Source organism: Schistocerca piceifrons, chromosome 7 (assembly GCF_021461385.2).
Source record: "Schistocerca piceifrons isolate TAMUIC-IGC-003096 chromosome 7, iqSchPice1.1, whole genome shotgun sequence".
In the NCBI taxonomy this organism is placed as follows: domain Eukaryota; kingdom Metazoa; phylum Arthropoda; class Insecta; order Orthoptera; family Acrididae; genus Schistocerca; species Schistocerca piceifrons.
In genome coordinates this window covers 277511265-277583353 of record NC_060144.1, presented here as the reverse complement: position 1 = coordinate 277583353, position 72089 = coordinate 277511265, and the positions used below count along the sequence as shown (strand labels likewise).

Here is a 72089-nt window from a genome sequence, read left to right as displayed (position 1 = left end):
GCTGGTACGTTCTGTTGCTGTGTGTTTCCATTCCATGATTAATGTGATTTAAAGAGAAGTAATAAACTGAGCTCTAACATGGAAAGAAAGTGTTTCCGGACACATGTCCACACAACATATTTTCTTTCTTTGTGTGTGAGGAATGTTTCCTGAAAGTATGACTGTACCTTTTTGTAACACCCTGTATATCGTGTGAATGTGTGAGCGAATGAAGAAAAAACATCCAGCCAGTGACTTGAAATCATTTTAATGCAGGAAAAAATAAGTCCACCAAAAAGCCAATGTTTTATTTCCAATATGTGTTATTATTGAAGGCGTAGACACAAGGCTTGTAATTCTATCTTTAAGACTGGGCAACCCAAGATGCCCCAACAACTTCTGCAGCACGGGTGGGACGCAGATGGGAGTGCAGTCGTTGACGTAATGCAGAAAAGGCGCCTTTTATCTCACGTCCCAAAGGGCGTAATCATTCGCTTTAGGGAAAACTTGGAACCGTGACAGGATGGCGCTATCCAAAACTGGCGCCGAGGCGTATGTGGTGCACCACAGGTCATAGATGACAAAGGCGAAAGACGGCAACTGTTGAGCAACGTAAATGCCCACGTGAGCCGAGGGGGTACCTACAGTATCTCAATATTTCCTCTACTACTCAGAGTTGCGACGAGACGCCTCCGCAACAAGCGCCTCTTTCGTGCACCCTTGCTGACCTGTATTCACCTGCTACGTAGGCTGCCAGTTGCCCGGCAATAGCGCAACTAGACGTCCACTGAGTGGCGAAAGGTGGCTTTTTCAGATGAATCAGGTTTTATACTCCGTCGGGGAATTGGCACGTACGGCGTGAAACCTCTGAACTCACACATCCGGAAACAATCGTCGGAAGGGAGGAGGAGGGAGCGTTATGGTCTACTGAATGTCTTCGTGGCATTCCTGAGTGATCTCGTCGTTCTGGAAGGAACAGTGGATTAACTCAAGAATGGATCACCCCTACATAGATAAAACAATGGAGGAACACTACATTAGAGAATTATTATCATAAAAGTAATAATTCTGTTATGTCCTAGCCAGTAATGCAAACCGAGCCCGCTGCCAAAAGGTTGGCAGCATCTAAGTCCGGACGCCGTCCGCATAAGCAGCGCCAGCGAGACAGCAAATCGCCGCAAGTCTGCGCGCGCCACCGCTGGCTTCTGGCTTCTTAAGCGCTGGAGTCGCGAGCGCTAGGACAGTTCTGTATTCGCCGCTCATTTGTATACTCGCCTCCGAATTGTGTACTTGGTAGTCAGTTGTGTGTTCATCGCAGCAGAGTTGTTGTTTGTCGTCAGCCGACGCTGATCTAGCCGCTCCGACTCGAACTAGACAGATATCTGTAGACACCGAGTTCACTACTGTGTTACTGTATCTTCATTAATAAAAGATAAGTACCGACTTTTATTTAATATGAGTGTTTGGGCTTTCATCTTTCTGTTCACTGTTCCAGCGGACCGGTCGGCCCGCTATTAAAAGTGTGGCGGTGACTTCGTAAGCCATTTCTACAGCCAAGTGTTTGTCGCTACGAACACCGCCACAAAAAATTCCACCCAACCTTTTCCCACTAACATGTCCATAAAACTCTTCCCAAAACAAATAAATCAAAACTTAAATCAGTTGAGCACCAAAACTTTCAACCACTCTATAACAACTGTTACATTCATATTCGACATTCTACAACTCACACCAAATATCCACCAACACGCGCACCCCACTATCTCTCTCTCTCTCTTCTACTCTCTCTCTCTCTCTCTCTCTCTCTCTCTATCTATCTTTCTCTCTCTCTCTCCTCTGGCACACACACACACACACACACACACACACACACACACACACACACACAAACACACACACACACACACACACACACACACACACACACACACACAAATATATATATATATACTATGCGATCAAAAGTACAAAAGTATCTGGACAACTGGCTGAAAGTGACTTACAAGCTCGTGGCACCCTCCATGGTAATAGTGTAGTTCAATACGGCGTTGGCCGACCCCTTAGCCTTGATGACAGCTTCCACACTCGCCCTGCTCTCGGCTTCTGCTCTCGTTTCTCCCCTCGGAACTGCGTCTGTTTCACTGTGGGAAGGTATGACATGCATTTTGACGTCGGTGCTGGAAGGTTTACTGTGGAATGGCAGCCCGTTCTTCACGAAGTAGGCGTTCCAAAATATCCCAAAGGTGTTTTATACGGTACAGGGCAGGACTCTGTGCAGACAGCCTGCAGCGGTAGCCGAGAGGTTCTAGATGCACCAGCTTGAAACCGCGCGGCCGCTAAGGTCGCAGGTTCGAATCCTGCCTCGGTTATGGATGTGTGTGATGTCCTTAGGTTAGTTAGGTTTAAGAAGTTCTAGGTTCTAGGGGACTGATAACGTCAGATGTTAAGTCACATAGTGCTCAGTCCTGTTGAGGGAAGTCAGTTACAGGGATGTTATTGTCGTATAACCACTTCACTACGGATCGTACATTATGAAGACGTGCTTGATCGTGTTGAAAGGTGCAATCACTCTCCCGGAATTGTTCTTCAAAAGTGGGAAGCAAGAAGGTGGTTAAAACATAAATGTAGGTCTGTGCTGTGACAGTGCCACGCAAAGCAACAGGGGGTGAAAGCAGGCCTCCATGAAAAACACGTCCACACTATAACACCTGTAACATTCTGGGTGGTGTATGTTTGTTCTGAGACGTGTCTCCCTACAACTTTCGTGCAACGACGCTCTGAGCGTGTATTTTTAGGGAATTGACTAGTTTGAACCTGGGATCTGTTGCTGGTAAGGAGACGTCACACCACACATGACATGTTCGGAAGAGTTCAGTGTGACTAGCGATGATATAATCAAATACTTCATGATTTCAGCGTCAGCTCCACTGCACTCTCTGTAAAATAATCCTAATACTAACTAAATTTAGTGGAAGGGGTTCAAGGCTTTCCTATTTTATTTAGCAGGTAAAATAACGTCGAAAATGCAGTTAAGTCTACCATTGGAATTTTTATTCTACTCACAAAACATTGTTAATAAATTGTACTATCGATAAAAGGAAATATTTTAATAAAAGCAAACTGTGTTCAACAAAAAATGTGAACGAATATTCCCTGAATGGGTTTCCAAGTTCTATAATGGATCGAAGGAGGACCTATGCCATATCACATATATAATCTAGGTTTAAATTAAGTTTCAAAATAGAGAAAACTATCAAAAATGGTCTACAGTGACCCTCAATTATCTTTAATTACTTATTTAACTTGTCCTATATTACAGTGGGTGATGTGGCTGCTCAATAATTATATAACAGAAAAATCATCCCCTTTCAGATTTTAACTTCAAGTAGCAAATATGAACACCATGAAGTTTAATTGACGATCGACACTAGTATTACGTGAAAAGGGGATGTAGCAGATGAGACTTCTGCAGTTCTGAGTGAAGCCTTATGTGCTCTTATGCGGCATCGCGTGCGTTCATTACTTTGTTGGTGGTTAGGCAGCGTCAGTGGCGGCGGACGGCGCAGCTCCACACACCTCGCTGTTTTGGTAGCAACTCTTTCGAACTTATCCTTACTATTGTTTACCGAAGTTGGTTTAAGAAAAAAAGGTATCTGGCTGTGTTGTCAACTGACCAACTTGCAGCTGGTGTTGCCCTTTTAGTGTTTTCGTAAGATCTATACTGTTCTTCTGGAGGGCTCTATCTTTTAACATGGCCTGGGGGATGGATCTCTTGGCAGCCGGCGATGCGGGTGTCACATTGTCCCGCTCTTATAGTAGGGCCTTCTAGCCTACACGGCTCTGCTCTCGGCTTCTGCTCTCGTTTCTCCCCTCGGAACTGCGTCTGTTTCACTGTGGGAAGGTATGACATGCATTTTGACGTTCTTGTGTTTGTCTGTGGAATTCCATTTGCTCACTCGTTGATCGTATTACTTTGGTTAATTTAATGTCAGGATTTAATCGGAGCTATGTGATATATTGCCGGATTTGCTATCATGTCAGGGTTTTCATGGAAGGTATTGGATTTGCCTGACACCTTACACTCCACCGCCTCCGAGTTTTACAGTTGGCGCTACACGCGCTGGCACATGACATTCGGTGGGAATTCGCCATACACATTCCCTGCCATCGGATCGCCACATTGTGTACCGAGATTCGGCACTCCACACAACGTTTTTCCACTGTTCAATCGTCCAATGTTTTCGTTCCTTATACCAAGCGAGGCGTCATTTGGCATTTTCCTGTGTGATGTGTGGCTTATGAGGAGCCACTCGACCATGAAATCCAAGTTTTCTCACCTCCCGCGTAACTGTCATAGTATTGGCAGTGGATCCTGATGCAGTTTGGAGCTCCTGTGTAATGGTCTGGATAGATATCTGCGTATTACACATTACGACCCTCTTCAACTGCGGGCAGTGTCTGTCAGTCAACCGCCAAGGTTAGTCTATACGCTTTTATACTGTACGTGTCCGTTCACGTTTCTATTTCACTATCAAATCGGAAACAGCGGAGCTAGGGATGTTTAGAAGTGTGGAAATCTCGCGTACAGACGTATGACACAAGAGATACCCGATCACCTGACCACGTTCGAAGTCTGTGAGTTCCGCAGAGCGCCCAATTCTGCTCTCTCATAATGTCTAATGACTAATGAGGTCGCTGATATGGAGTACCTGGCAGTAGGTGGCATCACAATGCACTCAAAATGAGAAACGTATGTTTTGGGGGGTGTCCGGATACTTTTGATCACATAGCATATACGAGGGTTGGAACTTTAATAGTGACAACCTTTTTTACAGCTTGTACGAAATAGATAATTGTTTCTAAGTTTTACTAACCTTCAAAGTAGTCACCATCATTGTGTATAACCCGTTGCCAGCGATGTGGAAGTCGTAGGGTACTCTTCACATTGCCACTTTTGTTGACTGTTGGAGCGGCGCAGTCTATTGCCCGACGAATTTGTAGCAGTTCTGAAACGAATTCCGTGAAGTGTTCAATTTAGAAATCGAGTTCAACTTACGAGGGCTTAAGTCAGGGTAGTGCAGTAGGTGGTATAGCACTTAGCTGCCCCATCAGTCAAACAAATCAATAACAGCTTTCACTGTACATACTTGAGCATTGTCCTGGAAAATGATGGCTAGGTCCTGCATAAAGTGTCATCGCTTCTGTCTCTAAGCTGGTTGTAGGATCTGTTCCAAAAATGATCAGCATAGAGACAGAAGGGATGACCTTTTCTGCAGGACCTGACCATTATTTTGCAGGGCAATGCTCAAGCACGTACAGTGCAGGCTGTTATTGATTTGTTTGACTGATGGAGCTGCTAAGTACAATACTACCCAATTCACTCCCTTGACTTAAACCCTCGTAAGTTAAACTCGATTTCTGAACTGAAGGAAACACTTCATAGCATTCGCTTCAGAACTGCTACGAAATCGTCGGGCAATAGACCGTGCCTCTCGAACTGTCAACACAACTGGCACTGCTAAGAGTATCCTACGACTTCCACATTGCTGGCAACGTTTTATACACAATGTTGGTGACTAATTTGAAAGTCAGTAAAACTTTGAAAAAAGTATCTAATTTGTACGAGTTGCAAATCAATAGTGTCCACTATTAAAGTTCCAACTCTATATATAACAGAAAAGAATAGACATAAGTTTGCATCATATACTTCGTTAGGTTGACAACATGTACGTGAAGAAACCAAACAGGATGAGACACATAGTAAACTCAAAGTATTTACGTTTTGAAACCAGAATTTTCAAAGAAATATTTGTAATTAATGACAGAAGACTGACTATCGTGGGTCACAACAACAAGGGCAAACGAGGTGAAGAGTGGGAAGAAAAAAGTTCGGAACGTAAAAATATGCTGATATTTCGTAAATTGATCTAAAGTGCGACCTTGATAATGTGATCAGATGGGGCGGAACGCAGCTACTAACTAAAAACGCGAAAAACTGTAGGTAATCACTTATTTACATGAAAAACGAGACTTAAACTGTTTTATAATCGACAAATAACACATTTTAAAGCAAAGCTGGGAGGCATAAAATACAGTACAGCAAGACCAAGCGTTTCATATTTACAAAACAAATGTTCTCCACTCCCTTCGTATACCTACACATAATAGGCATAATAGGACACATGACAATACCATGTTGGCTTCATAGTAACAATTATTTGATTTTGAAGTCTTAAATGAACAGTCAGCATCACAGTCCTTACACAAAATACGTACATTACTCACTATGTGTACTCTATCACCATCATCGAATAACTCCTGATTGTTCGAAAGAACATGTTCCGATATGACTGCGCTGGACAACAACTCAATATCGCTCAACTTATCTTCGTTATTGAGCTGCTGGGTGGTGAGTTTATATGTTCAAAACATGTAGTCCGATGAGACTTAATATCATTTCCATTACTCACGTTATTAGCGTGCCTACAGTTTAATAAAATACGCAGACGCTTCTTTCAAATTTTTCGTTGTAGTGATGAAAAAGAGAACAAAATACAACAAGAAAATTACCCAAACAACACAAGCAAACACAAGTAGTCACAGTTCTTATACAAATATTACTATTATCTATGGTTTCAAGGAGACTATCGAAGTTTGCTTGAACGAAGTGCTCAGAAACTCTGATTATGTAATTAATACGAAAAGTAACACTCAAGAAATTCTTCCTCAGTTGGCAGTGGTATGGTGAACACTTTAAGCATGGTTTTTCTTACACTTAAGATGTGATTTTCATTACGAAATTTCAGGTAAGTACGAGATGCATCCAGAAAGTATGTCCTGATGATAGCTAAAGAAAAGAAAAACATCACTAAGCAAGAAATATTTATTGGAATTTTCTTATAGATTCACTGGCTACTTCTCAATATAGTCACCACCACTGTTGAGACATCTATCGAAACGATGCGCCATCAATTATAAGCCCGTGCTTTAGGTGTCTGCCACCAATATCCGGGGCCACGAAGTCACTTAAGTTTGCACCTCAGCGTTGTTGAGGATATGTTTTCCTACCACAAAGCGCTTCATGAAACGAAGGAGATGAAAGTCACTTGGGGTGAGTATGGGGCTGTAGGGTAGGTGGTCGAAAATCTCCCTTCCAAACGGTACAGGAATTTGCATTGTCATGCACAAGCGTAATGCCTCTTTTCAACACCCCGTATCTCCTAATTCTCGATCATCCTCCTCAGATTTTTGGATGTTTGACAATACCGACCAGCATTTACAGTATCCTGTCGCGGTGAAGACACACACAAGAGGACAGCATATGATCCCAGAAGAGAGTGCAAATGATTGATTTTGACAAGGACTGTCTGCATGACTTTGGTCTTCACCGTTGGACCACTATGCCACCAGTGCATGAATTGCTGTTTTGTGTCTGGTTTGGCATGCAACACCCATGTTTCATTTCACTGACGATATGGTCGACAAAGTCGCTACCTCTCATCTGTCAGTTGCCTTAGCATCCATCTTCTACATATTTTATGAAAAGCAAGGGACAGTTTCGTGCATCAGTGATAGGCCTCTGGGGGAACAAATGAAAGAGTTCTTAAATCGTGAAGCGCCGGTTCTGGTTGGTTGGTTGATTTGGGGGACGGGACCAAACAGAAAGGTCATTGGTCCCATCAGATTAGGAAAGAATGGGGAAGGAAGTAAGCCGCCTTTCAAAGGACCCATCCCAGCATTTGCCAGAAGCTATTTAGGGAAATCACGAAAAACCTTTATTAGGATGCCGATACGTGTGTTTGGACGGCCTCGTTCCGAATGCGTGTCCGGTATGCTAACCACTGCTCCACCTCGCTCGGTGAGTGGATTCTTGTAAATTGCATGGTGCACACTTTCTATCTCTTCTGGTTTCGACAGGGACTGACGCCCGCTTTTGTGGTCGTCATGAATAATCGTTTGTCCTTCTGTGAATTGCTTGCACAATCGTCTGACCATACAGACGTTCATAATCTCGTGTCCATACACGTGGCATAGGTAGTCGAGGATCTGTCCTGGAGAGTGCTTCTGACCTTAGAAAAATTGAAAAACTGTCCAAATCCCGCATATGGTGGGAGACAGTATCGGAGTGGGCATTTTGTCCTAGTACCGTGTGGTAAACACTGCCGACACCAGACTGAAACTGCACTGCATTATTCCCATATGCCACCTTCCTACCCCTGCGCAATCGAATTCCTATCCCGCTGCTCCTGTCAACTCTGGACCTGATAGGGACTAACTTTCTGGATGAATTTATTGCTGTGAATGTGTTTTACTAGCGGATAAAAACTAAACCGAAAAATGTCATTTTTTCGCATTTTCCTATACGTCTCATCTTAAAATACACGTCGTTCAGCATCATATGGAAAGTTTACTGTCCACATCACACTGCTGTTACTGTAACAGCAACACAATTAAAATGCCAGCAACATCAGGTAGACGACGAGGGCACTCACAGACGCAACGGCTCGAATTTTGCTGCTGCCGGAGAAGACAATAAAAGCCGTGTGCTTGGGTGCTCCCCCCGAGTTGGCAGAACTGCCAGGTCTTTCTCGCATGGCTGCAGCTTCATGCTGTCCCCGAATTACAAGAGGAGCTCTCCCTGCAGCATCTGCTGCTAGTATTTAAACTGAGAAGTCGACCTGACATTAGGCAAACATTGTAGACTTCTCGCAGGTATTGTGTCCACCCCTGAGTCGTTCGTTAAAATATCTGAAACTCTCTCGCGGTGACTAGCTGTTGGAAAAAGTTTTTGCTTCGTATTATTCTGTACGCAGAATTTCGCCTGGCCTTTACAAGCCTGGGCTTTTCACGGAAGCTTCAACAACATTCCCAGGTGTTCGCTGGAGTACGGTTCAGGTTCCCCTGCACGTCGATGTTTCTAGGTCTCTCTCTCTCTCTCTCTATCTCTCTCTCTCTCTCTGTGTATGTGTGTGTATGTCTGTGTGTGTGTGTGTGTGTGTGTGTGTGTGTGTGTGTGTGTGTGTGTGTGGATGTCTGTGTGTGTGTGTGTGTGTGTGCGTGTGTTTGTGTGTGTGTGTGTGTGTGTGTGTGTGTGTGTGTGTGTGTCTGAAAGGCTCGAAGTTTCAACCTTTCTGGCATTTTTGCGTTCTCGCGTTTATATGAATTATGACATACACAAACGTTCATTATTTATTTGACTGTTTCTACAGACAGACTAAACAGTCGCTAATATAAACACCACAGTGGTTGATGATTAATTCTTGGCTCCTTATGGTCTGTTCGCTAATGGTTTTAGAGGAGCGATTGAACCATGTTAGATTACGCAAAGCTGTATGATTCAAATTTCGTAAGCTCCTTGCAGTTTTAATTTTTTTCTCTCAGTTATCTTTCTTTCTTCCCTTTCCCTTGCAGTTTCGTCCTCGACCACCCTTTCCATGTGTCGAGTTTCTGTGTAAATGAGTTTTCGTGTAAAGCTTTCAACGGTTTCTTGTGGGCTTTTTGTGTGAAATGTTTAATAACGCTTTTACCAGTAGCTAAATTCAGCATGTACATCAGTGTGTCGATTTGATAATAATGGTAATAATAACAATTATAGGAACCAGGCTTAACGTTAGACTGGAGGTATAATACGATCAGGGCATTACCACTATTTGATGTAGCGACAACAGAGCGAACTTCCTGACAGTTAGTCAATGTAAAGGATCAGCAGAAAAGTTGGTAACTGCCTGTCACGAATGTATGAAATTTATGCTATAGAATAAGCTTCGATCAAAATTGCTGCAATATGATAGAAACTTACAGAAGGTAACAATAACTTTACGAAGATATTAGAAAACTTGAATTCGGGAAATCGAAATGAATTGAAAGAGGGACTAAAACATGCATCTCATGAAATGACCCTAGTGAAAATAAAAATAAAGAAACCTTAATCTGCGAAGTAACGCGATGGGAGATTACATTGTTTAGTACGAATGGTATTTTAATAAAAAACATGAATGGCTTCATATTAAATGGAACATCAAAAAAGGAAAGAAATAAATTTATAAAAAATTCTAAAATGCAGTACAATAAGGATAAGTTAGATTTGATTGTTAAGAAGTCCTATAATATCATTAGATGGACTATTTATAATATTTTAATATTATTTTAACCAATTTTTTCATATGGAGTCCAGGGATTTCCGTGCGAATTTGCAGATTTTAGAAGGACCTTATGACTCTATGCAAAGGCAGACAATATTAATTTTCAATCGATAATAAATATAAAGAAACGCTTACAGGAAAAAACATCAAAAATAAATTCAGGGGAAAATATTAGGTCCATTTTCAACTATCGTGTATAACGGAGAAGGACATGGGCTACCCTCAATTTGTAAGTACTGACATGAGGGAGTGAAGAAATTCATCGGTGGAAACTAACATTAAAATTACACTTAAAATTGCGCCAGGCAGTGCAGAGATAGTCCAAAACCAGATAGAAAGACTTAAATGACCACTAGAAGACCAGGGCTACAAATCGTTGAAGTAGGAGAGACAATGGCAGATACCATGAATGCTACATTAATTCTAAGCACGAAGCATGGAGAGATCGCAAAACAGACCAAATTAATTGCGTAGGAGAGACCATGTAGCCTAATGAATGGGAGAATGAAAGTATCAGAGCAAGCGTACAAATGTTATATGTAATATTACATTCAAGAAAAGTCGTTAATAATAACAATAAGTAGCTACATTCGCAAATATTTGTCATTACAGGGCTGTGATACTGTCACACTCATTACGCACCATATCCATTGGAATTAGGATCGATAGAAGAAAATGAAGAAATCAGGACAAAGTAAATGAAGTCTGTAGAAATGATTTTATGAGGTAAAACAGCACAAGAAATATTTAAGTTCAGAAAATCGCTGAAATACTTGAACATGTAAATTAATCTGAGAGAAGAAAATCGACGTCGAAACTTACTGGCAAATTAAAGTTAAGGGTCTCACTTGGATTTGGACTCGTATTGAAGTCTCAGTTCGACGCTAGGGTTTAAACTGATAGGTTTGTTACATAAACAGTGCAAACTCTACGGCAGAGAGAACGATTCAGTTTGAAACGTCAATGATTTCTTGCATGCTTCCTAGTAATGAGTCCGCAAACTCAAAAGGGTTGCTGTATGTTATGAGAAATTGAAATATCTTCCCATCTGGCTTCAGAAACAACACAATGATCCAGAGGAATTCACATAATTAAACTTAAAAGTTTTGAGGACTAGAAGATTTCGAGAGAGTTGGGATGATTATCGACAAAAAAGTAGCATCATTTCGTCATCATCTTCACTTTCAGTGATTTCTATTCTGTCTTCCTACCTCATTCCTTTTCATGTTACTTCTTCTTTGGTCTTGGAAGACTTCGTCTTCCATGTAGTACACATTTCATGGTTTTCACTGGTAATTGTACATCTGACATCATTCTATATGAGCCATACATTTTACTCTATATTCCTCTGTCACAGTATTCATTGTTTCATCCCTTATCTATTTTCTAATATCTACATTGTACACACTTCCACAGCTCTCAGACAGATACCTCATTACAGTGTCTTGAATCTTATTTTTGTGTCTTTTAGTAAGTGTTGATATTCTGTTGTCATAGTACTAAAGGAACTGCCGTACGTTTATAAATTTTTATTCTATTTTCTATCCCCACCATATATTTTAAAGTTCACCTTACAGTGTCACATGTGTATTGCTATTTTATAGATTTTTGGTCTACATTTCAGTTTCCTAGATAACTTAATGGACTTCCAATATAGTTAAACCTTTTTTGTCTACTACCCCATTAACTGTACTTTATGCATAATGGATGCAGTTTTCGCAATCCTTCTCTGTTCCTGTCTCTTTATGTATACGTGTATGTATTTTTATGTATATGAACAATTTTTTTGTGAAAGTGGAAATTTTTAGTTCAGCTTCGTTAAAGTATCATAGAAGACACCTCATCACCAGTTAATTGTATGTCATAAAGATAAATTCAAATCTGCATTGAGAGGAGTCATACATACAAAATGAGAGTCCTTATAAATTACTATTTAGCAATATGTAGAAAAATAAACAGTACTAGTAGTGGTTGTTATTCTACACACTGATATATTCTAATTAATAACTACTATGAATTTATAACCGCTGTTTGTAGTGGTTATTATCCTACAAACTGTTATATTGTAATTTATAACCACTTTTGGTTTTATGCATTTGACTACTCTCAATGTCAGTTTGTATTTATCTTCATGATATATAGTTAACTGGTGATGAGGTGTTTTCTATGATACTTTGAACCAAGTTCAACTGCAAATTTCCACTTTCGCGATAGGTTCTCAAGATACATATACCATACATACAGATACACATAGACAAACGACAAACGCAGGTGACAGTCTAAACCCTTATCTGACGCCCTAATGTAATTTGATTTCATATTATTGAGACAGTTTTGATGTATATTATTCTATTTTTATATATGTGTTTCAATAAAAAAAACCATTTACCAGATGTATCTTCGTACCTGGATTAGTTTCCAGAGAAACTGCATGCTTCATATAATCAAATAATGCTACATGGACATGTCTTCCATTTATTATTATTATTATGTATGGGTTTTTATTTTTGTGTGTGAATATTATAGTTCTCACACCCAATATCACTCAATGGATTTTATACATTGGATCGTGCAGTGACCTCCCATGGAACTTTTCGGGTATCTGGCGCAAATATTTCTAAAAAATGGTTAGAATGGCACTGAGCACTATGGGACTTAACATCTATGGTCATCAGTCGACTATAACTTAGAACTACTTAAACCTAACTAACCTTAGGACATCACACAACACCCAGTCATCACGAGGCAGAGAAAATCCCCGACCCCGCCGGGAATCGAACCCGCGAACCTGGGCGCGGGAAGCGAGAACGCTACCGCACGACCACGAGCTGCGGACAAAATATTTCTATTTCACATTCGCTTCTTCGAGGTAATGATGAGATGAAATGCTAAGAACAACACAAATGCGCAGTCCTCTAATGAAGTAAATCTCTCATCCAAGCGGGAATCCAACCAAGGACACCGCAAGCTAGGGACAGCGATGATAACTACTAGACCACGAGCCGCGGACGACTTTCATATAATTACGTCCTTTTTTTACACACACTTGAGAGGAACAACGCTTGAAACTAGTAATACATAATAAATTACAGTTTTAAAATGCAGCCTGTGGCAGCCTGTGCCATCTATGTCTTTCTTCCGTCTTATCCAGTCCTTTATCAACATACCGTTTACCTTAGCTGTGTACTTTTGTGCTTAGTGAAGATTGCATTATATTGCAGGCCATTATTTGTCTTTAACGTGCTTCTTTGGTGTTACTCACCAAAGGTCCCACATTATGTACGTCTATGTATATACACTGACGGAAAAATAAATCACAGCACCAAGAAGGAGTTGTGGGAGATAAGAGGAAGTTAGTAGGAGTGATTCTATATCTGGAACATGATATCTATGCACACCTCGCTCCAGTGGGAGTGGCAGTATGAGAATACAAATCAAGGTCGCTTTAAACACACTCTGTAACAGTCATGAACTTTAGTTCCTTTTGAGACTGGACGTCGTGACTTGTTGTTAGTCAAGAATGAGTTTAAGGTCACGAAGATGCCGTTACCAACAACTCACTATGTTCCAACAAGGACTACGAGAAGCTAGATGTTCCTTCTGCGATAGTACAGAAATGTCTTGCAAGAATGTAGCTCTTGTACGTGACTGCTGGCAACGGTGGTTGGTCATGAGAAGGTAGCCTCGCAAGAAGCCCAGGCACCGGACGACCAAGTGCCACTAAAGAGAAGGAAGACCACCGTGTTCGGCGTAAGGCTCTGGTGCACTGTGCTGCAGCCGCAGCTGCAATTGCAGCAGCAGTTGGCACCACAGTGACACATCGAACCTTAGAAATGGGTTACTTCAAGGACAGCTCCGAGGTAGACGCCCTGTAGCGTGCGTTACTCTGACTTCAAGCCATTAAGTGTCTATTTAGTATTTTCTCCACTTTACATATATAACTAGGTATTTAGCTAGTAAAAATCGTCCAGATATGTAATTACAATGTAGTTTTTATTCAAAGTTTCTGCCACTTAAGTAGTTTGGGTAACTGATTGGCTGTGCCCAACGCTGCAAAGCAGTGTCATAGAGAGAGTGATAATTCGTTATGATCATCACGCACTATGAAGTAAGGACACATACAGTGTAACTCTGCAAAACTCATGCACCAATACTAGTGAAAAGCGAAACATTGACAACGTGTGCAGAAAAGATGACTGGACGAGAGAAGCAGGCCAATTGGAGTAAATATAGCCTGACGATAATCTGTTGCAGTTTCCGGGTTAAGGCGCTTGCGAGAAGAAATCACTTTCCGTCCCTGTTCTCATTACTCTGTCAGTGTGCTCGGATGTTCTCAGACAGCATCTACATCGGCATGTGGTAGCGAACTACCAGTCTCTAACTTAGAGAAGATTATTGTTGTAAGTACACGGTGATGCAGCCAGTCTTCTACTCTAGACTTAGGTGCCAGAAGCCACAAAATCTGCCTGAGCAGAAGATTGTATGCGGACTACCTGGCGTCTCCACTCCTCAACGCCCACATCTCTCAGGTGGAACGTGTATTTTTGCCCAGACCAGTGGCTGCCTCGCTACCCTGTCGCTGCACACCGATTCTTGTGTACTATCTTGTCGCCCAGGATGGGCAAACGTGTTGGACGTCTGTCATGTTGCCTGCTACGAACTGGTGACGTCTCCCTAGTCGTCTTGTCCGCCATACTTCGCGAATGCTCAGTTCCTGCAAGGTTCACGGGACATCAATAGGTAATTAAAAAGCTATCCCCTAAAGGTCTTAAATTTCTAGTGTGCTATCTAGACCTTAAAGTATTTAAAGGACCAGTCAAGAATTATTAAACTCGTCTGAAGAAGTTACTCATGGCAAACTGGAGACGGCTGCTGGAACTCGAAAGACCTGCTGTTTCAGGTGCTGTGCCGTACGGGCCACAGCCTGTCTTTCAGGTGGTCCTTGCTGCCGCCCTGATGACATCGGCCGATGATGCTGCCTCTGCACACTGCTGTCAAGGCTGAGATTCTGCGGCTAACTACGTCTGCGTGGAGCCAACGGCGTCAACCACACCAGCCACCAACTTAACATGAATAAGAGTCTAATACATCAGAAACTATCAACCCTCGTCCGGACGAAGCAAGAGGTACTTCATCCTGACCATTTCAAATCTGTTCTCTTCGTCACTTTTCCGGTCACCTCCCCCCTCGAACCGTACATACGAACTTGTTATGGAGGTTACGGTAGTTGGATTCCTGGATGCGTGCATCATCAGCGTCACATTAGTAATAAGATGCACGAAATAAAAATCAAATGGTATCCATACAATACGAGCAGTCACACGGAATGGACGATCCCTTTCCTCTCTTTTTGTTAATGATGACACTTGCTTATTTAGCTGTGCACATCCCTTTGATAATGTCTACCTATACCCTGAGTGGCAGCGTCGAGATGCAGTATTTAAATATAACCGTGTGCAGTCTTTCAGATCAAAGAGGGCGGAGGGTGGCCGTTGGTACGGGGAACACTCTTGCCCTTGAGCCGGGAATGTGTCCCTAAAGACGGAAGAATGAACACTGCACAGCGGCATGATGATCCAGAAGGAAATGGAAATTACTGAATTAAAGACACACAATGTCTATCAACATGACATGTGGCCTGTAACTTAAAAATGTCATGATGATCTCTCTATTTACAAAAGATTCCAGACTAGACCCTCTTTTGAATCTGCGGGACGAAGCTGCCAAGCTGGAGGTGACCATGAAAACAGGATTAAACAACCAATGAAAGGGTAACGTTCTATGAGTCGGAGAGTGGTATGTCAGAGACCTGGAGCGTGAGGGAAGCTATGTAATCTCAAAAGAGAAATGTACGGTTCAATCTATAGATATTTCGGATCATTGGACTGATATGGAAATAAAAATAGGATTTCTTGTCAGCTGAGTAAAGGCTAATATCAACAGCAGCAGAAAATTGTATAATTGGAGGACTCATTGTGTACAGGAAGATAGGAAAGAGAATGAGTCCCTTTGAATCGTTCAGTGATAGGGTCTTTACCATTAGAATATACATCAAACTACCATCGACAAGAATAGTTCTAGTGTACATGCCGACGTCACAAGATGAAGATGAAGAGACAGTGGACATGCCAATATTAATGGATAATGCAGGATGTAAAGGAAGATGAAAAGCTAATGGTAATGGAGGGTAGGAATACTGTTGCAGCGGAGGTAGTAGAAGAAAGGTTGACGAGCTTCGTAGTATGAATGAGAGAGGAGACTAATTGACTACCGCAATAAATTTCAGCCAGTAATAGCGTATAGGCCGTTCAGGAATCACTATAAGAAAAGCCGGGGAACACAGGTATAATCCATTTAGATTACATCAAGAGCAGGACGAGACTCTGAAATCAGATATTGAGTTGTTTGGCCTACCCATCACCAGATACTGACACAGAACAGAATTTAATAATGGTGGAGAGTAGATTGAAGTTTAAGAGAATGGTCATTTAGAATTTGTTCGCGAAGAAGTGGGATACGGTAATACTAAGCAATGAAGAGATATGCTTGAAGTTCTCTCAGACCATGGGAGGTGTGGTAATGAGTAGCTCAGTATGCGATCAAGCTGAAGACGAATAGGCATCTCTGAAAAGAGCAGTCGCAGAGCATTCGATCTCACGGTTTGGGGACGATATTCGTGTGATACTCTCATTGCAATTACGAAGGCGCTAAATGCGAAATGACACGATCACATTTCACAGCACTGTGTTGTGGGTACAGCACAGGAATATTGCTGAGACTTTGACTGTTTGTGTGAACATAACAGTGCACTCTGCCTCAAAGCAGTATTTGTGAGACGTTGATTTGTGGCCAGTAGCATTCCTACGACGGATGATGCATCCATAGTCCATAATCCATAGTCCATATCGCAACCGAATGCAATACCTCTGGAATGAATTAGAACGTCGACATACCTGTAGACAACTGCGTCCAACATCACCACGTTCTCTAGTTTCCACTCTTAACAAAGGATAGGATGCCGTTCCCCCACAGAACTCGAGACACCTAACAGAACATGTCCCCGGCATAGCTCTAGAAATCATAAAGGCATCCCACATTAATGTCTTTAAAATCCACTAATAATTGTCCAGATACTTTTGATGAGGTGATATACGTGAATTTATATGTACAGGGTGAGCCGGCAAAGCCCTTCCGGAGCTGTTAAAGATATCGTAATTATGTTAGCTTCCAAATAGATCACGAAACAGTTCTCACTACCTACATTAACTATGCAGCAGGGAAGGCGAATAGTCTGTTTATATGGAGAATTTTGGGAAAGTGTGGTTTATCTGTTAAGAAGAACATATGTAGGATAGTAGTGCGACCAGTTGTTGAACACTATTTGAGTCTTTGGGATCGGCGCCAAGTCGGATTAAAGGAAGACATCGAAATAGTTTACAGGCGAGCTGCTAGATTTGTTACCAGTAGGTTTTAACAACACATAAGCATTACGAGGTTGCTCGGGAACTGAAATGGCAACCACTGGAGGAAAGGCGAGGTTTCCTTTGAGGAGCGCTATTGAGAAAATTTTAATAAACGGCATTTGAGGCTGACTGCAGAACGATTCTGCTGTTGCAAACATACATTTAGTGCAAGGAATATGAAGATAAGATTAGCGAGATTGAGTCTTGTACGGAGACATATAGAGAGTGGTTTTTCCCTCTCTCTGTTTGTTAGAGTGGCAGAAATAGAAATGACTACTAACGGTACAAGGTACCCTCCACCATGCACAATACGGTGGCTTAAGGATTAGGCCTACGTATGTACACAAAGGTATTGGAGTCGATTTAGCTTCCTCGAATGGAATGTAGTAATTTCTGCTCGTCCGGTAATTTTAAAAGATTCGAACGTCAAAGCCATTACACTCTTAAGAATTTGGTGGCTGGTTTCGATGTACTTACAGTTTCTCGAAGATTCATCTATTTCGAAAATTAAACACCTTGTTGACTAACGATGAGGTTCATGATATCACAGTCAAGTAAGGTAACACGTCATGTCGGATAAGGAGGAAGTAGTTTAGTGCTACAGCAATAGCAGCATAAATGAGGCATTAAGGAAGTATAGCTTTCATGCTGTCTGGCTAGAGTGAAGTAATTAATGTTTTTCACAAAACTCGAGAAAGTAAATCTACTACATCTATAGGGGGGAATGCAAATTGAAAAGAGGACATTTCACATGTAAACAGATGGTATCCTAGTAGGTGGAGTCCTACAAGAAAGATAATATAGCAATTGTGCAAAAAATTGTTAATGGAAGAGCACTAGAAAATCACTCAGACGGTAAAGAACAAGCCTGCAATGAGCAGAGATACCGACATAGGTGTATTGGTGTCTGTTCCTTATAACCGACATACCTGCCCCAGAGAAACTGCGACTGCTTTGAAACATCACATATTACTTCTCGGTTTCCTCCAATTACACCATGTTTAATTAATGAAGTCTTTAGCAAGAGAATATATTTTTATTTATTAGAAAAAGAAGCTATCCACTGAAAGACATTATTAATTCCATTAACAGAGATTGTACTTAAAACGCCGATACTTTCAAAAAGAGTACATTGTGAATGTAAAACCACTAAAAAATCTTATATGTAAGCCTCCCTTGTCATCCACCCGTTAAATCGCCTCTCGTTGACGAGCAGTTGAAAGTTTTATAGCTGTCACATACTTGGCTAACAAAATTAAGTCAAACTGTTGGGTCGGCTCCATATTGATTCAAGCCACCTCTCTGTCTCTCTATCATTTATTCAATTTACATTGTGATTCAGATATGTTTCAGGAAAAAAAACAGGTGAGGTTGACGGCGGATTTTTCAGACACAAACGATCAGACACTGTTCGTATTCTTTCATTAAACGCTTTTCAGTTAAGGGCCAAATCCCCTTGAGGTATTTAAGACGATAATTTTATTTTGCTTGAAAGCGATTTATCAGTACTTACGTTGCGAAAACATGTATTCGCATATTGTGTGCCTCCACGGGATGGAAAAATGGCGCATCATCAAACGTCTGGCGAAGCACCGTGTACAGACGGCAAATTTATTAAACTCTCCAGCCTTCCTACTACGCTGCCATGAAGGGAAGACAATTCCACGTTTTGCCTTTGTGAGCCACCATAGCAGCACCGCTGCTGCCAGGAGAATATTTCGTGTTGCCTGCTTCGCCCCACTACGAGGAAGAATAAGCAACACAAGAAAGCACTCGGATACAAAGGGCCGCCAACTAATAACCGTTCACGTGCGGCTGTCGGTGATGCTCTCAGCTCTGAGTTGGGAATGAATTGATCAATCCAACGCATCACAACAAATTAGATCAGCAGCGTTGAACTGTGTGCGTTTGGTGCAGAATTATTGGAGGCTACAAACAGTAACACCCTAATGTGTAGCGTCTTTAACCATCAAAACGTTCTGGGTAATTTGCTACATCCCAGCTTTGACACGAAAGGCTGGAAAAGGATGATTTGATCGCCCGGCTGCTCGTCTGCGAGCCACACTGATGTTTCATCCGAGCCTAGTGGGCATCGTGCAGGAGTGTGGCCGTACCGGAAGTCTCAACGGGTTTCGGTCTGATTCGTGAACGTCCAGTCTTGACGTCACGGATGTCTTACGCAGTTCGTACAAATGCTGTCTGAGTGATGGACATATGTGCACAAATATATCACAAAATACTACGTATACCACAAAGTACGATACACCAAATGAAAGAGGTCAACGAGTCACATAGTTTGAAGTATAGATTGACAATGGAACTGGAGAATTTGATTAGTTAATGAGTGAAGGGGGATTACTTTTTATACTCACTTCAATAACATTTATGTCAGTTAACACACACAGTAGATAATCATGCAAAATGAAGACACTCATCGATAGGAATCGAATGAGCTACTCAAATGTTCATTCATGCTCTTAATTAGCCGATAAGAAGTTTCTGAATGCATAAGTAGAATTATAAGTGAGGTTAATAAAAATACGCGTTTGTGATTTCGTTTTTGCTGATGTTCTGATGTAATTATCCAGTGCTAGTGTATGTCTTGACTTAAACTATGTGATGCGGAGTTATTATTTAATAATTCCTATACCCTGTTCCCCGTTTTAGAAATCCATTCAGTTTTTTAGCGTACCTTTCTCTCAAGGTTCTGGCAGATACAAGGGCGGGACTGTTACAGCAGTTAGCTGGCGAATCATCCCAGAACGCCACGTATTTTGCGTTCCAATTCCTGTGTCGATCTAACTACGTGTTGCTAACTGTAGTTAATATCAGTCTTAGATTAAACTTTATTCTGCTATTCCGCTTTTGTGAATGGACACTAAGACAGCACACCCCCTCCCATCCCTCCCTTCCATTAGCCTGACGGGATAATTTCTCACAAGGAAGCAATCAGTTGCGTATTCAGAACAGGTAAATACTGAGTTCTACGTACTGTACGTTCTCTCAAACTAATAACTGGGCTTCGAAGAATGGAATACCGTTGAATACGTTTAATTTAGAACCACGATACCTGTAGGAGAATTTATTACATTTCCATTTCAGAAAACAAAATTGATGCCAGTACCTCTACATAGTATAGCTACCAAAATAGATTACATACGTCATTTACAGAGAATTTTTTCGTATTCATTTGAATGACAACAGAATTATGATAATTTAAAGGTTTAGAAGCTGAGGTGAATGGCTTGGCTAGGTCTATTCAGAAATTCATCAATTTAACGTGATTCAGCTGCCTCTGCTATTGTCGTTATATGCAGCCCCCAATGTTACTGCCGGGTTTCATAAACCACGTGCGAGATTTTCATACTCTGTTACTCGATATATGCAAAATATTACTCCTATAGAAAACAATTAGCAGGACCTTTTCACAGTAAATTTAATTTAGTTGGATTTTGTACTAGGACACCTCGTTGGAGGCCACAGTTTTCGAGTTATTCGAAACAAGAAAAGTGGCTTTCAAACGCTCCTCCAGCCACACTCTTCCGTTACCAGTCAAAATTTCTATCTAGTATGTTGTTCGTGACACTCTCTCCTATCACTGTACAAAAATTTCCGACTACATGAACTATTCCCGTTTTAACCCTTTTTAGGTCTCAATTTGACTGGGCTATTACACCACCAACATAGTTAACATTTCATAACATTATTAGTTAAAATATCGACATGAGGGTAATGAATAAAGCTTTACGTAAGATTTACATTAATAATTATTACGTTGACATTTCGATCATAACTTAATCCTTCCAAGTACAATAATTCTGTAGTCAGAAGTTCCGACGAATACCACAATGTAAGTGGTTAGATTCTGTTCTTATAATTCTCCAAATTGTTGGGTAAAATTTACGCAGACCAAAGTTCCCTTGTTTGTAAGTGCTCAATGAAACCGGTGGCATTATATGGCCAGTAAATGAAGACCAAGAAAGGCAGAACAGACGAAATAAACTTTGCAATCGCAAATATTTATACAGTGGAAGGAGGGAGTACCATGAACAACATATTAGAAATCCTGATAGGTGGGGCTGAGAATGGGAGTCGGGATGTGTTCGAAAATCACTTCTGTACGTTTTTCTTAAATAGCACGAAAAGTACGGCCTTTAGCCAAAACGAACGTCATTACGAAATTTTACTGCACTACATATCCAACAAAACTGTCCTATACATTTCTTCTGTAGGAATAACAGTTTGCGTTAAACAGGTGACAGAATATTAAAATCTGGCGATTGTTATGTGATGGCCAGTTATAACATTGCGAGTTGTATAAAACGACAGCTGAATCACCCTGTATAGTAGTCGCCCGGGGCTGCGAGTTAGATGTTTTATTACTGTTTCAGTAGGTTTGTTTGTTTTTGGTGGATTTAGTATGAGTTTGAGCGATTTTAAATATCGCTGCCACCTACAAGCTCCAGAAAAATGTTTGTGGAGACAGACAGAAAATGCTACTGCCCATACTCTTCAGTGCACAAGTCCATGATCCAGCTTGAGGAACTGGAATTAAATTTTCTCTCCCTTTACTATCAGAAAGAGTCAGGAAAAATTGACTCTGAGCACTATGGGGCTTAACTTCTGAAGTCATCAGTCCCCTAGAACTTAGAACTACTTAAACCTAACTAACCTAAGGACATCACACACATCCATGCCCAAGGCAGGAATCGAATCTGTGACCGTAGCGATCGCGCGGTTCCAGACTGTGGCACCTAGAACCGCTCGGTCACTCCGGCCGGCAAGAGTCAGGAGCTATAGACATAAATCAAAGTTTACAGTTACAAAAATCAATTACCTACTTGTCTAAAAAGCTGCGACAACTGCAGCGTGGTTTTCTACAGTACCCTGGGCGGCACAGAAAACAGAAAGTATAAAAACTAAAACTCAGGCGTTCCAGTAAATTATCAATCCACGAAAATTCACACATACTCATTTGCACTGAAATGAATGGCAGGTAGTTCGATGGATAAACATTCAGGTCAGTTATTTTCATTACAGTCAGAAGCTCAACGTATTCGATCATGGACAGCAGTATGCCACATCATGAAGTGTAGCAAGGTATATCGTGGTTGAATGACAACGATCGATTGAACCCCGTGTATTACTATGGTGGTCCTTTTATAACTTATATTGTCGGTGTGTGGTCTTTTCTCGGGCGACACACAGAACAACTGTATTAAGATCCTCCTTAAAGGGTTTTCAGATGAGATCTTACATATCGTTGTCAGCTGAAGGCTAACAACTTACAAATTTTTCTATGAGCAATATTGTACTCTGCGTGTGTTCCACAAAAATATCGGTCACATAATTATTACATTCCGACATCCAGATTATTGGAATGGTGCGCAGGGTCGATTGCGACCTCTGAACTGCTCTATTCTACCTTCCGCACTTCTGTAAAGTTCCATAGTTATTTTGCTACTAGGTGCAGCTCCATTAAAGCTGTTTTCATTGTCAAAGATCTTAATAGAGCAAATGTTGTCTGAGCCTTTCATCAACATGCTAAATTTCTTTGGATTGTTGCTTACACAAAATTCAAGGATGTACGCAGTATATCGTAGTTGCTATAAGTTTCTGTGCATCGGATACTTTGTATAAGATTTTGGCATTGTTAGCAGAGTATCATTCCATCTAATATCAGTGTCTCCACATGTGCAAATTAAACAACATTTCTCATAGTTCAATACTAAACTTAAGGAGAACGTAGGGAACATATATTTCTGAAATTAAATTTTTGGGGAGGTCTGCAACATGGATGTCTGATTAGAGTGGTTAATATTATGCTTGCACATTAACTTAGATCATTCAGGTCCAATACACCATATTATTGTAGACTATTTTGGTATAAAACCCTACTATTCAAGGTAATCGCCGTTCAATGTGACGACATTATGCTACATTTTTACAAGGGGCTGTAGGCCTGTGTGGTACTGGTGGACTTCGGAGCCAACGTCTTGCTGCATCAATAACCGTCCCACCATCCACCGTTGTGCGGCGGAGTGTTTGATTGTGATCCGTCCATCACTTCGAATGGGAGAGTCCACACCCAACAACATCGCAGAAGTTACAGTGTGCGGCTAGCCGGCACACGGGAGATTGGATAGGCTGCGCGACCTTGTTCCGATGATAACTGACGCCTCGCCCAAGGGGTCACCGTGCTTTTGTTAGTTTCCAGTTCTCCGTAGATACTCTGCAGGCGCTTTAAAACATTTACGATGAAACACAATAACGGCCATTAGCAACGCACCTCCGTTACAGACACCATTTTAAAGGCTTCGTATAGCTCGATTGATTAACTGATTGATGGGCCTGTGGGACTAAATAGGAAGGCTACGTATAGCACCGCCACATATCGGAACTTCATGAAACTATAGGAGCTAAAGTGGGAATATTCCACGATGCTCCACAACAAATTACGTATAATTCCAACCGAAAGCGGCCGAGATAAAATATAGCGTTGCACCTCTTTATGGACGCCCCCGTATTTCGCCATGTTTTATGGTCATTGATAAAATTTGTTGCCTCATACTGCAGTGAATGTGCACTCAGAATCACATCACAATCTGAGGTATAGAACTAACGATTTATTTACGTAAGTGGTGATTTTATTTTGTCCAGGGTCAAGTTACTAAGACAGAACTTACGTCTCAGTTCATATGGTATACTTCCAACAATATATTTTCAAGATATTTAAAATGTTCTAGTTTGTCTTAGTACAAGGAAATGTCAACGAAATTGAAAAGAAGAAAAAGCTGCAGTAGGAAAGACCAGTGACAGAGAGTTACAGATGAAATGAGGATTGCTTACTCGCAAATGAGAGTTAATTAATTTGTCATTAAAGATTAAAGGACGCCATTTTGGGTTTATTTTTAGTAATGTTACTTTGCTACGAACAATTAAAAATAATGAGAAATCACTTCCTGTTTCACACAGTATCTGACCTCCTCACGATGCAGTGTGCCTAGTCCGTGACATGGTGTTACATTAAAGGCAATCAGTATCGGAAGTCAGAATGCAACATTGGGCTAAGGCGGTTCCTAAACGGCATAACTTCCTACCTTCTTATTTCGACATCGGCACACAAGGATACGACTGAAGTTAGTGTTTACCATTTGTTAATGCACTTAATGGTCTAGTGTATTTGTAATGCAGTGAAAGTTAGGAGCCGGCCTTTGTGGCCGACCGGTTCTAGGCACTTCAGTCTGGAACCGCGCGACCGGTACGGTCGCAGGTTCGAATCCTGCCTCGGGCATGGATGTGTGTGATGTCCTTAGGTTGGTTATGTTTAAGTAGTTCTAAGTTCTAGGGGACTGATGACTTCAGATGTTAAGACCCATAGTGCTCAGAGGCATTTGAACCATTTTTTGAAAGTTAGGATTTGAAATCAGTTGATCCTGATAAAATTTGGTGCACATTGTATACTTATACAGTGAAGTAGCAGAGCTAAACCAATTTTGAGAAAACTTTATTATTCTGTAAAACAAACAAAAGATCTTGCTCATGTAGATGTGATCAGAATTTACAAACTGAATATATCTGAAAAGTGTAGACCAAGTGTACTTTAAATTTGGCTTTACTACATAGTACTTGTTAGGTCTGCCGGGAGATTTCAGTTAGTAAAGTAGCATACTGATATGCACTTCCAAGAATCCATGAATAGTTAACTTTTTTAAGATTTCATACACTGAGGTGTCAAATGTTGTGGGGTACCTCGTAACATCGTATCGGACTTCCTTTTGTCCGTTGTTGTGCAGCAGCCCGATGTAACATGGACTCAAGAAGTCATTGGAAGTCCCCTGCAGAATTACTGAACCATGCTGACCTATAGCCGTCAACAACTACGAAATTGTGCCGGTGCACGTTTTTGTGTACAAACTGTTGATTATGTCCCATAAATGTTCGATGGGATCATATCGGGCGATGTGTGTGCCCCCATCATTCGTAGGTATTGCCCAGAATGTTCTTCAAACCCACTTGCAAAGGATTCCGTCCCGGCACGCGGAGTGCCCGCATGGTTTAAGGCGCCATGACACGGTTTACGCGGTCGCGGCTGCCGGAGGTTCGAGTCCTCCCTCGGGCATGGATGTGCGTGTTGTTCTTGGCATAAGTTATATTAAGTAGTGCGTAAGTCTATGGACCGATGAACTCAGCAGTTTGGTTCCTTAGGAATTCACACACATTTGAACATTTGATTGCGTCCGGTAACACGGCACATTATCATTCACAAAAATTTCATCGATTTTTTGGTGTAAGAAGTTCTCGAATGGCTACAAATTGTCTCCAAGAATCCGAAAATAACCATCTCTAGTCAATGACCGATTCAGTTAGTCCAAAAGAGCCAGTCCATTCCACTTAAAAACAGCTAACACTATTATGGCGGCGCACGAGCTTCCACAGTGCCCTATTGACAACCTGGGTCCTTCTTTATGGGGGTCTGCGCTGCAGTTGAACCATACCATCCGCTCTTACAAACTGATATCGTGGCTCATCTGACCAGATCACGCTTTTCCAGTCATCTAGGGTCCAGCCGATGTGGTCACGAGCACAGGTCAAACGTTTAAGGCGACGTAGTGCTTCTGCCAGATGCACTCACGTCGGTCGTCTGCTGCCATAGGCCATTAACGCCTAATTTCATCACACTGTCCTAACGGATACGTCCGTCGTATTCCCAGCATCTATTTCTGCTCCTGTTTAACGAAGTGGTGCTCGTCTTTTAGCACTGACAACTCTACGTTAATGTCGCTGCTCAGGATTGTTAAATGAAGGCCATTGGCCACTGCGTTGACCGTGGTGAGAGGTGATGCCTGGAATGTGATATTCTCGGCGCTGTGGGTCTCGGAATACTGAATTCCCTAATGATCTCTGAAATGGAATGTCTCATGTGTCTAGCTGCATCTACCATTCCGCATTCAAAGAATGCGGTCGTAATCAGGTCGTCAAATTTTACGCATGTATCACCTGAGTACAAATGATCTCTCCGCCAATGCATTTCCCTTTTATACCCTATGCACGTGATGCTCACGCCTTCTGTACAGTATATGTGCATTTCGCTATGCCAAGACTTTTATAACCTCAGTGTATGTCTCAATAGTAAGGGTAAATAATGCACTTCAGTATTGTCATCTACAACGTATCTTGGAGATACACACACAGCACATTTGCTTTACAAATTATACTAAGATTGTACGATATGTAAGGATTGCATGAACTTTGTAAAACGGCTACGCTTCCGCGATTACCATAACGAATAAAATTGTGAGCGTTTGAATATAGTACCTTTTAACTGTTGTTGCAGACGGAGCATTTAATACAACGGTTATGGGAATATAACGCAAATGCATTGTAACAGATACTTCCTTATTTCAGTCATTTAAAAGAACACATAATGGAATATCGTGAAAAATTAAGATTTTGAAATTTTAACTCAGCTCCAGGCAAGTATTAAGTAGTAGGTTCTTTAATAGCGTTTTTCTTTCCTGCTGTGAAGAAGCTTTCGTAGTGAACCGTATAATTACACCAGTTATCCGCAGTAATTTATGCACACACCATTATTTACTATAAACTGAAGGACGGGCTAGAGGTTTTTCCATTGAAAACCAAAACAAAAGATAGTGTTCTGCGGCCTTTGACAAAGAAAATTCATATAGAGCTTTGGTCTTGCCTTGGAGGAGAAGTCCACGATGTTTGTGCACATTTAATGGCTGCTCATCAGTCTGGCTCCATTTTGTACAAACCACGTTCTATTTGGAAATTCTGGTTCTGTAAATATGTTATCATGTGTTACTGACATCGTAATGTTACAGATTTTCATAAAATAAAGCAAATAAGAGAACAGATATTATAATCATGGCGGGACATAAATATTATTTTTAACAGGTTTTTGTAAAAAATAAGAATAATTAAAAACCACTCAAATATAGATATTGAAATCACATACCCATTCTGTTGTTTTCCTCTGTATTTAGTGTAGCAACATTACAAGTTCTCTGGCAAAAATGCGTACGCACTTCCGACATCCAAGAGATGATATCATGCAACCCCTTTTACTATGGCTTTAAAATGAGAGTAACTGTTGGAAGAATATAATTAACAAGATTTATAATTTGTTGTGAGCTAACATTACTATAAAAGGGAGCAGTCCTTATCTTTTATCGTTAATTAATCTCACCCTTGTCACTGAATGGATAACATGATAAAATATAGTCACTAATTTCTTCAGTAAAATTTGAAAAGTCAAGGAGCAAAATGAACTATGGAAAATATGTAGGAACTAATGGGCTACGGCAGATGATTACATTAAGGGACGTACAACACAATGTGTTTGGTTCCGAAGACAGCATGACATTTGATGAGGGAGGGCTCTCAATTTGTAGCAGCAAAGCCAGCAGTTTCTACTAGAAGCGAAGTACAGCACTCGTCCGATGAAACCGGAAGCTCTGTCGGACTTAAGTGAATAAAAGCAGAAAGGCTCTAACGTCGTAGAAAAAAAGAGGGTTCTCTAGAAGCAACACAAATTGGTCGAACGCTGGGAGTGCTTCTCGGAAGTGAGGTAATGTGAGACGCAATGCTCGATTTCGTTAGCGAAGTGTGACGTGGTATCGGGAGCCGAAAGCGAATTGAATCGGAACATAAATGAAACATAGCTACAGTTTCTGTGGGAAATCCATCACGCTGGGTATAAGAAAATGTACAGCAATCGAAAGACCACGGGAACGAGACGAATTGTGTTTCAAGGGATTATGTAACTCTCACGCGTTCGTATTTCGCTTCATGACACTAATAGGTGTGCACGTCAAACGAAAAGTCCATTTAGGTGGTCTGCTTATGTTGATGATATTGCAGCGATTTTAGATCTCTGTTTTACGATCGAACGATCAAACATGTGATTATTAGATTTAATACCTTCGTTAAAAGAGAAACACAGTGTTAGAAACTTTTTTTTTAAATTTTGAAGGTAAACGTCAAAGTGAGGAAAAAATTAAAAAAAAAAATTATCTGATTCACACGAAAACATTAAGCTTATTAAAACAGAAGGGTGGTTCAGTTAGAAAAGAAGACTGCAACTCATTGCTATGTTCTGAGGCAAACATAACAAATTTTTCATTCAAAACTAAAATGTGTGTGCATCGCTTTGAAGGAGAAAGCTTAGGTGATTTCCTAATATGCTACATGTTCTCTGCCGCCTCTACGGTGAAATTTTCCCGATTGATTTCAAAGTATGTTTTCTACATACATGTACATAAAAGAGTGTCAAAAAGACTAAGAAGGTATTAATTGTGGCACTAATTGCAAATGGCAGTACTATTAGGGCACTACACCCTGAAAAATGTTCTTATAATGCACAGATGATTATCGCAAGGACTATGGAACATGGAAGGCACATCATGCTTACCATGCTAAAAGAAAGGAAGAAAAATGTTGCAAAAGAATTTGAAGAATTATAAATAAATCTCCTTGCACATAACGAGGTACGAGAATTGAACACTGGAACAAAAATAATTAACTGCAGAAAACGTTTAAACTGGTCATCAACTGGTAAACGAACATGTTTGATTTTAACACAAATGTCGACGAGTATAAATCGGAAAAGTCACCTAAAGTTAATACTGTCGAGTACATGTGTAACGTAGGCATGAAAACGTCCAACGTACAATACCGAACATGGGTCAACACGAAACGCGAAACGATTAAAACGTCCACAATTCGGTTTCTGCATTCTCACATCATATTCTTACATCTCTACGAGAGTTCATGTGTGAAATTACACTATAAGAGATTATATGGATGAAGACGGTATAATAACAGACGCAAATGAAACGATACGTTTACATTTGTAGATCTATTCGTGGAAGGAGAGTGTATGAGAATTGTTACCAGAAATGAGGTACATGAAAATAGTTGGTAGAAAAGAATGTGAGAATGGCGTCCTCCACAGAGACGAAAGAAAGACTTTCATCCAGGAAATGGCATGAAGACCTTTGTGAAGCAATGTTTCCAAAATAATTAGAAGCACTGACCGTATGAAAGCCACTGACTGAAGATCAATTATAATCTTAGTGCAGGATATGACCTAGTCCTAGAATTCGCTATGTTGTAAAACAATAAATTTGCTGCAACCGAATGAGATTTAAGGACAATCTACATTCACACGAGACGCTTTTCGCAACAAAGCGAAATCAGCTGACCCCCATTATCACGATTCTATCCACAGATAGATAAACAACATTCATTACTTAAGTTTTGGTGTTGTAGAGGTGAACGTAAATGTTTGGAGAAATCTTCTAAGACTTCTTCAAGCAATTTCTCCACGGTCGAGAAACATGAAATAGTCATACAATACCAGAGAGAAACTCAAAACATTCAAGGACTGTGTTCAGTGGCACCAGGGCATAGTGTATGGATACTGGGGGGTTGCAGTGTTAGTGCATCAGTTGTCACTGTCATCGATGGTCAGTAGGCGCTCAATAGGCCTGTCTGTGGACCCATAGTTCCGACTCTGCAAACAATAACAGTGCTGAGTTTAGGTGTGGACTGTCTCTGCGACTTTCATTTTAAGGCGCAACAATGCACCATATAGAAATACGCACTCACGTTGAAGAGCTTCAGCCACTAGAACGGGAATGCATTGTGAGTCTGCAGGCACTTGGATGGATGTATCGACGAAAATTTTGGGCACAATGAACAGGTGAAGTGTCTCGGGTTTCATCTGTGGTTTCTGAGACATTCTCACACCTGCAGACCATGTTCTAGGCGTCCACGTAGTACAAATACACGTCAAGATCAGCACATTGTGACAGCAGCAGTGGCTGACCAAACGTTATCCAGGGACGAATTCCAGTCACATGTAGCACCTGCTGTGTTATTACGAGCAATTGGGAATCGTCTGCTACCAGCAGGATTAAGACCACGTATGCCTCTGACTGTGCTACCGCCGACACCACCTCACCGACAAATATGGCTACCCTGGAGTCGTTAAATAGTGGCATGGCGTTTTATTGTCTTCTGAGATCAGACCAGGTTCTATCAGCATGCGACAGACGAGATCCACTGATATGGCATGGCATGGACAGGGTAAGTTGCGTAATGCAGAGTGAATTCATCCATGACTCACAGGTCTCATCCTAGCCTCCATGGTGTGGGTGGTCATCAGTTACAATTCGGGATCACATTTGGTGTTACAGCTGGCTAAAGAAACCAGTGGGTGCTACATTGCATAAACGTTAGCCCTGTGATACTGCCATTTCTTCGACATGACGGTAATGTGCTTTTTCAATAGTACAGTGCCCCTCCACAAATGCCTGTTGCAATGCAGTGTTGTATTCATGATGTACAATATTGGTCCTGGCCAGCAAGATCACTAGGTGTCTCATTAAGTGAGGACGTGAAAGGTAAATATATATATATATATATATATATATATATATATATATATATATATATATATATGCCTTGTGTATATATATAGTCATCGCCTCAGTTTAGCCTTTCTTCTCCACAGTAGGCTCAATTTTGTGAGCGATAAGAGCTATCAGAGCCATACACGTAAAGAAGCAGTGATTAAAATCTATGGCTCAAACACATAAACAGTTAAGCAATAGTTTCATAATTCTTTGTATGAGACGCAAGGTACATCTCATCGAAAACTATTTAACGTTAGTAAGAGGCGTGCTGATTCGATTCACAGAGTAAGTAAATGAGAGGATGAGTTGAGACGTGGATGTAATTTATCAGAAGACGATCCACATAAAAGTGCTTTACAAAACTGGAACCAGAGGGAAAGATATCGAAAAGTGCACATTGTGGCACTACACGAATTGCAATTGATGTTGTAAAAAGATAGATCACGGCAAAGGTGTTTGAGGAGAGGGAGACCGTAAGTTGGTGCACAAAGAACTAACCCTGAAAAAACTTGGAACCAGGTAGGTGCGTTATCAACTGACTTTGCTAAAACAAACGCGACAATAATTTCTCATCATGGACTCCACTGCTTTAAGCGGTAGCAACATATTTTGCGTTATATTTTGTTAGTGGGCATTAGATGAGATTATTCTTTCACATCACAAAACATAAGCGCAATCGCAGTGGAAGGAAACCGACGGTTGAAAACAAGAGAACCCATGTTGTGAATTTTATATTCGGTGGTTCTGGGATGTAACACAAATTTATCATAATGATTTTCTTCAGAAAGGTAAAATAATGAGAGACCAATACGTAAGTCCTTTGTGGGAACTCCGTAAATAAATAAAAAGGACTGTGACATGAACTGAAAATTGAGGGGAAAAGGATCATCGTACAACTGGACGTTCACCTGCCCTTTAAGTACTTTGACAACGGGAATGCTGAATTATTATATTTACAGATAGTTGGTACCGACACTCTACTCAATCATGGTAACCTGTGACTAGTTTAAACAATATTTTATGACTGACCAAAATCGAACTTCATGGTTGGAGACAAGTCACTGGAAATGCGTCTACATCCTCATCGGTAGTCTTCAAGCAACGTGGTGCTGTGCTTGAGGGTACTTTACGTAACACTGTCATTCGCCCCTTTCCCCCTGCCGGTAGTAAATTATTTGCGAGAAGAACGATTTATGGTAAGTCTCCTGATAGACTCGGATTTAATTTTACCTCCGGGATATTCCGCGAGATGCACGTGGGATGAATCAGTACGTTGGTAATACTTCTAGAAACTTACGCTCTCGGAACTTTAACAGTAAACCACACAGTGATCACAACGCCTCTATTGTGGCATCTGCCACTGCCGTTGGGTGAACGTCTCCGTGAGACTTTCGTGTTAGCTAAATGAATCTGTAACTGAACTCGCTGCTCTTCTTCGGATCTTATCTCTTTCCTCTGTCATTCCTATCTCGTACGGATTCCAGGATATTGAGTAGTATTCCAGTATCAGCAGAACGAAGGTTTTGTGCTGGACTACATTTCCTGAGGGTTCTTCCAATCTGTCTGGCAACTGCCATACCTTAACTTTGTTTTATGTGGTCGCTCGACTTTAAATAGATCTGTGTCCCTTTCTAGATATTTTACGGAAATAAGTCTTTTCAGTGATTATTCTGCAGTCGCGTGATCACAATAATGAGTCTATCTGCCTATTTGTAAGCAAGGCTACATTTGTTTGTGATGATGATCAACTGCCACTCCCTGGTCCAAGTGTCGACCCTCTGCATGTCTGCATTTCGCTACAGTTTCCTACCTCTTGGGCTTTTCTGTATACCGTAGCATCATCCAAGAAAAACCCCATGGAACTGCCGACGTTATGCAATAGGTCGTTTACATGTACTGGGAAAAATAGAGACCATGTAACACTCCCTTGGTGTACCCCTGAAGTTACTCTTACATCTGAAGATTTTCTCGGTCGACAATGACTTGCTGTGTTTTGTATGTTAGAAAATCTTCACTCCAGTTACACAGCTGGTCTGATATTCCGAAGTCATTACGGTAAAAGTGAATCACCTCACGAACGTTACTGTTTCTTACCTAAAACACAGCATCCCTTGGTGTGACTTTAGTTTCCCGGCAGGTAACTCCTGGGGAACGCTCTTGCAACTACGACAAAAAGTGTGGAATTACCACGAAATTGCGACGAATAAGTTACGTTGTGACAGTTTGTGGGTCGTCACATGTGGATCAGCTGTCTTCCACTCACACTGACAAGTCTAAGCTACCTAAACTGCAACATAATTTTACAAACACGTGGATATAGTAGATTCTTAAATGAAACATTAATCACTTCATGGTAGTATCTGATGTTTCTAATACACGCTGAAAGTTTCTTTAAAAATAAGGTTATTGTTCGTTTTACTTCCGGTTTATGTTTATTGATTTTGCATGGACTTTGCTAGCTTGAATTGTCTGAAAGACGGTCTGAGAATTTCAGTCTATTGCAAACAGTTAATCAAAACAGAACTTAGCCTGAGTGTTTTCCAAGAAAGTTTACTGAGTAGCCTAATAAAGAAAAACAGATTCTACCTAATCTTCCTTCAAAAATCGTAAAACTCTGTTTTATACTTCTTTACTTCTCTGACATGGAATCTGATAACACCGCAGACGTGCAGTGTCGCAGATGACTTTGCTCGCTGTCTGGGAAACAAAGTACGCGGGACTGCTGTCAGTGTATCCAAGTTATAAGGGAAGTTGATAGCGACCAAATACCAGCATACCCACATACCAACACTCCTGTCAGCTTTTTTTAAAAAACAGACCGTTCGACGCAAGAAGAAGGAATTAACCGAATAGGACAGAAATTGGCAGATGTGATATATACAAACAGACAAAAACATGATTACAAACTTAGAAAAACTTAATGATTTGATAAATATAAAGAGCTTCACAAATTGAGCATGTCAGTAACTCGTTGGTCCACCTCTGGCCTTATGCAAGCATTTCATTTGGTCTCAAGAAACGAGACTCATCACTGAAGACATTTCGATGATGATGATCATGATGATGATTAGTGTTTTAGGGCGCACAACGAGGTTACCAGCTCCCGTTCCCAAAATAAGTATTGACGAGCGCAGTCAAGATCTTTTAAAGAAGGATGAATTCAGAGCCGATCTTTACGAGAATTATAAATGCTCAAATTTCAAGATTAGACACAGCACATCAAAACAGGTAGATAAAACTAAAAGTAAAATACCAGTACAAAACAGCTGTGTTCCACATTTCTGACACGTTGGTAGCTCCTCACGACGCAACAGAAAACCATGTGTGAATGGACAATGTCCTACTCGAAGCCGTGTAAGGGCTACTTCCTCAGCTCGTCGTTGTCGGAAGGAGGTGAACCACGGTCGGACAGAATCCTTCACAGCTCGCAACTTATTATCCCTCACTTCCAGCCACTGAGCCTCCCACCAACGCATGACCTTCCGAGTCACGTATGATGTTATTGCCTGCAGGGGGACAGAACAGCGAGAAGGTGGGATGGAGCAAGCCTCCTTGGCAGCTGCGTCTGCAAGTTCATTTCCAGGAATCCCTATGTGCCCTGGAACCCAGCAGAAAATTACATCCTTACCCTGATTTTGCAAGAGCGGGAGTGTGTCCTGCACTTCGTGCACCATCCGATCTGCTGGGTACATCTGCTCAAGAGCGTGTAGAGCACTTTGGGAATCGGAGCAGATTATGAATTTTTTGTCATGGTGTCGTCGCATATGCTCTAATGCTTTCAGAATGCTAAACAGTTCTGCATAGTAAACTGAAAACTGCTCTGGGAGCCCTATTCTACGGACAGTATCGAGAAACACAGCAGAACAGCCCATAAAATCCCTCTGTTTAGACCCATCCGTGTAAACAATAATAAAATCTGAATGGCGGTCTAAAATCTCAGTAAATTTAATTTTAAAAAGGTGGTCCGGGGTACAATACTTCTTGTAAGCAGCCAGATCAAGAAGTAATCTCGGCCGTTGTAATAGCCAGGGAGATCGCCTACTCCATCCCTGGTTGAGGGCATTAATGCCCTCCAGGTGTACTGACCCGAGACTCCCCTTTGCACGGATGCCAAACGACTTTGTTGTCTTCGGACGGTGGCGGAAGAGACGTTTCAGTACCGGCTGTGAAAAGATGTTGGACGCCGACGAAATAGGCATGGACTTGGCCCTGTATGCTTGCCGTACCACGAGGAGGAGACGTCAAATGGACAGCGGAGGCTCTCCAGCCTCGACACATAGACTAGTAACTGGACTCGTGCGATAAGCCCCCGTTGTAAGCCTAATACCCTCATGGTGAATCACATCCAACATTTTGAGGTACGAAGGTCTTGCAGATCCATAAGCTTGGCATCGCACAAAGGCCTTATAAAGTTGGAGCAGACGTGCCCTGTCAGCGCTCCAGGACCTATGACTGACACATTTAAGGACGTTTAAAGCCTTGAAACAGCGGACTCTTAGATCCTTTAGGTGTGGCAACCATGTGAGCTCCTCATCAAAAAGAAGCCCGAGATATTTTACTTTTTCCTTAAAGGTGAGAACAGTGTCTCCTAGTATTAAATCATGGAGATTAAAAAGAGAACGGGAACGGTTAAAATCTACACAAACAGTCTTCTCCAAAGAGAATTTAAAGCCTGTGGTCTTAGACCATTCCCCCAATCGCAGGATCGTCAGATGTAATTCGCGTGTAGAAGTTGTAAGGGAGGAAGACGCAGAGAAAATAGAGAAATCGTCTACAGACGAGGAGCACTGTACGGGCCGTCGTACTGTGGACGCAATACTATTGATTGCAATTGCGAAAGCTTTCACACTGAGGACACTTCCTTGAGGGACACAGTTCTCGTGCCTAAAACTGTCAGACAGGACATTCCCAACCTTATACCTAAGATACCTGTTCGACAGAAAGTATCTGATAACTGTGGGTAAGCGCCCACGGAAACCCCACTCATAAAGCTGCCGCAAAATGTTATGCCTCCAGGTAGTACCGTACTCTTTTTCCAGGTCGAAGAAAACCCCGATAAGGTGTTGCTTACGTAGGAAAGCATCTTGTATCGCTGTTTCGAGTAGGATCAGGTTATCTAGGGTGGAATGATACCTCCTGAACCCACACTGGCAGCGGGTAAGTAAGGATCTGGATTCGAGAACACACGCCAGGCACCTATTGACCATACGTTCAAATGTCTTTCCTACGCAGCTCGCGAGACTAACGCTTCGATAACTACTGGGATCGGTCCGATCCCTCCCTGGTTTTAAAAGTGGAATTAAAATCGATTCTTTCCACGAACTAGGAAAGTCACCTGTATTCCAAATTTCATTAAAAAGTTGAAGGAGGACTTGCTTTGACCGCAGATCCAGCTGCTGCAGCATGCTATACGATATCAGGTCTTGACCAGGTGCAGTATCACGAGATACTGACAGTGCAGAGTCCAACTCCCACAAAGAGAAAGTCAGGTTGTACTCCTCATTGTTGTTTGAACGGATATCAAAACCAGCCCTCTCCTCTGTACCCCGATAGCGATGAAATTCTGGGTGCTGGCTAGAAACGGCCGTAATAGTTTCAAATGATTCTGCCATTTCCCGGGCGATGTCTCTTGGAGAAGTTAGGAGACACCCCCGATCACGTATACTGCTATTGGCGGTAGAGAGAATAGCCTTGAGATCCTCCTAATGGCTTCCCATACATTGCTTGAAGATGTGGACCTATGATGGAGTTTAGGAACTCTCCCCAAGACCTCGGTTTACTTTCTCTAACGATTCTTCTCGCCCGCGCCTGTGCTATTCGGAAAGTTGCCAGATTCGAATCAATAGGGCACCGATGGAATCTTCTCAAAGCCGCCCTTCTGTCTCTGATTGCGGTACCACAGTCGTCATTCCACCAAGCGACAAGCTGCCTCACAGGTGTTCCCTATGACTTTAGTATGGATACATTAGCGGCATGGTGCATCACTGCCGTAATGTGATCCGCCCAATCCTGGACGCCTTCACACTGTTCAATAACAGCCAATTGCCTGTAGAGCGTCCAATTTCCCTTCCTGAACAATCATTTCGGCGGCTTTTCGACACGACCCGTTTCAGCTGGCAGATGGAGCCAGATAGGATAATGGTCGCTGCCATGAAGGTCGTCGTCTACGACCCACTGAGCAATGTCCGCAAGCACAGGCGAACAAATAAAGAGGTCTATGGCGTAGGACGAACCTGAAGCGGTGCTAAAATACTTGGCCTGAGCCGTGTTCAGCAGTATGATGTAGGAATTCCTGATCAACTGCTCAATCATCTGGCCTCTGGGGCAGGTTTTGTTACAATCCCATAATGCATTATGAGCATTAAAATCTCCTAAAATGAAAAAGGGACGGGGTAGCTGATCAATGAGCTGTGCGAGGGGTTCACTGTCAATGAGCTCATCGGGTGGTAAATACAAGGAGCACACTGTGACATTAACATGGGCAGGATCTGAGCTGCAACCGCTTGTAGCGTTGTGGTTAAGGGCACATGTGAGGAGTGGAATGTGGCCTTAACGAACACTGCCACCCCACCCTGCGCTCTATTACCAGTCAGGTCGTCTTTCCTGGACATGTGATAATCTGTAAGTACAGGGGTGTCATACTCTTTAAAATGTGTCTCTTGCAAAGAGATGCAAAAGGGGTTTTCTTGTACTAACAGCCGCAATTCTTCAAAGCGAGTTCTGACTCCATTTAGATTCCACTGAAGTATGGGAGCCATATCAGCGGTTCGGCTTAGATTTCCCGCTGTCTTTGCGCCGCGCTGGTGAGACACTTGTGGAGCGAGTGGCAGCGGAGGGGCTGCCAGGTTCTGGTGAATAGGTGTCAAACTCCATGATGATTTCCTCCTCATCAGTCAGGGATACCACGACGACATACGATGGTGCCTGTGGCAGGTTTGACGCGAAACGTCGTGCCCCTTTCCCTGGTCTCTTTTTCTTGGTGGAAGTCGGGGATGGGGGAAGTGGAGAGGCACTCGGTGTCTGGGGTGCCTTCGAAGTCTTCACTGTAACTTTCTCTGCAATAGCGTTTGGTTCAGTCGGAGCAGCCTGAATAGCCATATCTTTATTGGTTGTGCTCTGGCAGGTACAAACGCAGGTACAGGTATTGGTGGTGGATACTGCTACGCTGGACATGGTCTGCGTCGAAGCGTCTACTTTTGACACACTTTTGTGCACCAAGGAGGCATAGGATGTGGGAAAGTCAGGGGTTTTTATCGCCTTATACTCTTTTTTGGTTTCCACATGAGGTATCCTCTTTGTCACCTTTATCTCTTGAATTTTTCTTTCCTCCGCAAAGATGGGGCAGTCTCTGATCCAGACTGGATGGCTCCCAGAGTAATTGATACACAGTGCTGGAGCTGCGCAGTTAGACCTAGCTTCATGAGCTGCCTTGCCACATAAACCGCAGGTCGGTTCACTCCACAACTCATCGTTGTATGGCCAAATCGTTGACATTTGAAACATCTCATAGGGTTAGGAATATAAGGGCTAACCCTAAGTCGGTGGAAACCAGCCATAACGTATTCAGGCAAGACAGGCGAGTTGAAAGTCGCAATGAAGGTGGCAGATTTCTCAACAACTCCGTTATTCCTACGTGTCCGTTATTCCACGTCAACAATCCCCTGAGTTGCCAATTCTTGCTTCAGCTCTTGTACCTCGATATCCATTAAAACACGGCAGGTGACAACGCCTTTACTAGAGTTGAGGGAATTGTGCAACTCCACAGTAATATCATACTTGCCTAATTTGGTTGACTTTCGAAACAGCTCCACTTGCCTTGCCCTAGTAGTCTCAACTAACAGGGTACCAATCCTCAGGCGTTTGATAGATTTCAGTGTACCTGTGAGTCTTTCTAAACCTTTATGTATATAGAAAGGAGACACTTTTTCAAATGAGCCCTCCTTCCTCTTAATCACGATGAAAACATCGTCATTTATGACTCCATGAGCCCGGTTACTCAGTTCTATCTGCTTATCTGGAGGACTAGCCTTCCTCGTGCGCTTTACTGACTGCGAAGTTGCTGAAGGGAAATATGTGGTTGCCATGTGCATCCCACGAGCAGCTAGGGAACTAAACGTCCGCCCAGACAGGGCCCCGCATACCTGGGTAAGCTTTATACAACTGAGGTGCGGCAGGTTCCTCAGAGGTCGCCCGCTAGCGGCTGTTCCACCTCAACAGCCATGCATCTTATCGGCGCGCAGCACACCTTAAAATTGAAGGCTTTTTATAGAGGCATGTGTATCGTCCTCGCGATCCAGGCAATCAAGCCAAGACCCCGGTCCCTGCGACACACAACGTTCCACCGTTGCGCCACACGGTGGTCGCTGAAGCATACCCAGAGCTTACTGTGTCAGAGGACTGGCGGCGCACACCAGTCGACAGCTCGGGGACCCCGGGTTCGCCAAGCCTGTACCCAGCAAATGAATGCTGAGTCCCCCGAGGGGAAGACATTTCGACTCCAGTCAATGAGATTGCAGGCCGAAGACGCGTCTGGAGACGCCTCGAACAGCGATGGGACACCAATGTAAATGTCGCATAGCAACCTGTAGCCTGCAGTAGGGCCTGAAAACCAGGCCTGGAGGTCTGGAGTGCCGTTTCTTTTAATAACGTGACTCATATGATAGTCATCCGCGGCAACTCTTCAGCACAGCCGTTCTTCGACGAGATTTTACGACCAGTTTTGTTGCCCTTCATGGGAAGCCGTTCTGGGTTTACTTTTCAGAAAGATAATGCCCGCCCGCACACGGCGATTGTTTCTGTTGCTTGCCTTTGTGCTGGCAAAATCCTACCTTGGTGAACAACGCTGATCTCTCCCAAATTGAGAATGTTTGTAGCATCCCATCGCGGGACTTTGACGATCTAACACGCCAATTGGACATAATTTGGTTCAGTATCCTTCAAGAGGACATCCAATAGCCTTGTCCACCTAGCCCTAAATCTGCTTCCATAAGGGCCACTGAGGGACCAACGCGTTATTAGCTTGCTCAATTTTTGGAGCACTTTATCTTGAATAAATTATTCAATATTTCTGATATTATAGTCATTTTTCTGTCTGTACATGTATATCGCAGCTACCGATTTCCGTTATATTCGGGTAGTTCCTTAATGGAGCCTCGTTCTTTTTATTTTTCATTTTTTATCCCAGATTTATTAACCAGTTATGAGTGCAGTTACTCGGATAAAAATGTGGATTTTATTAGTTCTGTGAAAACATACGATATTGTTAGAACTCAAACTAGTTTCAGCGGCAAGCTTCGTGTCATCGGATTACTGCAGAATACAAAGTCAAACATAACACTGTCCTTATTTATGTCACTGGGACGAAGTAGGCACGTATACTGGATCATCTGATTTCTTGCTGTATTTTCTCTTCCAGAATGATGGATGTAAATGTGTAGTAAACTGCAACTACATATGTATTGTTCATCTTTTATTCCCCACGCCAGAGCTTGTATAAATTTAAAATACTTCTGACATACGAAGCTATAATATAATTTTAGAGATCGGATAAGTAAAATTTTTACTTCCATAATGTCTTGCATTTCTTCATACAGAACTGAAATTGTATTTATTTTTATTTTTATTTTTTTTTTGAATAACGTAGTTAAATACAATCCTCATCGCGACAACATTATGCTTGTATTTTCATTTTACTTCATTTAATATAGCTCTCGTTTAAAGACTAAAAAGCGTTTCTGGAGACAAAGACGATCTGAATGACAGACGATGAAAGCAATATAGAGTTGGATATTTAAATGCAAGGTCCCCCATCATTGTTTTAAATTCGAAAGGTTCAAATGGCTCTGAGCACTATGGGACTCAACATCCTAGGTCATAAGTCCCCTAAAACTTAGAACTACTTAAACCTAACTAACCTAAGGACATCACACACGCCCATGCCCGACGCAGGTTTCGAACCTGCGACCGTAGCAGTCCCGCGGTTCCGGACTGCAGCGCCAGAACCGCACGGCCACCGCGGCCGGCCATTGTTTTAAAGTATCGCTCTACCCTGCATGGCGTATATTCGAATAATTTCGGATATACAACTAGAAGCTACATCTTAGAATAATGCATAACACATTCAAAATACTGAATAGGATATCTTCGATACACAGGAACCTACCACATACCATTAATACGTTGTGTTTCTGATTCACTTTATCATATTACCAGCTCTACTTTTAGGAATATTAATGGTAAACTTAATTTCATTCTCGAGTATTTCTTATTTTTTCAAGTCTTCTTCTGTCTACTACTTTAACATTAGTCTAGAGCATAAGCAATTTATGTCTCACCATAAAGTCTCTCAATAAGTGTTAGGGTGATTTTTCTTTGACGCTCTAGGACAAAAGTTACTGGTAGTAGCAAAGACTATGTCTCTGATCTCAGTATCAACACAGAGATACGTAAAATACATTCAGCATTATTTTAAAGATGTTACTACATATTTTCGGCAAGTGATGCTCCATCAAATTTGTTTAATTTCGGTAAATGAAGTTTTACAATGCTTGTTTCAGCATGTGAAGCATTAAGCCGAGTTGCCAAACAGGATGGAACTGTAGCGACGCTGTAGCGCGCTAATTCAAGCTCGCCGTGTGTGTGTGTGCTGTGCGCGTGTGTCAGTGCAGTGGTGTGCGGTCGCAATTACTTTACGCGTCGTTGGTGTAGTTCCGCGCCCAGCCTCTAGAGGCGCTGTGTTTTCTATCTTTTATATACGTTCGGTTTATTGTTATTATTCCTTGTTTTTTTTGAGTTAGTAGTAGTTCTTTGCCTCCTGACTTGTGTGGACGAGTACTGTTTCCTCTCCTAATTACGGAAGTTTTCCGAGGATTAAGGATACTCTGTATAGGCCGGAAGCAAATTTTATAGCTCCGATCTGTCCATGCATGCCGGGCGTCGCAAGATACGCGCTCGCAATAAAGTTATTGTTACTCAACTGAAGGTCTTCATTTTTCCGAATCACGTTAAGCAAAGGTCGGACAGCCACCAGTTTAGCTGTACCCGACAAGTGGTGACCCCGACGTGATCCAAGCAGAGACCGACGTGATTAAGAAGAAGCAGCCGTGAGCTACGTAAGTAACGAGCACATAATGACCGAACAGCAGGCCGTCTCCAGGATTGCAGTCCGTTTGCCGCCGTTCTGGCCCGACAACCCGGTACTCTGGTTCGCGCAGGCAGAGGCAAGTTTTAGCTGCGCTGGAATAACGGTCGAAGCAACTAAATTTGCGCTGATTGTGAGCCAACTCGACCAACGTTATGCAGCCGAGGTGCAGGACATAATCACAGCACCGCCCGAGGCTGGAGCTTATGCCAGGCTAAAATCAGAGATGATTCGACGGGTGGCCGCGTCACAAGAGGACCGGATACGTCAGGTTCTGACACAGGAAGAAATTGGCGACAGGAAGCCTTCTCAATACCTGCGACATCTACGCAGCAAAGTTGACACCGTTACTGTGCCAGACAGTCTGCTCAGAACACTGTGGAGCAGTAGGTTGCCGCCGCAAATAAAAGCCATAATCGCCTCACAAACGGACATGCCGCTGGATGACGTGGCGCAGCTAGCAGACCGGATTCAGGACGCGATCACACCGGCTCCGGTCAGCGCAGTCGCGGCGTTGGACAACAGTGCAAACAGTACCGCGTCTGTAGCACGAGCCGACCATGATTCTCTCGCTGCCAAGGTTGAGCTTTTGTGCACCCAGGTCAGTGCGCTGCTGGCACGTGACGACGACAATAATAGAAGAAGCCGTTACAGACGGCGGCGTTCGAGAAGCAGATCTTCCGGCGGTACTACCACTCCGCAAGGCGAGGTACCGTTGCGCTGGTACCACCGACGATTTGGCGATCAGGCAAGGAAGTGCACATCGCCATGCTCGCACCCAAACGCCACCGGCGGTCGACAATAGGCGCAACCGACTGCCAGTTATCCTCCAAGCGCCTGTTCGTTACCGATAGGAGTTCCGGCGTTAAGTTTTTAATAGACACGGGGTCGGACCTGAGTATCATACCACGAACAGCCATACATCGTTGCCGGCCGCCAACTGCCTTCCGTCTGACGGCTGCCAACAATTCTTCCATCGCAACATATGGCACACAGAGGATGGAGCTTAATCTCGGCCTACGTCGCGCGTACGGGTGGAATTTTACAGTGGCTGACGTCACGGAGGCGATCGTCGGGGCTGATCTTCTCGCACACTACCACCTGCTGCCGGACGTCGCGAACGCACGCTTGGTAGACAGCGTCACTGGCTTAGCAGTCACGGGTTTCCGTCGCGACGCCGCAACGCACAGTGCCAAGTTGGTCCATGCTACGGAGGGTGAGTACACTGAATTACTGCTTAACTATCCGAACTTGACCAGGCCGCCCGGCGCTCCCAGGTTCATACCACATGACACGGTGCATCACATTCAAACGACGGACGGTCCCCCAGTAGCATGCCGACCTAGGCGTCTCGCTCCGGACCGATTGAAGATAGCGAAGGCAGAATTTGACGCCATGATTCGCGAGGGCATAATGCGGCCATCTAAGAGCCCGTGGTCCTCCGCATTACATCTTGTTCCGAAGAAGGGTGGAGCTTGGCGCCCATGCGGTGACTACCGTGCGCTTAACGCGCGAACAGTGCCGGACAGATATCCCGTTCCGTTACTGAGGGATTATAATCACGCTTTACATGGTGCCACGGTGTTCACAGTTCTGGACTGCGCTAAAGCGTATACACAGATTCCGGTGGCCAATGACGACATTCCAAAGACTGCAATAATAACGCCTTTCGGTTTATTTGAAAGCAAATTTATGACTTTCGGTTTACGCAATGCCGCTCAGACCTGGCAAAGGTTTATAGACTCGGTTCTCCAGGGGCTGCCGTTCTGTTTCGCCTACCTGGACGATGTGTTAGTGTTCTCTGCTGACCACGATCGACACCGACAACATCTGCGAGAGATTTTCGAGCGGTTGGAGCGTTACTGTGTCGTCTTGAACGTGGACAAGTGTGTTTTTGGGCAGTCAGAGGTGACATTTCTTGGCCATAAGATTTCTGCTGAAGGCTCTCTTCCTCTGTCCGAGAAGGTGGACGCTATCTTGCAGCTACCCCGACCAACTACGATCAAAGAATTACGTCGTTTTGTGGGGATGCTCAATTTTTATCGACGACACCTTCCTCACGCTGCGGAGCTGCAGGAACCTTTGACGGCGGCATTATCGGGCCCTAAAGTAAATAGCAAGTCTCTGATACAGTGGACAGAGGACATGTGTTCTGCGTTCGAGGCAACAAAGAGGAGCATGGCCGACGCGGCGCTTCTCGCACACCCACGGCTCGACGCGCCATTAGCAATTGTCGTAGATGCGAGCCAGACGGCGATCGGTGCCGCGTTACAACAATGGTCCGACAACGCATGGCAGCCACTGGCGTATTATTCCCACAAGCTTTCGCCTGCACAGAGAAAATGGAGCACATATGACCGTGAGCTCCTGGCAGTATACCAGGCAGTGAAATATTTTCGCCCCCAAGTGGAAGCGCGAACTTTCACGATATATACAGACCACAAGCCACTCACGTTCGCCTTCCGTCGGAATAGTGTCAACTGCTCTCCCCGTCAATTTCATCACCTTGAGTTCGTGGCCCAGTTTACTACCGACATTAGACATATTTCTGGGATCGACAGCATTGCTGCGGATTGCCTTTCACGGATCAGCAGTGTTTCCAGGACCATAGACTTTCCTGCACTGGCACAGGCACAGAGAGACGACGAAGAACTCCTTGCCTATGTCAAAGACACGGCTTCCGCATTGCAACTGAAACTCGTTGATGTTCCGGGGGAAGATACACAGCTATACTGCGACGTTTCTCGCGGCCGACCTCGTCCCTTTCTGACGCCCGCTTTTAGAAGACAAGCCTTTGATATAGTACATGGATTGTGCCATCCCGGGGTACGCCCGACATTCCGCCTAGTATCGCAACGTTTCGTGTGGCCAGGCATGCAAAAAGACTGCCGCGAGTGGGTCCAATCTTGTCTTCAGTGCCAACGCTGCAAGATTAACCGCCATGTACACGCACCGATCGGCGATTTTCCGGATACCACCGCCCGCTTTGCCCACGTTCATTTAGATGTAGTCGGACCACTTCCACCTTCGAACGGGCAAAGATATCTGTTTACAATGATCGACCGTTTTACACGTTGGCCGGAGGCAGTGCCGGTGGATAATATCACAGCAGACACATTAGCTTCCGCTTTTGCAATGACTTGGTTGGCAAGATTTGGATGCCCACTACATATTACCACTGACCGCGGACGGCAATTTGAATCAGACCTGTTCTCACAGCTGGCCAAGTTTTGTGGTTACACCCACCATAAGACCACAAGTTATCACCCAGCAAGCAACGGAATGATCGAACGCTGGCACCGTTGTTTGAAGGCCGCGCTGATGTGCCACGAAGAAACCTGGACAACCGCACTACCAGTGGTCTTGTTAGGCTTACGGACGACTTTCAAACCAGACCTGGGGTCGTCAGCGGCAGAACTGGTTTATGGAGAAACACTGCGCCTTCCTGGTGACTTTGTAGACGCTGATGCCACAGTGACAGTGTCTACTGGCCAGCCGGATTTCTTGCGACGATTGAGGGACCATGTATCAAAGATTCGCCCTCCGAAAGCCACACGTCATGGCAAGCCGCCCACTTTCGTGCACCAGGACCTGGAACAATGTCGTCACGTCATGCTCCGCACTGAGGGCGTTAAACCGCCTCTACAAGCTCCTTATTCTGGTCCATATGAAGTGCTACGGCGCGGTGCCCACACCATGGATATCCTAGTGAACGGCAAAACTACGAATGTCGCGTTGAATCGGGTTAAACCTGCGTATGTTTTTCCTGACACCCCACTAGCGGCACCTCGTCGCAGGCATTCACCTACCGCTGTTCCAGACACTGACGCCACATCTCCGGCGCCGGCTCTTCAACATCCGCCGCCCAACGCAGCACAACATCCACCTCCTGACGTTGTTCCTCCTCCTCCGACGAGGACGACCCGTTCTGGACGTCGGGTGCACTTTCCGGCGCGGTATCTCGACGCCGACGCTCCGCTTCCGCCCGGGGGGCTGATGTAGCGACGCTGCAGCGCGCTAATTCAAGCTCGCCGTGTGTGTGTGTGTGCTGTGCGCGTGTGTCAGTGCAGTGGTGTGCGGTCGCAATTACTTTACGCGTCGTTGGTGTAGTTCCGCGCCCAGCTTCTAGAGGCGCTGTGTTTTCTATCTTTTATATACGTTCGGTTTATTGTTATTATTCCTTGTTTTTTTTGAGTTAGTAGTAGTTCTTTGCCTCCTGACTTGTGTGGACGAGTACTGTTTCCTCTCCTAATTACGGAAGTTTTCCGAGGATTAAGGATACTCTGTATAGGCCGGAAGCAAATTTTATAGCTCCGATCTGTCCATGCATGCCGGGCGTCGCAAGATACGCGCTCGCAATAAAGTTATTGTTACTCAACTGAAGGTCTTCATTTTTCCGAATCACGTTAAGCAAAGGTCGGACAGCCACCAGTTTAGCTGTACCCGACAGAACGATGATCGAAACTAAAAGAAATATGTGATACACAGTGAGCCTGAATGTATGTGAAACCACTAAGTTTGGTACCGAAGGAAAATGCTCCCAAATCTAATGCCATTATCATCGCGATCGCATGCACCACGGCTGAAATAAATAAATAGTTCATGTCTAGCGACACAGAAGCTCATTACTCATTGCTAACAATGGCGACGAGCAAAGACTTCAACAATAGTAAATGGCTGGAGGTGACGTGAACCGTTGCGTAGCATCAGTCTGAGGAATTCAACAGTCGAGTAAAGAGCCATTCGGAGCTTTCTGACAGTTGTTTGATCCTGTGAAGACTCTTACCGTCCGAGGTAAGTATCAACTGTCTTTAATTTCATTGTCTACTTGAACTGCCAGTGATTTTTCATAATATGTAGGCTGAGATGTAAAAAGTGTGCGATAACAGACGCAGTCTTTTGTATAGGCCTATTGTGGCGCTCTATGGGATTTTCGGAAGATACAGATTCTCGGCAGTCGGAAAGGTGAACATGCGTTAAGGGGAGGCAGCTATAATGCAGATAAATACGGATCCACAAAATTTTCAGTTATTTACTAATGACTGGAGAATTTGAAGGAATATAATTTCTTTTACACCTGTATTACTATAGAGGGAATGCCATGTGCTGTCGTACGCTACGGAACGAACAGGTAGCATTCACACAGCTGTCATTTGTACTCAGATGATACATGTGGAAAGATCTCCGATGTAACCGTGTGCGCATAACTGGAATCAACAGACTTAGAACTCGGAATAGTGGATAGAACTAGACACATGGGGCATTGCATTACGGATATCGTTGGGGAAATCAATATTCCGAATTCTCGAGTGTCAAGAGTGTGTCGAAATACCAAATTTCAGGGAATTACCTCTCATCGCGGAGAACGCACTGGCCGACGATCTTCACGCAACGAATGAAAGCGGCATAGTCTGTGTAGAGTTGTCAGTGCTAACAGCAAAGCAACAATGCGTGAAATAACCGTAGAAATCGACGTGGTACGTACGACGAAATATCCGTTAGGATGGTACGGCGAAATTTGTCGTTAATAGGCTACGGCAGTAGACGACCGTCGCGAATGCCTTTGCTAATAGGCGCCGTCTACATCGCCTCTCCTGGGCTCGTCACCATATCGATTAGACGCTAGGCTACTGAGAAACAGTGACGTGGTCAGATGAGTCCGAATTTCAGTAGATAAGAGCTACATCTACATCTGCATGATTACTCTGCTAGTCAAAATAAAGCGCATGGCAGTGGGTTCAATGAACCACCTTCAGGCCGGCCGGAGAGGACGTGCGGTTCTAGGCGCAACAGTCTGGAACCGGGCGACCGCTACGGTCGCAGGTTCGAATCCTGACTCGGGCATGGATGTGTGTGATGTCCTTAGGATAGTTAGGATTAATTAGTACTAAGTTCTAGGCGACTGATGACCTCAGAAGTTAAGTCGCATAGCGCTCAGAGCCATTTTGAACCACCTTCAAGCTGTCACACTACCGTTCGACTCTCGAACAGCGCGCGGGAAAAACGAGCACTTAATTTTTTTGTGCGGGCCCTGATTTCCCTTATTTTATCGTGATCATTTCTACCTATGTAGCTGGGTGCCAAAAAATGGCTTTCACGATTGTAAGAGAAAACTGGTGACTGAAATTTCATGAGAAGACCCCGTCGCAACGAAAAACGCCTTTGTTTTAATGATTGCCACTCCAATTTACGTATCATGTCTGTGGCACTATCTCCCCAACTTCGCGATAGTCAAATACGAGCTGCCCTTCTTTGTACTTTTTCGATGTCACCGCCAGTCCCATCTGAAGCGGATCCCATACCGCACAGCAATACTGCAGAATAGGGCGGACTAGCGTGGTGTAAGCAGTCTCTTTAGTAGATCTGTTGCACCTTCTAAGTGTATGTCAATGAATCGCAGTCTTTAGTTTGCTCCACCCATAACATTATTTATATGATCGTTCCAATTTAGCTTATATTGAATTGTAATTCCTAAGTATTTAGTTAAATTTATGGCCTTCAGATTTGTGTGACTCATCGCGTAATCGAAATTTAGCGGATTTCTATTAGTAGTCCTGCGAAGAACTTCACACTTTTCTTTATTCATGGTCAACTGCAAGTTTTGGCACCGTACGGACATCTTATCTAAATAATTTTGCAATTCGTTTCGGTCACCCGATTACTTTACAAGACAGTAAATGACAGCATCAACTGCAAGAACTCAAAGAGGGCTACTCAGATTGTCTCCTATGTCGTTAATATACGAGATCAGGAACAATAGAGGGCCTATAACACTTCCCGCCGGATATTACTTCTCTTTTACTCGATGACTTTCCGTCTATTACTACGAACTGTGACCTTTATGACAGGAAATCATGAATCAAGTCGCACAACTGAGGCGAAATTCCATAGGCACGCAGTTTGGTTACAAGACGCTTGTGAAAAATGGTGTCAGAAGCCTTCTCGAAATCTAAAAATATGGAATCAGTTTGACATCCCCTGTCGATAGCACTTCATGAGTATAAACAACTAGTTGTCTTCCACAACAACGATATTTTCTGAAACCGTGCTGACTATGTGTCAATAAATCGTTTCCTTCGAGGTGATTCATAATGTTTGAACACAACATATGTTCCAAAACCCAACTGCAAATCTACGTTAGTGATATGGGCCTACTACTATTTCCGTTATTGGGTATTGATGTGTCTTGAGCAATTTTCCAGTCTTTAGGTACGGATCTTTCTGTGAGCGAACGGTTGTATATAATTGATAAATATGGAGCTATTCTATCAGCATAATCTGATAGCTGATGCTAGGTTTCGAGTGTGGCGCAGACGCTATGAACCATGGTCCCAAGGCACCTACAAGGCACTGTTCAATCTGTGGTGACTACATAATGTTAATGCTTGACCACTTTAATGATTGTATGCAACAGCATTTTAACTGTTGGACAGTTGTATTAGTAAGCATACGGTCCTTCAGTTGCCGTTGTAGGCTTGTTATTAAAATTTTATCGTAGATATTAGCTATTTTCCTGATAAACGGTCCGATGTAGCTCAATGGCGCGCAGGATGTAGAGCGTTTGACGACCGTGCACCTAGTATAACAAATGTAGTGGCGGAGGACATAGTTTTACGTATGATCGAAATAGGCTTATGTCTGTTGAAGTTATTTTATTTTATTGATTTTGACGAAGCCGCTGGGCAAAGACATTTTTCATTTTTAAAATCTCATGTAAGTAATTTGTTATCACATACGTAATTTATAAGTTTATGTGTAGATTATATTACTGGTCTAGATGTTATTCTGATCTCCTTAGGACTTCTGGAGAAGGTTATATTATTATAGCAGAAACCACGGTCAAGGTTTAGGATAAACATAATTAGTGCAACTGTGGGCTGTTTTTCATTCGAGACGACTCCATAATGGTGTGGGCTGTGTTCACATCTAATGGACTGGGACCTCCGGTCCAACTGAACAGATCATTGGATGGAAATGATTATGTCCGGACACCTGGAGAACATTTTCACCGATTCATGAGTTTCAAATTCACAAACAACGATAGAATTGTCGTCACATTTGTTCACAGTTAGTACGAAGAACATTCTGGACATTTCGAGTGAATAATTTGGTCACCCACATCGCTCGACATGAATCAAACTTTTATGGGACGTAATCGAGAAGTCAGTTCGTGAATAGAATCCTATACCGGCAGTACTTTCGCAGTTCCGGACAGCTATAGAAGCACCCAAGGTTGAATGTTTCTGCATGGGACTTCCGAAGAGTTGTTGAGGACATGCCACATCGATTTTCTGCACTATGCCGGGCACAAGTAACTGCCACACGATATTAGAAGGGCATGACATTTTTCACCTCATAGTATATATAAACGGCTGGTGATCGTGATTTGTGTGTAGAATCGAAAACAGGATAAACACACAATGTTCTCGCAGAGGCGTTGCATGCCGGCGAGTCTTTACAGTGTTCCAATGAAATACCACCTCTCCTCCACACTGAGATTGTGGGGCACCGGGATTCTACGGGTTCTCATCCTGATGATCAGGTTATTCAATCCGACACCGGCACTGCATTACCTGTGTCTTCTGTACCTGATGTTGCTGTAAGTCGTTCTGAGCTGTGCTCTCCGGTTTCCGATGAGTGCAGTGGAGATGGCTCCTCTATTAAATCGGAGCTTGACGTGCCCCCAACCCTTCCACATCAAGAGTGAATGTTTTCACGGAGAGGTGTGAAACAGCGTTTTGAACCTGCATGTGCAGCGGCGCGTCGTAGAAAGGAAAACGAGGATTCCTCGGCTCCCGGTGGGGGGTATTAGAATTATACCTTCTTTCCACCGCCTCTGGACGTTGAGGAGAGAAGGGCGTGATGACTGCTTTTTCTTAGTGTTGTTTCATTGACTTTACATGTGATAACGGATGCAGGCATATACATTTCTCACCCTCAGTATTAATAGGATATGTTCCCAATAACGGCTTGCTGCATTACGCCAGTTTATTTACTATTCCCAAGCTAATATCGTGTGTTTACAAGAGGTGTTATTTGATGCGTTTTGTCTTCCTGGATACTCTATGTTTTTCAATGTCGCACCTGAAAATTCTACCGGTATGGCTTTGCTTTATCGAGATGGAATCCCGCTGACGGACTTCGAAATGTTAGATGATGGTCGCGGTACAGGCTGTAGTTTTTTTTCTTTACGCTCCGTCTGGATCTGATCGTTCATCCAACCGCGCGCTGTTTTGTAAGGAAGAAGTTGTTTATTTACTTCGACGGAACCCGTGAAAGGTTTTGTTGGGGGGGGGGGGAGGGGGAGGGGGCGATTTTAACTGCGTCTTACGTCGTGTAGATATCAGACCCCAGTTATACATATCGTCGTGAACTTAATGATACGGTGACATCTTTGCATCTCCAAGATGCTTGGGCATGCAGATATCCTACATTGGTGCTGTTTACGTTTTTTACAGCTACTTCAAGTAGCCGACTGGACCACTTTTATTTATCTTTTGTGCCCTTCATGGAAGCTAAACACTACATCTCACGGACCCCTCTCTGGAATGCATCATCGCAGAAATACGGCGGCGGACGTTCCAGTCCCAGGCGCGTTATCCCTCAATTCCAGAATGGTGAGTTACCTTTGCTAAACCTCGGATTCGAAATACACTCAAGCGTTTTAGCGCTGAAAAAGCGTGTGAAATAAGGCAAACCAGGGAATTTTATTACGCTGTCCTCTGCCATCTTTACGATAATGCTCGTGATGCCCCTTGAGAGTCTTAGACGTCCACCGTGTCAAGACAAAACTTCTACATCTCACACGTAGGCATATGGATGGTGTCGGCTTACGTTCCCACCCTCCTTCAATCGTACAGGATGAGTTGGCGTATCATCTTCTTTGGCTTCACAAACGATCTCAAGGGACGTGTCTTACTACCATTCGTTCTCTAGATGGGCGTGAGTGGTCCTCCCAATCTGCTATCGTGCGTGAACTTTACCATTACTTTCTGACCTTTACACTGAAGTGTATTCAGTCTAGCGTCTGTTGGTTTTACCTCCCTCCTTCTTAGTGTTATAATGCCAGCTCTTCAGGAAGAGTTTATCTCTGTATTCCATCACGATGACATATTTGATATTGTGGCTCGTTCCCCCTACCACAAATCGCCTTCCCAGAAAATTTTATATTCGATTTTGGGTCATGATAGGAGATACGATAACTTCTATGGTGAATGAAGTATTCCACGGAGGCCTTATCCCGCCTAGCTTTAAGGTTGCTAAAATTGTCCTGATCCCCAAGAAGTCGGGACGTTTGCGTATGGACCAGGTCCGCCCGATAACCCTCTTCAACTATGATTGTAAGATAGTGGCGCGAATGGTAAATAGCAGACTATCGGTGTTGTTGGTTGCCATCATTGCGAGCCATGTTAGTTGTCTTCTGGGTCGTACCCCCCTGAATCCCGTTGCTGAATGTCGTGATCTAATTTCGATTGCTTCCACCATTCCCGTGCCATGCGCTTTGCTTTTCATTGACTTTTACCATGCGTTCGACGGCGTTAATCATGGTTTTCTCATGCGAGTATCGACGACTGTTGGTTTTAACGATGCTGCGTGACTGTTGTTTAGCTCACTAATTACTGGTATTCGGGCGTCCATTGACGTAAATGGCCGTCTTACTTCCCCCATCGCGGTGTGTCAGGGCGTCCTTCAAGGGAGTCCATTATCTGTGTCGCTCTACGTTCTGTTTCTGGAATCCGTATGCGATCTATATCTACTCATTTGGGTGGCTGGTCGCTGTTGGGAGATAGGTTTACCGTTCGTGCGTATGCTGATGACGTTATGGTTCTTCTCCGTACCCCTGATGATATACCACGGCTGAAGGAAGTTACGGATGCTTTTTTTCGTCTTGCTGGAGCGCGGGTTAATGACCAGAAATGTCACTTACTCAGTTTGCGAGGATTTTACGCTGTTGAAATTCAATGGGCTTTTAAGGTCACCCGCAATCCATTGTTAGGTGTTATAATTGACAGTTGTCCGCTAAAGATGGCTACGAAATTTGGAAGTCTGTCACGGATAAGGTTCAGGGAGCAATCATTGAACACGAGCGTCGCTCTCTCTTACTTCTTCATAAGGCCAGGGCCATGGAAACGAATGTGTTAGGTAAGGCTTATTTTACTGCACAATTCTTTCCACTTCCTGCAATGATGTACCGCAAGTTGTAAAGTTTAGCTGGCAGGTTTATCTGGTCCAACTCTATATTTCGCTTGCGATATGGGGTCACGGCGCACCCCCCTCGCCTGGGAGGTTTGGGCCACCCTGACATTCGAGGTAAGGCTTCTGCCTTATTCATCCGTCGCACCGTTTTAACATGTCTACCCGCTCTCCAGTCATTTACAGCTCGCTTTCATGACTGTATCCAACCGGCGAGTTTAACGCCTCCAGTAGATATTAGTTGGATTAGTTATAAACTAAGGCAAGTTAAGGAATTTTTTCTTGAAGTCAGTTATTTACGAGTAAATATCCTTTCGCAGGCGAATCTCTAACTAAAAATGCTGTTTTGGCTCTCGCCAATTTCTCATAGCATTCCCTCTGTGGAAGCCCTGTCGCCAGAAACGAATTGGAAGATTGTTTGTTCTAACCTTAGCCTCCGGATTTTCCCAATGGAAGTGTCGTCCTTGCGGTACCAAGTTGTTCATGATATTGTACCTACCAACATGCGACTTTTTCGTATTGGCCTCAGTGTGACGGATCGTAGCACTCGTTCCATGAAACTGATACATTATCTCATCGGTTGATCTCCTACGGCTTCGCCGACAACTAGCTTTTCTCCTCAGGACGTCGGAGGCGGCTATCTAGGGGGAGACTCTCGTGTGTCCCGATTCAACCTTCTTTCCCCGGTCGAAGAACAATGACATCATGTGGCTTGTTGGACATTATGTCCACTACGTGATGGTGAGTGGATATCACGCAGATCCGATTGCCTTTTGTCAATATATGGCCACAGCCCATTGGACGTGGCACAGGATGCCACTTTATCCAGAGCTTTTTTCCTATATGCTGTATCTCGTTTTTCATTGACAAGGAGTTGGATGAGTCGAAATCCCCCCCCCCCCCCCCATTTTTGTGGCTACTCTTGTTTGGATTTAAATGTTCCGAGATATAGAAGCGACGGAGGAAAAAAGGTGAGGGCACGTTAAAATTAACGCCATACGTTTTTCTAATTTAACCATTTTGTTTTTATTGAAATTGCGTTTTTTGTTTTATTTTTAATTGATTGCCTTAAATAAGTGATTTTCAGGGAGAAAAAAAGCGGTAGCGTTTTGCACTAAAGATCAAAAAGCTCTAGGTGCCGGGCTAGACCCCAGCTAATGCATACATTTTATCTATAGATCATCAGCATTAGCACCGAGTACTTTTCAACAGGATTACTGGGTATGTGGGCAGAGGTTTTGTGCAACCTCTTAATTTTGGTGTGGGAACTATCCGTAATGAGGAATAATCATTAGTGGTGAACGGTATGAATGAGCAAAATGCAGTGCAAAACATAGTATTAACAACACATAACATGTGTACACATGAAATGTGGCCTCTACCTGAGAAAGTGTCTTGATTGTCTCTCCATTGGCAAAAGGGTCAGATCTAACCTATCATTTGTATATGCAGGAATGGACCTTTCCAAGAGCAGGTGACCATGAGAAAATGATTGAACTTACCACAATGCCGTTATATTCTACGACCTCGGATATGAAACTAAAAGATCTGAAAAAGGTAACGGTAAAGGCTCAATGTAGATATAGTTGTGTAGATGAAGTGAAATTTAAAGTACTTCAGGATTTCTGTTCTGTCTAATGAAGAATAGTATTAACAGTACCAGAAAATGATATAACGAGGGTGGAACTCATTTCGAGTAGGAAGGTAGGACACAAAGTTGAAGTACTATGAACTGTTCAGTGACATGGATAATCTGAACAGAATCTACAGGTTACCATCACCAACGAATGCAGCTCAGGTATACATGTTGAGTGACGAGCAGAAGTTGAAGACATGGATACAGAGTATGACGACATTGAAAGCAGGATCTAAAGCTAATAACCATGGGGATTGGAACACTGTGGTGCAGAAAGGAACAACAGATTTATGGGAGGCCGCGCGGTATTAGCCGAGCGGTCTTAGGCGCTGCAGTCATGGACTGTGCGGCTGATCCCGGCGGAGGTTCGAGTCCTCCCTCGGGCATGGGCGTGTGTGTTTGTCCTCAGGATAATTTAGGTTAGTTTGTGTATAAGCTTAGGGACTGATGGCCTTAGCAGTTAAGTCCCATAAGATTTAAAAAAAAGTTATGGGAGAATATGGTGTCGGTATTAGAAATAGAGAGGATAAAGACACCATGAGATGTGAAATAAATTTATGTTGGTAAATGCTATGCACAGTTACACAATCACAACAGAAAGAGATCTACTTGGAACAGGCTCGAATGCATAAGAAGATAGCACGTAGATTACAACTTACTGACACAGATATTTCGAAGTCATATACTGGGGTTTAAGACATACACAAAAGCATTTAGAATCAGATCACAATTTAGCAATGATGAAGAATAAGCAAAAGTTTTAAGGGAGATACTCGAACTCTGAGGTAGGGGAAGATGTTAGCTGTGGCTGTAGATGCTACGATAGTGAATACCACAGTAGGCTGTTCACTTTAAGAGGAATGGACATCTCTTAAAAGGACGATAATAGAAGGTAGGCAGAACGAACATAAGTGGAAGCGAGGTAAGGGGGAAGGAACGATGGTTAACATAAGAGACAATTTTCAGGAACGAAAAAAAGAGGAAATTATTTACAACCACCCTAGCGTGACAGTTTTATCGTGTAATTTCCTTTATTCCTACATGTATATAATACACATTACCTACCAGTTTCAGCTCTTTGTCATTATCCAACATAAATCTCATTGGTGATGTGTGTGTCACGTTTAAAAATTTCAGCAGTGATGTGTTCTTTCTCACACTACTGACTGCTAAACAGTGGTGACTAACGAAGACCTAACCAATAATCAGTGGCTGGAGGCAACGTATGCTACTGGGTAGTATCATTCTGTGGAATTAAACTTTAACGTTGTGAGCCATTCTGGAACTTACGTAAATTTTTTCCATTGAAAACTACCTTAATTATCAACTACTTTTCGTGCCATTGTCTGATGATGCTGATAGTTATTACCTTAGACTCTGAGGGCTGAGATATGAAACTGTGTGGTAATAGATGCAGCTGGCCTATAATGGAGCTCCGTGGGAAGTTCGCAACATAGAGCTTTGAATCTTGTTAGTTCGAGAGTAGTATGTCAGCTAATGGGAGACTGCTGTAAAGTGTATAAAACTGAATCTGTAACATTTCCGTTACTTAAATATGATGTAAAGTAATTACACACATGTAATTTCATTTACATCGGTGCTAAGTTGTAGGACACGATTCGTAGCGTGCACTAGACACGTTAGAGGCAACACATCGGAATTATCAGCGAGCATGATGCACATGTAGATCAGAAAGCGGCCAAACCGCCACTCTGCATAAGATAAACGGAATCTCGATGAAAATTATATTCAGTCAATGCGAGCGCCTGTGTTGTAAAATTCATAAACCTCCAGTTCTGCATCTGCGGCGAAGTGTATTTTATCGACAGTGCAAAATAAATTATTTTGCAACACTTCTCAGACCAAATATTTCACTCTGTAGCGGAATGAGAGCGAGAGTTTGAGAGTGGACTCTCCCTCCGACCCTCACCCACCACATTTTGAAATGTGACACACACACCCACATAACGAGCGCTACACATTTGAAAACAGCCAAGGGCTGAAACTGGCTAGTAATGTGAAACATATACGTGGTTCATTAAACACACTTTGCATAATAAAACTGACAGCCTACGGTGGTTTAAAAAGATTTCATCATTTAGAAGCTACTTTGAAGCTGTGAACCCAAACGTGAAGTAACTGAAAGAGGTACAAAAACCTTCAGAAAAAACCGTAGCTATGTAATTGACTTATCAATGAAATGCAGCGTGTATATAATTCAGAGGCAAGAGAAGTGGCCTCAACATTTAGAGCGTATACGGAATTCCACCGTTGATCCCAGGAGAGAGCTCGATAAGTGGAAAGCGTTTGTTGAACGTGTCCAACTGGGAAGGAGCTGTTTAGAGAAGTGACATAAGAAGAAATGGGAGTCGGTTTGGAAGACACAGAGGGCTGATTAACAGTGTCAGAGGGTAACCAAGCTACTGAAAAATCGTAACTAAATATTGAACAAGGAATAGATAATATTCCTTCAGTACTTCTAGAATCCTTATGTAGGATCTACTATACTCGTATTTTAACGATGTGTTGTAATTAGTACTAACTTAAATTTTTAACTAAATTCTTCAAGCCTATCATGCTAATTCCGATACTGCTAACACTTTATGAATGTTCGGCACTTATATGGAATACTTCCAGAAATAGAGAAACAGAGTAACAGTCAATGCTGCGCTACCTGTACTCTTGGGAATTACGTGAACTAACGAGGTATCCCGGTTGTCATTTCCAATGAAACATATAAGTATGATATTATTCAGTACCTCAGTCTTTATTTCGGTAGCTTCTGATCACTCGTTGTCCTCGTCAAAAACAAATCATCAGAAATTCAAGGAAAAGCGCAAATGCAGCTCATAAGACGCCCGAGCTGTTGTATACGCCGTCGACATTTGCAGATCATGGTTGGCGAGCTGATTCACGACTTTGGAATATAAGACATTCGACCACGCCAGACATTCACCCAGAACGCATTCGGGCACGGTGGACACGCTCTGTGCCTCGTAATGAATATGCGCCCACAAAGTCCTCAATCGTGTCTTTTGAACACCTCACTACGCTAATTCACTTTGGGGACAATCATGACGCAAAAACTAGTAAACGCCATGAGAGGGAGCGTTCAATATGGTTGAGTGGAGGTGATGGGGACGATTTGCTGTAGAAATGTTATAGCGTATAGTACTTGACACAGGTCTTCTCTGACGCAGATGTTTCGCCGTTTGTGCCCTTGCATCCGCCGGCGTGCCGCTGATCGTGACGAGCGGAAGAAGCTGAAGAAGAACAAGAAGGCGCAGGTAGGTAGTGGCTCTCTACGTCACACCAATAGCATACAAAACTTACTCTCGGCAGGATATCTCTCCCTGTATCATACTTAGTTGCTTGATCCAAAAACTTTATATACATCATTAAATGACGATTTGCGTGTGGCCATCGATGTGGCTATTGCCAATATCAACTTTCGTTTTCCACCCTCGGACAGGCAACACGCCAAATGTGTTTGCAAGATTAACTACCTAGTAGATGAGAATTTTTGATGCTGTAGGTGAAGGTAGGTCGGCAATATGGTAGGGCTGTCTTTCATTTGTGGTAAAAAATGTTCAAATGTGTGTGAAATCTTATGGGACTTCACTGCGAAGGTCATCAGTCCCTAAGCTTACACACTACTTAACCTAAATTATCCTAAGTACAAACACACACACCCATGCCTGAGGGAGGACTCGAAGCTCCGCCAGGACCAGCCGCACATTAGTCGGACATTAAGCGGAACTCGATGTGTAAAAGTGCATTTCGAGATATTTTACCCTTTCACTGCAATGACCGGATGCTACACAATTTTATTCTCTATTATTATACGAGATTATCTCCGGTTGTTGGAGCTAAATGCCACTGATAATTATTTAGTAGGTATGCGAATAAATATCATGCGAATAGCAGAAGAAAAGCATCAGCCATATTATGTTTGGTGAAGACCTGGGATTTTCAGTCGACGGCTTGGGCTTGCACCCTTCTCAGACAAACTACGGGAAAGCAGGTTAAGATGATACGGACACGTTAAGCAAATTAAAGCAGACTAAGCGGCAAAAGTAGCTATGCACCTGGGCACAAATGGCCGACGACCTCGTGGCATATCCAAGACACAATGGCTGGACCGTATCAATAGAGATACGGAGTTCATCAATTCCACCTACACAGAAGCACCTGACAGACCCGAATGGAGTCAGATGTACCAACAAGACGACGCTGCTAGCGCGGGATAAACGCTAGAAATCAGTAAAACAAGCCTTCGATTTTTCAAAGGAGTCACCTCACTCACACCATTCTTACTATGCTTACACTGCACTATATTGGCAGTAAATAATTAATACGAACTTCCACTTTGGTTCCTGACAGTTGGTTCTCCTTCATAGAAGAGTCAGTGACTTTCTCAAATGCCTACGTGTTCTGCCTGGCGTCAGCATATGCCGAGTACGAATGCTTAAAGGATAAATGAACAACTGACATAACCAACAGAAGTAATGAGACCTGTCCTGGTACAGATGTAGAAAGGACAATGCGCCAGCTATAGACGGTGCAGACCAGCTACTGCTAGGATCTCGCTTACTGGACGCTGAGAATTTGCTCGCTTTTCGTGACTAGCTGCTACCATACCCACATTTAGGGCTTGATAACTACAGTTGGTCTCACACTCATTACCGTCGATAATTCTGTCGTTGACGACGTAAACAGGCACTACACCCTATAGGACCTCGCGAGACGAATCTACAATCTACAGTCGCAGTTACAGCAACGTGCATACATGTCGAAGGAAATGAGTATGAATAAAATAAACTTTCCCCATTTGGGAAGGTGATCCTTTACAACACAAACTAATCGTAGTGACACACATTATTAAAATCTTTCATGCCGCAAAAAAAACTGTCGTTGCATTCAGCGAAACGCCTTACTGTATCGGCACAGATGGCACAATTTTATCAAAGTCAACTCATACCATAAGAAAATGTTCGTATTAGGGATGCACGATGATGGCAAAGCTTCGATGCTGATTTATTTTTCAACGCTCACGTCTGCGCATCGATGGCCGACAACAACCGACGATAAATATTGAATTTGGAGAATGATGTTAATAGCTGTTATTTACTTGTAGAACTCACTGAGTCTGTCTTCACTCTCATTCCTAACACCAAGCCCATATTCTCCAGTAACCCTTCTACTCGTTCCCCTATAACCGCATTCCAGTCCCCCATTACTAACAGTGTTTCATCCCCTATTACTTACTGAAATACCCGTTCACTATATTCATACACTTCATCTCCTCATTGTCAGCTTTCGACGTCGGCATGTGTTCATCTACTATTATTTTCGATAATTATTGGTGTCTATTCTGATGAGAACAACCCTATCACTGAACTGTTCGCGGCAATACACTCTCTGTCCAACGTTCCTATTCACAACGAATCCTACTGCCATCATACCTATCACTGCTGCTGTTGATATTATCCTATATTCAACTGACTATAAATTGTTGTCTTCCTTCCATTTACTTCATTGACCCCCACTATATCGAGATTATGCCTTTGCATTTCCAGTTTCAGAATTTATAGCTTCTCTACCATGTTCAGACTTCTGACATAATCACATCCGGCTCTCAGAACATTATCCATTCGTCCGTGACTTAATCTTTTTCTCATGGTCACCTCCATCTTCGCAGTCTCCGGGGTCTTTTGCCAGTGGGGAGAGCATCATGACACTTTTTCAATTCACAGTCCACAGATTCTGTGGATACACATAATGCGTCTATAATGCAGCGTTTTCCATTGCTTTCTGCTTCCTCTAACCGTTGATCATTGCTTATGTTCCACCTTTGTAGGCAGCTTTCCGCCCCAAGGGCAAGAGTGTGCCCTGAACGTCAGTCCGCTCCTCCGGCCTCTTTGACAAAGTCGTTTTCAGAATAAGGTTTAGTTCTTTTGCCGGAAGTCTTCTGCCGTAAGAGCTGCAAAGGAGGTGCCACAACTGACTATGACAAACTGTACGCAGCAACTCAAATCATCCAGTTATCCTATGCAACCCTAAAACGTTACTGATTCATCTTCTGGAGTGGCGCAAAAAGTTGCAACCATGTTAATGGACAGAAGAGTCTAGTGGCCCTCATTGGCTGCAGTATTTAGCTGTGTAACACTTCGACTGTGGTTACCTCGTTTTGAAGTAACCCATTTTAACTACACAAATTCAAATGTATAATTTCACGTACACCTTAAAATAGTAAATTGGTGAGCACCCCATACGACCTGATTAACGTAGCTTCACCAGAACACACTGACAAAAAATCTGCAGCACTAACGACGAGTTAGATGACATAAACAAAAGTTGGTAGCCGTCTTTCTACATCTGAAACAAGATGACTATTTAAATTTCGCACCCGTCACCTGAGAGTGGCGTTAGTAGCAGCGCTATGAGCTTTCAATCACGTTTCCTTTAAATACAGGCTGTAACGGTCGTAAAAGTTAATTATTTTTGAGACGAGACATCGTTAGTAGATGACATTAAAGAACGTCGTTATCAACACCTCACTTAGAATAGGACCATGTGATAGAGCTACGAGAAGCTGGATGTTCCTTCTGCAATATTGCAGAGATATTTGGAAAGAATGTAGCTGCTGTACTTGATTTCTGGCAGAGATGGTCACGAAAACGTACGGTCGCAAGAAGACCAGGCCCCGAATGGGCAAGTGACACGACTGAGTGAGAAGACCATCGTGTGTGGCGTATGGCGCTCACGTGTAGTGCTGACTCAGCAGCAGCAATATGAGCAACAATATCGTTTACTTCAAGGATATCGCCGAGCCAGACAACCTGTAACGTGCATTCCACTGACCCTTAAACACAGTTATATACGACTTCCGTAGATTTAGGGGAAAGCTCATCGTATGGCACGGTGGAATACTGTAGTGTTTCATGACGAAATCTTGTTCTACCTCCAATCTAGTGTTGGTCGTGAGTTGTTTAGAAGGAAGAGCCAGTTGAGGTCTTGCAAGCAGTCTGTCTGTGTGCTTGATCCATTAGAGCAACACCTAGAGCTACCGTCTGAGGGGCAATTTCATATCACAGTTGGAGCGCTGTCTTGGTTATCCCACTCACCCTGACCGCAAATTTGTACATCAGTCTGTTGATCTGACGTTTTGTGCTGGCATTCATGTACAGCATTCAAGGCTTTGTTTCATAAATGATTCATTCTCGCCCACATACCGCTGTTGTAACCTAAAATAATGTTCAGCGTTTCGACATAATATCTTGGCCCGCTCAAACACCAGATCTGTCTCCAGTCGATCATATGGGGCATTATCCATCGACAACTCCAGTGTTATCTACAGCTATCTGTAACGGTCCTTGTATTGACTGACCAGGTGACACAGGTATCGATCTCCATTCCACAAACAGATATGTGGCATGTGTATAACACAATGCACACACCTTTGCATGTATCATTAAAATTTCTGGTGGCCTTTTCACGCTTCCATTAACCTGTGATCTTGTAATATCTATCAGATAATATTTTACTTAGACAAATGTATTATCGCATTTTCATTAATAAGCAATAATTATATTTTCGTATTTCACTTTTTCTCTTGTCAGTGAATATACAGAAATAGTTATTACAAGCACGTAGTCTGAACCAGTACTACATACAAGAAAGTCAATCCTAATACAGAATATCCTTCTGCTTCCAGACTTGTGATGTCTCTGACACCATGTGCAGTGCCTACTCTGCCCCTGCCGAACAGCAGCCGCTGCCACCGACGCTGCCACGCCCGCCTTCACCGCCGCCGCCGCCGCCTCCCAGCACCTTAGGCGGCGAGACCACAACTACTGATGAGCTGCTGCCCACCACCAACTTGGGCAGTGGCGATGTTAATGTTGCTGATGACTCTCTGGCCCCCACCACCTCGCCTAGTGGAGATAGTAATGCTGCTGAGTTGCAGCCCCCCACCTCCTTTTGCAATGGAGACAACACTGCCGCCGATGAACCGTCTCACCCCACTGTCTTCGAAGGCAGTGACAGCACATCCACTAATGAACTGCTGACCCCCACTGTCTTGCACAGTGACGATATTATTACTGCTGAATTGCAGCCCCCCACGACACTGGACTGTGGCAACAAGGCTGCCAACGATGAACCTCCGCATCCCACCATCTTGGATGTTCGCGATGCCACATCCACTAGTGAGCCGCTGCCTCCCAGCAACCCTGGCAGTTGCGACACTAATACTGATGTCTTGCACAGTGTCGACATTATTACTGCTGAACTGCAGCCCCCCACGACACTGGACAGTGGCAACAAGGCGGCCAACGATGAACCACCGCATCCCACCATCTTGGATGCTCTCGATGTCACATCCACTAGTGAGCCGCTGCCTCCCAGCAACCCTGGCAGTTGCGACACTAATATTGATGTCTTGCACAGTGACGATATTATTACTGCTGAACTGCAGCCCCCCACGACACTGGGCAGTGGCAACAAGGCTGCCAACGATGAACCACCACATCCCATCATCTTGGATGCTCTCGATGCCACATCCACTCCTGACCTGATTCTGCCCACCGCCTTGGGCACTGGCAATACTATTCCTGCTGAGTCACTGCCACCCACCACATTGGGCAACTTCAACAACGCTGCCAATGATGAAGTATTGAATCTCACCATCTTCCAGGATGGTGTCACCACCGCTGAATTATCTTCACTGCTCCATGCAGCTGATGTTGCACCATCAGCCCTACAGGGTGCGCTTCTCACTGGCCCTCCCCCAAAGCAAGCGTTCCCTAAGATTTCCAAAAAGAAAAGTCTATCTGATCAGCTGGTATATCTTCAAGGCCCTCCACCTTTTCCCGCTTTTGGAAATAAAATGTAATGTGTCAGTTTGAGCTTGGAACTCAAAATTAATAAAGTTTATGAAAGCATCTTTGTTATTAATGTTGAATTTTATGGCTTGTATTGCAAAATGTGTTGCTGAATCTTTGATGTCAGATGTAATCTCATGTATCATCCCACGTACACATGTGGGATAGTACTGCGCCAGCCTTCAGAAACGACCAAACTCCTAAATGAAACGATTAGACACTACAGAAACACAGTGACACAATAAAGTGAGAGCAACGTCGCACTGCAGAAATCAGTACCTTAGTTTCACTCAGTTGTACTCAAGAAGCGCATGACAAGAATTGCTACTTGATTTCTATCGTGGAAGTACGTTACTCGACTGTACATATAAAATTACACCTAAGATAACCAGCTGGTTTAAACTTCTGTATTGAAAATATCGTATGTACAGGTCACAAACGAGACACTTTTACTGGGAAGTTGACATTCTCATTATATCCCGCACTACGTACCAGTATAAAGACGTTGTGCACTGTAAAATTGCCACAGATACTAATATCCCGCACTACGTACCAGTATAAAGACGTTGTCCACTGTAAATTTGCCACAGATACTATTATTCGTTTCAGGGGCTAGTGGTAGCTACCGGAATATGATAATTACACTACTGGCCAATAAAATTGCTACACCACGAAGATGACGTGCTAACCGACAGGAAGAAGAAGCTGTGATATGCAAATGATTAGCTTTTCAGAGAATTAACACAAGGTTCGCGCCGGTGGCGACACCTTCAACGTGCTGACATGAGGAAAGTTTCCAACCGATTTCTCATACACAAACAGCAGTTCATCGGCGTTGCCTGGTGAAACGTTGTTGTGATGCCTCGTCTAAGGACGAGAAATGCGTACCATCACGTTTCCGACTTTGATAAAGGATGGATTGTAGCCTATCGCGATTGCGGTTTATCGTATCGCGAAATTGCTGCTCGCGTTGGTCGAGATCCAATGACTGTTAGCAGAATATTAAATCAAAATGGTAATACGGAACTCCGTGCTGGATCCCAACGGCCTCGTATCACTATCAGTCGAGATGACAGGCAACTTATCCGCATGGCTGTAACGGATCGTTCAGCCACGTCTCGATCCCTGAGTCAACAGATGGGGACTTTTGCAAGACATCAACCATCTGCACGAACAAATCGACGACGTTTGCAGCAGCATTGACTATCAGCGCGGAGACCATGGCTGCGGTTACCCTTGACGGTGCATCACAGACACGAGTGCCTGCGATGGTGTACTCAACGACGAACCCGGGTGCACGAATGGCAACACGTCATTTTTTCGGATAAGTACAGGTTCTGTTTACAGCATCATCTTGGTCGCATCCGTGTTTGGCGACATCGTGGTGAACGCACATTGGAAGCGTGTATTCGTCATCGCCTTACTTGCGTACCACCCGGCGTGATGGTAAGGGGTGCCATTGGTTACACGTCTCGGTCACCTCTCTTGTTTGCATTGACGGCACTTTGAACAGCGGACGTTACATTTCAGATGTGTTACGACCCGTGGTTCTACCCTTCATTCGATCCCTGTGAAACCCTACATTTCAGGAGGATAATGCTCGACCGCATTTTGCAGGTCCTGTATGGGCCTTTCTGGATACAGAAAATGTTCGACTACTGCCCTGGCCAGCACTATGTCCAGATCTCTCACCAACTGCAAATGTCTGATCAATGGTGGCCGAGCAACTGGCTCGTCACAATACGCCAGTCACTACTCTTAATGAACTGTCGTATCATGTTGAAGCTGCATGGGCAGCTGTACTTCTACACGCCATCCAAGCTCTGTTTGACTCAATGCCCAGACGTATCAAGGCCGTTATTACGGCAAGAGGTGGTTGTTCTGGGTACTGATTTCTCAGGATCTATGCACCCAAATTGCGTGAAAATTTAATCACATGACAGTTCTAGTATAATATATTTGTCCAATGAATACCCGTTTATCTTCTTCATTTCTTCTTGGTGGGGCAATTTTAATGACCAGTAGTGTATGATATTAATAATGCATCTGACTATCACAATATCTGGAAGGTTTGTACGAACCTCAGCTGCAATGGAAAATGCTATGCACTATAGTATACGTTGGATAGAAAATCAGATACTCGAATTCACAACTCACAGCAACAAAATATACTCTTCCATTGTACTACTCTGCTACACGACAGTTCTCTCGCTAATCAACGGTGAAACGGAAATGTTCAAGTCTTTTATATAAAAAAAAAAGGATGAGACGTCGTGCTTGATAGTAACGTATAAATATCTTTCCACTCCAAAATTACAACCACGTTGTGTATAACCTGCTAAACGCAGCGTGCTAGACAGCACTTTTAAATAATATTTATTTTGTGTCGCACTTTTAGAGATATGATTCACTCTCTTTCTATAATTTACGTTATGAACCACACATATCCTCTCTACGTAGCCACCATGAGGACAAAAAAGAAGGGAGGAGGCACCGCAGATTTATGTTGTACGTTCTATTGAAGCCAGAGGTGGTGGGCCCTTCCACTACTTTAAGTAGCCGCAAACATTAGCAGTCCACTGTTTACGACTGCTTCATGCTCCGTAATTACGTCGCGAGCGCCAAGGAAGGCAATTTCGAACTTTTACTGTTCCGGAATACGCATTTTCTCAGGAAAAACAACACGTTTGGCATCGTTAATCTAACTTGCTATTTTTTATGTGATATATTTCGAATAACAAGAAGAGGAGAATGTAGTGTGAAAGGGATGCTTTCGTAATGCATTTTATTCAAGACGTTTTTATATTTGTATTGATAGTAAATGAAGATGGACCACCGAAACCAGTGCTTGTTAGCTACTGGAATTACTTTTTGTTCGTCATATTTCCAGCTTTTAACTCGTATGTACAACGTTTTTAATGTTCGAGATTGCAAAAAACTTTCATATGTGTCCTTTATTAGCCCATAGTCGTGTGCAGCGAGGAAAGAAGGAATGCATCCCATCGTAACTTGTGCATGTCAATGAAGCTAACGATTGCCGAAAGGTCAAAGAAACTGAACAACAAATCCTCCAGAACTTCCGCATTCCACAGTGTTGTGAGATAATGGATATAGGCGAATGTAGACTTGTGAGAGATAGACAGTTTTCAACAAACAGAAAGCGCAATAGAGTAGCTCAAGTGGAAAGGAACACTTCCTATTTAAATTTCTGCAGCCTACACTGTTGGCATTTCTGTGTAGGTGGCACTTACGTGATTTTATTTCGGTGATTAAAAAATAGAGTCGAATGCATGCACTGGGTAGCCGAGAGAGCTAGTTCATGGCGATTCGATCAACCAAGTTATTGAATGTACTGAACATGCTGCAAACCACTACAGGGGGCTTCTGTGTCAGGAGTCTCATCCAGTGTGGCGTGAATTGCCCTCGCTGTTTATTGACTGGATAGCCACTGAATTGCTATTTATTTATTTAATGGGATAATAATAATTATTAAAAAGTGGCAACTTTATTTAAGCACTGTTTTTACTCTTTCGATTGTTCCCAGTCAGCGATAGTGCAATGCTGTTCGCTTTGGAGAATACACATTTTATAAGAACTATTTGGTCCAGGAAACACTTTTGTGATCGCGGTTTGCAATTCAGACGGTATTCGCGTAATTGTACTGATTAAAAGTTATCGTTTCCGAAAGACGCAGGTTCGATTAAAGCTGTGTGCACTTTTGCGCGTATAATGAAAATATTCATAACACGTCGCGTAACAAAAAGAAACATGCGAATCACAACCGTGATCAAACGAAGAAAATATATGATAACATAAATGTTCTTCGCTGTTATTCAGGGCAGGCTCAGATTAGACCTTGGAATTTTTAGTTATAGGAAATAACAAGACGTTACACTTTAGAGATATTTGTGTTGAATAACTTGTATTTACTTTCTCTCTCTCTCCTTCTTACAGCCTTTATACCTTCACATCGATTAAGGAACTTTTCTTTCTCTAGCGACCAGTACGAGAACAAAATTCAGACTCAACAAAATGTCTTACATCGAATTATTACATGCTTAACCCTTAACAGTCATATATAGTTTCGTAGTACAAACAATGCTAATTTATTCCGTGCACTAGAAAGTCTTTGAGACACTGAGCACAAAAATGAAAATAATAAAATTATAATTACATTTTTAATATCAAGAATACTTCTTTAAATCATGAAAATAAGGTTTGACATCGTCGTAATATTAATTTTCATCGTTGTAGCACTACAGGCGCAACGGCGTTATAATAGGAAAATGAGCCACAGAGAAGCGTATCTGGTGGTCTGATGGATAGCTGAGAGGTTCATATACTCATGGTTTGGGTTCGATTCCAACTTTTGCCGATGATTTTTGATACGGAGAGACAGATTCTGCTCTCTTCTGGCTACGCCAAGTGAAGAAGGTATAATGGCATTGTGGTCTGAAATTCACATTAAACATGATATTCCTTCTCTACCAAGTAGACATTAGGTTGAACTACAATAAAGTCAGGAGTGGTGACATGTAGAAACTATATCACCTGTAACCTTTCTTATACTAGTTATTTATTTCTAGTCACGGAACAAACGCTTTGTAGGGTCACAGGACACTTATTCCATCTTTTATTTGAGCTTCTGTATGTCGATAAAATTGGTTCTGAACTAAGAATGCAACTCAGACGGCTGGCCGGAGTGGCCGAGCGGTTCTAGGCGCTTCAGTCTGGAACCGCGCGACCGCTACGGTCGCAGGTTCGAATCCTGCCTCGGGCATGGATGTGTATGATTTCTTTAGGTTAGTTAGGTTTAAGTAGTTATAAGTTCTAGGGGACTTATGACCTCAGCTGTTAAGCCCATAGTGCTCAGAGCCATTTGAACCATTTCCAACTCAGACCGCCCTTAACTCGGAATTTGATCTCTTCGTGAAAATACCGCTCGACTACAATTTGTTGCTTGTTCAAAACTGAAGATTCCTCTACATCTCCACATATTGCGGCTGAATGGTTTCGAATCCTGGCCCGGCACTGAAGTTTTCATTATGTATTGTCAAGCTCTAGCGTGAGAACACCTATCTGAGGGTGAATAATATTTTTGATTTTTAATGCATTTTCATTCCTTGTCAACACTAACGGTATCTGATGTTTTTGACTCCCAGTGAGACACATAACTATTTGCGAGATCACTGTAAGTTTAAGGATTTTTTTCCGGCCTGCTGGTGGAGAAAATTTCGGTAGCTAACGTCTCTTTGTGTGTAGTCAACGACGATATGTGTGGGGTTCGATTACGAGTCAGCACTGAACCCTTCGTCATATTATTTCTAGTTCAAACATGTTTACATGTTGCTGCTGGTGTAACAAACCCATATTTAACGTTCGTTTTCTCTATAATATAACAGCGATAGGTGCCGTGTTGGAGTCCTGGGAAGGAAAAAATTAATGTTTCGTCTCGTCATTTCAGTTACAACATCTTGCTATTGTCGAGAAAACCCGATATGTCACAGCTGATTGTGCTTCGATAACAATCCTATTATGTTCTGGGTTCGAATCCCTATCGAACACAAAGCTTTACCTCACGGCATTTCGTGTAAGTTACTTGTGAAGAAGCAATATTTAACATCTCTCGTAGTTCAATTGATGCTGGGTAAGGATTCGCGTCCGTTAAAAGTGTTTACGTTATGTAATTTAAAGTTGATATTTCCTAACTGATACTGTTTAAAATAGAGATATATCACTCTCTGTATGCCAAGTCAGGAATGACTGTTTGTTTCCATCAGTCACGAAATCTTTGCTTAGTCTGCATGACCTGGGTTTGAGTCCATATGCAGAACTAGACGGTTCGTCTTGTCATTTGAAGTTCATACATATTCTCAACTAGCAGCTCGTGAAAAATTTAAATTTTTGATGTCATTTTGTGTTAAATAATAAGGAAATCATGAATATGGCGAACTTATTGCGTGCATTCCCTATCTGATATAATAATGAGAGTGGTAACATTTCAGGTACGTCATTTATTGTAATAAATGTGAGCTTAAAAACCTTGAGGACAGTCTTATCTGTGATAAGGTGTTCCCTAATATTTCTAGTATCGTATTACTACTTTACATCTTGAGTTATTGCTATACAGAGCAGTGTTTTATAGTGGTGATTTGTTGGAACCATTTTCAACAGTCAAACGACTGTACTGAGGAGCGATTAGTGAACCTGCTAGACAGCTGCGTTATGAGGGTTGTATGCGAATCAGGCGAAATGCAATTCAGGTCGTTCGGATACTTTTGAGCACGACTGTACATGTACGGTTTCAGCGTCGTCCGCCAATAGATAGCGTGGTTGCATAGCTAGCTGAGGACCAGTGTGGTGCACACGTGTGAAGCAAGTGGGCAACCATGCCACAGAAGCACTCATGCCTGCTCCCAGTTTGAAAGGGGTGAAATTGTGGCCTTTCGATTGGCTGAAAGGTCATTTCGGAGAATTGTCACACAAGTTGGACGTCATGCCTCAGTTGTGTGACGATGCTGGTATCAGAGGTAATGTGAACATTCTCACACCTGTAGACGAGATTCCTGACGTCCACGGAGCGCACACACCTACCTTGATCGTTGTATTGTAAGGACAGCGTAGCAGATCGTACAGATACCGCAACACCGATAGGAGGACGTGTGATCCAAGACTTGTCAACCTGAACTGTTACTCAGCAGTTATTAGCAATGGGGTTACGAGCATAAACACCTATAGCCCATCTTCCACTCATGCCACAGCGTAGAGGTACACAGCTGGACTGCTGACGTCCGAGAACCATTTGGATGATGGAATGGTCTGCTGTGGTCTCAGGAATGGAAGCAGACTCTACCGCCACGCAAGTAATAGTCTTTGTGCTTACGACGTGGACCTGGTTAACGATGTCACTTAGAGTGTACTCGTCCAAGACACACTTGCCCGACCCAAGCCTAATGGTCTGTGATGCAGTAAGCAACAGTTCTCTTACAATGTTGGTGGTTCTGGCGGGGAAGCCGACCAGCTCTCGGCACGAAAAGAATGTTGTTTGAGAAATTGTTTTGTCGTTCTTGCAACAGGAAGGTGATATATACTAGGTGATAGGTATTAACATTATAATGTTCGCCCATACACTGCCCACGAAACTGCTCTGCAACACATGCAGCAACTTCCCTGACCAGCACGATCAAACTTTTCTCGAATCGATATCACGTACTGGTGTGGGTGTTCCAGAATTGGTCGATACCTGATACCTCAGAACTGTCTGTACTATTGATCTGTAAATGTAACCGTTTCATGTACTTCATATCCACAGTTGAAACAATAAATCTTTAGCGAACTGGAGACTTCTAAAAGTATGCATTAATTCTTTTCTGCTGTTTACATTCATGCATACGTAATTTCATTTCTGTAATATGTATTGATACTGATTACTTTTACGCAACATAAATTTATTTGCCGAGATCACTACTTTTTGTTACTGAATTAGTGAACATTTTTATCGTAATTTCTCCATTCATGTAATCCAGCACTTCTCATGCTAACTAATTAACTTCATACTATCTGATCAGAAGTATGCGACACCTATTACTGGATATTTATATGGATAGTTTCTACTCTTCTCCTTTATGACGGCATGAACTCTACTTGCCAGACTTTCTGAATGTCTGTGGAGGTATGGCAGCTCGTACTGTCTCAAGAGCAGGAATCAGGAAAGGTAGTGATGTTCGATTTGGAACGAAGTCTACATTCTAACTCATTTCAAAGGGTTCCATTGGGTTTAGGTCGTGACTGTGGGCAAGCCAATTCATTTCAGGAATGTGTTGACAGCTGTTGGCGTATGAGAGGGTACATTATCATGGCGATGTAAACAAGCATCGTCTTGTAACACTTGCTCTCCTACACACGGCACACAATTCTGTTCATATCCTTCCTAATTTAATTTTTCCTTAAGCGCATTTAGGGGGCCATATCCTAACCACGAGAAACACCCTGATACTACGTCACCACCTCCTTAGCAATTCACGTCTGGCAGTGCATATGAGGGCAGGGAATGTTCACCTGACATTCATCAGGCCCTAAACCTTCCATCAGTACTACAAGTTATAGCGTGGTTCATCTTCGAACCCCTTTTTTAGGTCATCTAGTATTGAATGGTGTGGCTCTGTGCACCATCTCAGGTGCCGCATAACATCTGTTGCGTATGAAGAGC

General features: G+C 43.0%; 1 protein-coding gene across 1 annotated transcript; it reads left to right on the top strand.

Annotated features, from left to right (window-relative positions):
* Positions 1–42726: 42726 nt before the first annotated feature.
* LOC124805628 (uncharacterized protein PB18E9.04c-like) lies at positions 42727–63891 on the top strand. The gene is made up of 2 exons (XM_047266196.1): positions 42727–42875; positions 62826–63891. Exons 1-2 carry the CDS (start codon positions 42727–42729, stop codon positions 63889–63891), a joined length of 1215 nt encoding a protein of 404 aa, XP_047122152.1.
* The last annotated feature ends 8198 nt before the right edge of the window (positions 63892–72089 follow it).

Bases quoted from the DNA above. Each gene is read 5' to 3' on its own strand.
- LOC124805628 (XM_047266196.1), top strand. From the start codon at position 42,727: ATGATTCTCTCGCTGCCAAGGTTGAGCTTTTGTGCACCCAGGTCAGTG. The intron at 42,876-62,825 runs GTACCGTTGCGC...GCCGCCTCCCAG, and splicing joins CTACCACTCCGCAAGGCGAG to CACCTTAGGCGGCGAGACCA.